Source organism: Triticum aestivum, chromosome 5D (genome assembly GCF_018294505.1).
Source record: "Triticum aestivum cultivar Chinese Spring chromosome 5D, IWGSC CS RefSeq v2.1, whole genome shotgun sequence".
Classification (NCBI taxonomy): domain Eukaryota; kingdom Viridiplantae; phylum Streptophyta; class Magnoliopsida; order Poales; family Poaceae; genus Triticum; species Triticum aestivum.
This window is the reverse complement of record NC_057808.1, coordinates 134,851,068-134,923,156: the sequence shown is the minus strand read 5'-3', so window position 1 is coordinate 134,923,156 and position 72,089 is coordinate 134,851,068. Positions and strand designations below refer to the sequence as shown.

The 72,089-nt window shown below is 47.4% G+C and overlaps 1 protein-coding gene across 3 annotated transcripts in view; it reads right to left on the bottom strand.

Moving 5' to 3' along the window:
- The window catches only part of LOC123119896 (uncharacterized), a 3,655-nt gene extending 1,740 nt beyond the window's left edge, over nt 1-1,915 (bottom strand). For all 3 annotated transcript variants that reach the window (XM_044539861.1, XM_044539859.1, XM_044539860.1), the window contains exon 1: nt 1,623-1,915. In XM_044539861.1, the coding sequence (XP_044395796.1) occupies nt 1,623-1,732 (110 nt within the window). In that variant the 5' untranslated portion in view covers nt 1,733-1,915. The remainder of the gene's footprint in view (nt 1-1,622) is intronic.
- Between the last annotated feature and the right edge of the window lie 70,174 nt (nt 1,916-72,089).

Below are 72,089 nucleotides of genomic sequence, written 5' to 3'. Positions count from 1 at the left end.
GTAAACTAAAAGACCAAATGAACTGGTAGATGTTGTTAAGAGATGTAAGTGCATGGTCTAAACAGAACAAGATATTGCATGACATAAACTTCCTGAAAAACGAACTTATTCATTTCAACAACAACAGTAATGACTCGAAAGCAACCGTGACCAACACAAACAAGCATATTATACCATAATAAAACCAAACAAAGTTTTTTCTGATAGAAAAACCCAGAAATCTTGAACATGTATACTTGACGACTGCATCCTGAACTTTATTTACAAGCATAAAGTACACAAGGAGAATGGAATCTTTGTATTACCACACAATTCTGATAATCCAATTATACCTAATCAATCCAACTTAAATCTAGAACCAGATCTGGAAATACATCTTCTGAAATTAGTTGCAGTACCCAGCACAATCATTTTAGCAAAACACTAGGTGATTTCTGAAACAGGATGTGACAAACCAGAATCACAACTCCAGGAGGAGATGAAGAGCCAAAGATGGAATTAGTCAATTGGAATCGGAATGGTCAGACACATAATTGCTACTCTTAAGACTTCAATGAGATGGTTGAACCGCCTTATGATAAGTACAACGAGTGGAAAAACACTTGTTGCCGCACAATCTGCTAAGTGTACATGCTGATGTGGTTGATAGAGCAGTCTGAAAATTTGAAGCCAGATAAATTGCAGATACCACAAAGATGTCATCATAGGAACCGTTGCTTGAGAAGTCAAGGTAGTACAGAAAACAAAGATCAGTAATTGCTGATGGTAAGTTTCCTCCAGTGAGGCCATTGCTGTACTACCTCCGATCCATAATAAGTGTCGCAGTTTTGAACTAACTCCAGTTCAAAATTGCGACACTTATTTTGGATCGGAGGGAGTAGATAACTAGAGAACAAAGAGAGGTTAGGATTCTCTTCATACTGGACAAGAAAATGGAATTTGTCCAGATAGGCTGTTGTTACTTACATAATACAGCATCGCAAAGACAGAGGTAGAGTTCCAGTGAGTACATTTTATAGACAGGCCTAGCATCAATATTTGGGAAGAATATATGGCCATGCAGTTGTATCAATGATGCAGACCAACTAATTCAGTACATGACAGAGCAGGAATTCAGCCCGGCAAGCTCTGCAGGAACGTTGCCATTCAGCAAATTGTCTTACAGCCTGCATCCGCTTATTCCTAACCCGTCTATCCTTCCTCCTGCAGCTGTCTGCTTCACCCGCAAGACATCGTCTGGCTCTAAAAATAACGCAGTAGAAGAGAGCACGCCATTTTGGGACAAGAAATGTCTGAGTAGTGCGGCGCGATTCAAGAAGGGGCCAACTCCATCCGGTTCCATGAACTGCTTCAGGGACGAACATTTCGATCCAACCTGGTGAACTCTGGCAGTCTCGAAACCGATCCAATCCGATAAACCCTGAACCCAATCCGGCAAGAATCAGGGCATCCCACCAAGAAACCAGGGCGACACGGAGCATGGTCGGGATTATACCGCGTTGAACGGCCGAATTCTTCGCTCCTACTATCCAACAACCAAACCTACCTGATCGGCGCGATGAGTTCGAACCAACAAACTAGGATCAGGATTTGAGATCCTTGGAGCAGAAGGCGGCGGTTACCTCTTCTGGGCGGCCTCGGCGGCCCTTGCGCGGGCCTCCTGCGCCTCGAGGCGGTCGGCCTCCGCCCGCTGCTCCTTCTGCGCCGCCCCGAAGCATCCGCACTGCCCCATCGTCAACTCCCTCCCGCTTCGTTGGTCCTTGGCTGCTTCGCACCAGCCGCGTGCTTGGATTGCTGGTTTCTTTTGCGTTTCTGCTTTGGGATATGCGATGATGTGCACAAGAAGATCCGGCGAAAAGGAAGAGGGGCTTTTGGAGATTCTACTAGAAAGCCGCGGAGGGCCTGCAAGTCAGCCTTTCTTTTTAACACAAACAGCTTTATTCAGATGCAACTGCAGTTTAACATGACAGACTTTCGAAAAATAAGAGCAACTCCAACGCGCCGATCCAATTCATGCTTAAACCAACTCTAGCGCACGATTCCAAACGGACGTTCGTTTTGACCTCTTTCATCGATTTAGACGGTAATGGAGTCATCCATGTCCGCTTGGGCCCGTTGCCGTGTCGGTGCGTCCAATGCGCGGCCGCACCCCATATCATGTTCGGGATGGACGTGATATAAAAAAAATCACAAAAACTAAAAGAAATGCCAAAAATAAAAATAAACGCAAACATAAAAACATAATTAAACAGTCTTCACGGGCCTAGAACGGCCCGTTCCACTGTTCTTAACATAAACATAATTAACATAAAAAAACAAAAGAAAAGCGTCGCCCCGCGCGCTGCTGCCGTGCCCGTCGCCGTCTCCTCACGCGTCGCCGCTGTCGTCTTCGTCGCCAGTAAGGTCGATGTAGGGCGGCGGCGTCCAGAGGTGGGCCGGTCCCTGGAAGGCGCGAGGCTCCTGGAAGGTGGGAGGCGCCTGCACCATCTCACCCCGTGGCGACGTCTCACGCTCCGGTGACCGCGGCGGCGTAGGGCACCAGTTCACGGCCACCACGCCGTCGGCCATGTCCGCGACCGTGCACGACCAGCTCCACCGCGGGCCCACCAGGCCCGGGTGGAACGCGGCGACGGGCTGCTCCTCCAGCACTTCCTCCCTCACCTCCTCCCTCATCTCCAGCTCCGACACGGCCACGTCGCCGGCCGCAGAGAAGGCAATCATGGTGTCCAGGCCCTCCCATAGGCGCTCATCGTGGGTGTTCATGGAGTCTTCCATGACATGTTGAAGGAGTCGGGCCTCCTCCTCCTCTGTCATGCGAGGAGGTGGTAGTGGCGACGGAGAGGGCGAAGGCGACGACGTCGGCGTGATGGCGCGCACCCGCGTACGCCCGCGCACCTGGGGAGGGCTTGGAGCATGCGCGGCGCTCTGGACGTCGCCGTCGCGGCCCCGATGAGGTGCCGGCAAAGAAGGACGCGCGCCGCGTGTCATGCTCGTCCCTAAACCATGTGTCCCACAGGCCGAAGTCGACGGCGTACCTGGGGTCGTAGAACAGGTCGTATGGCAGGAGGCGGCGGCGGTGTTTGATCTCCTCGCGGTGGGCACGGCCGCTCGTCAGGACCGGCGGGATCGGCACCCAATCCGCGGACAGATGCCAGTTATTGGGCAGGTGAACGTTGCTCCAGGGGAGCGGCGTCCTCGTCTCCCAATAACGATGGCAAACATCCGCGTGGATGTAGTGCCGGGCGCGCTCGCCAGTGGCCGTAGGGGCGATGGTGAATGCGGGATGCGCGGGGGCCCTTCGCGGGGGTGATGCGGGCTCAGCTTTGACGTCGCGGCGGCGGCGGCCCGAGGACGAGCCAGCCTCGTGGTTGTGCGCCCCCTTGCGGCCGGTGCTCCACCACACAATGGTTGTCGGTGGCCGACGAGCTCGAGGAAGGGGAAGGGAGAGCTAGGGTTTGGGTGTCAGGTTTCGAGGAGGCAGCAGCGACCAGAGTGGGAGCATGGACTGTGACCGGTCCACGGCTTCCCATTTAAGAAGGACGCCTACCCGCGCTTTTGGGCGGATGACAGGTGGGGCCGACCGCGCGTGCGCATTTATGTTGGACGGTGGGAGTAGGTGGCCGCCTGCCACGCGGCCTCAATGCGGACGAGCGGCGCGTCCATTTGCTGTCCGCCTGGACCCAAACCAGCCGCATGTTTGCGCTCAGAATGGGTCGGGCCGGACACAAAACGGACAAGATGGGTCCAGACCGTCGCACGCTGGGCCGTGGGGTCTGTCCATTTTGCCCCAAATGGGCGGGGCCGGACGGGATGGTGTCGCGCACTGGAGTTGGCCTTAGTTTGGATCGAAACGGACAGAAAAGTCGGTCAAACACGGCGACCCAAACAGAGGCGCGTCTGCTTTTTGTTCGCCGTGCGACCCATTCCCGACCCAAATTTGGGCCTCGTTTGCGTCGGCGTGGACACAAAACGGATGTGCGCGATGCCCGCCTACTCCCCCCTAGCCCGCCAGTCAGTGGCACATAGCCATTCCATCTTCCTCCCATCGGCAACCAGCACACCCGGCGGCCGCCCAGCCGTGTCGTCTGCGTCCACCCCCTCCCAAGCACGCCTCCCGTCGCCACCGATTCACCCTACCCCCGCCGCAGCACCCCCGTCGTCGTGGCCACCAACACCCCCACCCCAAGCATGGGGACCTCGCTCGTCGAAAGCCCGTACGCTCGCCGGACGCCGACATGCCTGCTACCTAGTCCAGGGAAGGTGCGAGGCTCTTCACCGGCCAACATCTCCATGATGCCCGCAAGCTCACTACTGCAGGATGCTGCTAACGCGACAGTACGATCAGAGACCCTTTGACGAAACTGTGTGCGATGCATTAATCGCAAACGGTGGTGTAAAAAACGTCAAAAAATGTGCAAAACGTTTGCGATGGCGGAGCCATCAGACACGGTTCAGATTTTAGTTGCGTGTGCGATGCAGGGCACACGGTTAATCCATCTGAACTGTTTGCGATGAGGAGAACAACAGAAACGGACAGCCATATCAATGTGTGTGAGATATACGGCATATAGTTTGCTCCGATGAACTGTTTGCTATTAGGGAGTGCAATAGAAACGGTTAGCCAGATCAAGGTGTGTGTGATATACGGCATACGGTTCAGTCGGACGAACTGTTTTCGATTAGGAAACACAACGAAAACGGTTCAACTTAACAAGATGTGTGTGATACGTGGAAAACAGCCGACTCGGATAAACTGTTTGCGATGAGAAATTACAATACAGACGGTTAATACAGTTAGTTCGTGTGCAATTTTGTGTGTGCAATTTTTTGAAAAATGCAAACTAGTTGCTTGCGGTGGCTAGGAGTATCGCACACGATGCGTCTGCGAGTACTCGTATGCGATGATTAGTAAGTTACACATATGTTTTCTTATGTTAACATGTGTGTGAATTTGCAATATGGACAGTTAATATGCAAATGCCTTCTGGACATCGGGCACACGCTTAAACTCAATGAACTATGTACGATACTAATACTTTCATAAAAAATTTAAGAACTTGAGTAAAAACATTGGATTAACATATATATAGTGGTTACACTATTTGACAAAATGAGGATCTTCGTAACACGGTTTTGACAACCATATGGTTCATATCTACATACTTAACATAGTAACAACTATCACATTTTAAGAGGCTAAGGACCAATAACCATATGGTCCATATCTACATACTTAACATAGTAACAGCTAGCATATTTTAAGAGGCTGAGGGCCAACAACCACAACTATCCGCTGGAAGCAGCTTGATCACGGCGACTCGGCATCTCTGACAATGAAAAGAAAGAGCCCTCCTGTGCCTTGGTAGAGCATGAGTGGAACAGTGTCTCCAATTTTCCAATATGGATGCATTGCCACGACAAGTGAGAACTTGTTAATTTGAATGGTTCCATTTCTGCGAGAAATGCAGCACTTGCAATCACTTTGGCGTTATTAGCAGGCACAAGTGTAATTCGACCACGCCGGGAAATCGATCCAGGAACTGCTACAGTGGGTAATTTCTGTTGAAATGTAGAATAAAAATCAATTGTGACATATCATTGAAGATATATATAGTTTATGAGCATCAACATTAAAGTAAGACTTTTTACCAGCGTTTTGTGCACACAATTGGTCTTGTTCAATGTGTGCACCATAGGTATAATTAATCTCATCCAAAATCCAGTGTTCATACGTTGTGCTATCTCTGTCAGATTATCAACAAAGTTTATGACATGCTTCAAGTCCTTCTAGTGAAATTTGGTACGCTTAGTAATATACAGATCGTTCACTATGCATCCAACATATCCTGCTTAAAAGGTGGAAAGGTATTATTTATTCAGAACATGGCAGAAGAATATATAGTGCACATAAATTGGTAAATAGAATTTGTTACTGCCTAGGAACGGAGTCAGAAAATGAAATCACAATTGGTTGCTTAAATAGTGATCAATTAGTCAGTACAAATACCCCGATTTTGCTAAGTAATATGACAACATGGAGAAAGTTGAAAGGACACTAACCTCGAACAGACTTTGATCGGCCGATGACGTTGGGGAAGTAAACATCCATGTTAATTAGACCAGGCTGTGGTGCACGCACTAGACTTTTATTGCCAACTTTCAGTTCATAACACTTAGACATTTTTCTCCAAAGGTCCACATTAAAATAGGAGTGACCATCTTTATCAAGTTTTATGCTAACCGTCATTGTAAATTGTGGCACCTGGCTCAGGGAGACCGGAACGCTCCGTATTCCGGCCCAGAGATCGAGGAGAAGTCTCTGGAATACGACACTGCTTGACATAGAACAAATCAGCTCTTATTACAAAGGATAATGAATACAAGGGTCTGATGTTACAAAGGATCACACCAGCACGGCGACACTATGCCTGCGATATTACACTTGCTCTATGCTAGCAGCAGAACAACTCGTAGCAGCGGAATACTTCTAGCAGCGGAACAACGACAAAGGTGGTGAACTCTACTCTGCAGGGACTCTGGCTGGGACATGATCTAGCTTGCACACGCGGTAACCTCGACAAGCAAACAATCAAGCACGACACCACCTGCAATCTGGCATGACACGCCAGGTCAGTAGATTGAATGTACTCACAAGCTCACAATAACCAAAAGCATCAAGGCAAGACAACAACATATCATTAAATAGGTTAATTAATTTAACAACTACTATGATATGAAAGCAACTACTAAGCATGATATGAAACTACTATAGTGTTGATAAAACAACATCTCAATCTCAATGCCCATCTCACTCTTGGCTATCCTGCCAAGCAATATACCATCTCGATCACCTCGTGATCCACCTGATCACCTCGTGATGAAAACATCGTTGGGGAACGTAGTATTTCAAAAAAAAACCTACGATCACGCAAGATCTATCTAGGAGAGCATAGCAACAAGTGGGGAGAGTGTGTCCACGTACCCTCGTAGACCGAAAGCGGAAGCGTTAAGTAACGCGGTTGATGTAGTCGAACGTCTTCGCGATCCAACCGATCAAGTACCGAACGCACGGTACCTCTGCGATCTGCACACGTTCAGCTCGACGACGTCCCTCGAACTTCTAGATCCAGCTGAGGTTGAGGGAGAGTTTCGTCAGCACGACGGCGTGTTGACGGTGATGATGAAGTTACCAACGCAGGGCTTCGCCTAAGCACTACGACAATATGACCGAGGTGGAAATCTGTGGAGGGGGGCACCGCACACGGCTAAGATCAACTTGTGTGTCTATGGGGTGCCCCCTACACCCCGTATATAAAGGAGTGGAGGAGGGGTGGGTCGGCCCTCTCTATGGCGCGCCCCAAGGGGGATTCCTACTCCTAGTAGGAGTAGGTTCCCCCCTTCCCTAGTTGGAGTAGGAGAAGAAGGAAGAGGGAGAAGGAGAGAAGGAAAGCCCCCCCCAATTCGGATTGGGCTTGGGGGCGCGCGCCTCCCACTTTGCCGCCTCCTCCTCTCTCCCACCATGGCCCATTAAGGCCTATTAACTCCCCGGGGGGTTCCGGTAACCCCCCGGTACGCCAGAAAATGCCTAAACTCATCCGAAACCTTTTCGGTGTCGAAACATAGCCTTCCAATATATCAATCTTTACTTCTCGACCATTTCGAGACTCCTCGTCATGTCCGTGATCACATCCGGGACTCCGAACTACCTTCGGTACATCAAAACACATAAACTCATAATACCGATCGTCATCGAACGTTAAGCGTGTGGACCCTACGGGTTCGAGAACTATGTAGACATGACCGAGACTCACTTCCGGTCAATAACCAATAGCGGAACCTGGATTCTCATATTGGTTCCTACATTTTCTATGAAGATCTTTATCGGTCAAACCGCATAACAACATACGTTGTTCCCTTTGTCATCGGTATGTTACTTGCCCGAGATTCGATCGTCGGTATCATCATACCTAGTTCAATCTCGTTACCAGCAAGTCTCGTTACTCGTTCCGTAATGCATCATCTCGCAACTAACTCATTAGTCACATTGCTTGCAAGGCTTATAGTGATGTGCATTACCGAGAGGGCCCAGAGATACCTCTCTGACAATCGGAGTGACAAATCCTAATCTCGATCTATGCCAACTCAACAAACACCATCGGCGACACCTGTAGAGCATCTTTATAATCACCCAGTTACGTTGTGACGTTTGATAGTACACTAAGTGTTCCTCCGGTATTCGGGAGTTGCATAATCTCATAGTCATAGGAACATGTATAAGTTATGAAGAAAGTAGTAGCAATAAACTAAACGATCATAGTGCTAAGCTAACGGATGGGTCAAGTCAATCACATCATTCTCTAATGATGTGATCCCGTTCATCAAATGACAACTCTTGTCCATGGCTAGGAAACTTAACCATCTTTGATTAACAAGCTAGTCAAGTGGAGGCATACTAGTGACACTCTGTTTGTCTATGTATTCACACATTTACTAAGTTTCCGGTTAATACAATCCTAGCATGAATAATAAACATTTATCATGTTATAAGGAAATATAAATAACAACTTTATTACTACCTCTAGGGCATATTTCCTTCAGTCTCCCACTTGCACTAGAGTCAATAATCTAGATTACATTGTAATGATTCTAACACCCATGGAGTCTTGGTGATGGTCACGTTTTGCTCGTGAGAGAGGCTTAGTCAATGGGTCTGCAACATTCAGATCCGTATGTATCTTGCAAATCTCTATGTCTCCCTCCTTGACTTTATCGCGGATGGAATTGAAGCATCTCTTAATGTACTTGGTTCTCTTATGAAATTTGGATTCCTTTGCCAAGGCAATTGCACCAGTATTGTCACAAAAGATTTTCATTAGACCCGATGCACTAGGTATGACACCTAGATCGGATATGAACTCCTTCATCCAGACTCCTTCATTTCCTGCTTCCGAAGCAGCTATGTACTCTGCTTCACACGTAGATCCCACCACGATGCTCTGCTTGGAACTGCACCAACTGACACCTCCACCATTCAATAAAAATACGTATCCGGTTTGTGACTTAGAGTCATCCGGATCAGTGTCAAAGCTTTCATCGACGTAACTGTTTACGACGAGCTCTTTGTCACCTCCATAAATGAGAAACATATCCTTAGTCCTTTTCAGGTATTTCAGGATGTTCTTGACCACTGTCCAGTCATCCACTCCTGGATTACTTTGGTACCTCCCTGCTAAACTAATAGCAAGGCACACATCAGGTCTAGTACACAGCATTGCATACATGATAGAACCTATGGCTGAAGCATAGGGAATGGCTTTCATTTTCTCTCTATCTTCTGCAGTGGTCAGGCATTGAGTCTGACTCAACTTCACACCATGTAACACAGGCAAGAACCCTTTCTTTGCTTGATCCATTTTGAACTTCTTCAAAACTTTATAAAGGTATGTGCGTTGTGAAAGTCCAATTAAGCGTCTTGATCTATCTCTATAGATTTTGATGCCCACTATATAAGCAGCTTCACCGAGGTCTTTCATTGAAAAATTCTTATTCAAGTATCTTTTTATGCTATTCAGAAAATCGGTATCATTTCTGATCAACAATATGTCATCCACATATAATATCAGAAATGCTACAGAGCTCCCACTCACTTTCTTGTAAATACAGGCTTCTCCAAAAGTCTGTATAAAACCATATGCTTTGATCACACTATCAAAGCATATATTCCAACTCCGAGATGCTTGCACCAGTCCATAAATGGATCGCTGGGGCTTCCACACTTTGTTAGCACCTTTTGGATCGACAAAACCTTCTAGTTGCATCATATACAACTCTTCTTTAAGATATCCATTAAGGAATGCAGTTTTTACATCCATTTGCCAAATTTCATAACTATAAAATGCGGCAATTGCTAACATGATTCGGACGGACTTAAGCATCGCTACAAGTGAGAAGGTCTCATCATAGTCAACTCCTTGAACTTGTCAAAAACCTTTCGCAACAAGTCGAGCTTTGTAGACAGTAATATTACCATTAGCGTCAGTCTTCTTCTTGAAGATCCATTTATTCTCTATGGCTTGCCGATCATCGGGCAAGTTAACCAAAGTCCATACTTTGTTCTCATACATGGATCCCATCTCAGATTTCATGGCCTCAAGCCATTTTGTGGAATCTGGGCTCATCATGCTTCCTCATAGTTCGTAGGTTCGTCATGATCAAGTAACATGACCTCCAGAACAGGATTACCGTACCACTCTGGTGCGGACCTTACTCTGGTTGACCTACGAAGTTCGTTAGTAACTTGATCAGAAGTTTCATGATCATCATCATTAGCTTCCTCACTTACTGGTGTAGGAATCACTGGAACTGATTTATGTGATGAACTACTTTCCAATAAGGGAGCAGGTACCGTTACCTCATCAAGTTCTACTTTCCTCCCACTCACTTTTTTCGAGAGAAACTCCTTCTCTAGAAAGGATCCATTCTTAGCAACGAATATCTTGCCTTTGAATCTGTGATAGAAGGTGTACCCAACAGTCTCCTTTGGGTATCCTATGAAGACACATTTCTCCGATTTGGGTTCGAGCTTATCAGGTTGAAGCTTTTTCACATAAGCATCTGATATGTCTCCAACGTATCTATAATTTTTTATTGTTCCATGCTATATTATATTCTGTTTTGGATGTTTAATGGGCTTTATTATACACTTTTATATTATTTTTGGGACTAATCTATTAACCGGAGGCCCAACCCAAATTGCTATTTTTTTTCCTATTTCAGAGTTTCACAGAAAAAGAATATCAAACGGAGTCCAAATGGAATGAAACCTTCGAGAACGTGATTTTTGGAACAAACGTGACCCAGAGGACTTGGAGTCCACGTCAAGAAAGAAACAAGGAGAGCACGAGGCAGGGGGCCGCGCCTACCCCCTAGGCGCGCTCTCCACCCTCGTGGGGCCCATGTTGCTCCACCGATGTACTTCTTCCTCCTATATATACCTACTTACCCCCAAACCATCAGAGGCATCCACGAAAACCTAATTCCACGCCGCAACCTTCTGTACCGGTGAGATCCCATCTTGGGGCCTTTTCCGGCGTCCTGCCAGAGGGGGCATTGATCACGGAGGGCTTGTACATCAACACCATAGCCTCTTCGATGATGTGTGAGTAGTTTACCTCAGACCTTCGGGTCCATAGTTATTAGCTAGATGGCTTCTTCTCTCTCTTTGGATCTCAATACAAAGTTCTCCACGATTCTCGTGGAGATCTATTCGATGTAATCTTCTTTTGCGGTGTGTTTGTTGAGACCGATGAATTGTGGGTTTATGATCAAGTTTATCTATGAACAATATTTGAATCTTCTCTGAATTCTTTTATGTATGATTGGTTATCTTTGCAAGTCTCTTCGAATTATCAGTTTGGTTTGGCCTACTAGATTGATCTTTCTTGCAATGGGAGAAGTGCTTAGCTTTGGGTTCAATCTTGTGGTGTCCTTTCCCAGTGACAGCAGGGGCAGCAAGGCACGTATTGTATTGTTGCCATCGAGGATAACAAGATGGGGTTTATATCATATTGCATGAGTGTATCCCTCTACATCATGTCATCTTACTTAAAGCATTACTCTGTTCTTATGAACTTAATACTCTAGATGCATGCTAGATAGCGGTCGATGTGTGGAGTAATAGTAGTAGATGCAGGCAGGAGTCGGTCTACTTGTCACGGACGTGATGCCTATATACATGATCATACCTAGATATTCTCATAACTATGCTCAATTCTATCAATTGCTCAACAGTAATTTGTTCACCCACCGTAATACTTACGCTCTTGAGAGAAGCCACTAGTGAAACCTATGGCCCCCGGGTCTATTTTCCATCATATTAATCTTCCAACACTTAGCTATTTCTATTGTCGTTTATTTTAGTTTGCATCTTTATTTACTCTTTATCATAAAAATACCAAAAATATTATCTTATCATATCTATCAGATCTCCCTCTCGTAAGTGACCGTGAAGGGATTGACAACCCCTTTATCGCGTTGGTTGCGAGGTTCTTATTTGTTTGTGTAGGTGCGTGGGACTCGAGCGTGGTCTCCTACTGGATTGATACCTTGGTTCTCAAAAACTGAGGGAAATACTTATGCTACTTTACTGCATCACCCTTTCCTCTTCAAGGGAAAACCAACGCAGTGCTCAAGAGGTAGCAGCATCGCAGCCCCAAACTTTAAGAAACGACAACTTGGGTTTCTTGCCAAACCATAGTTCATATGGTGTCGTCTCAGCGGATTTAGATGGTGCCCTACTTAACGTGAATGCAGCCGTCTCTAAAGCATAACCCCAAAATGATAGCGGTAAATCAGTAAGAGACACCATAGATCGCACCATATCTAATAAAGTACGGTTACGACGTTCGGACACACCATTACGCTGTGGTGTTCCAGGTGGCGTGAGTTGCGAAACTATTCCGCATTGTTTCAAATGAAGACCAAACTCGTAACTCAAATATTCTCCTCCACGATCAGATTGTAGAAACTTTATTTTCTTGTTACGATGATTTTCCACTTCACTCTGAAATTCTTTGAACTTTTCAAATGTTTCAGACTTATGTTTCATCAAGTAGATATATCCATATCTGCTCAAATTATCTGTGAAGGTCAGAAAATAACGATACCCGCCGCAAGCATCAACACTCATTGGACCGCATACATCATTATTTATTATTTCCAACAAGTTTTTTGCTCGCTCCATTGTTCCGGAGAACGGAGTCTTAGTCATCTTGCCCATGAGGCATGGTTCGCAAGCATCAAGTGATTCCAAAAGCCCATCAGCATGGAGTTTCTTCATGCGCTTTACACCAATATGACCTAAACAACAGTGCCACAAATAAGTTGCACTATCATTATTAAACTTATATCTTTTGGCTTCAATACTATGAATATGTGTATCACTACTATCAAGATTTAGTAAAAATAGACCACTCATCAAGGGTGCATGACCATAAAAGATATTACTCATATAAATAGAACAACCATTATTCTCTGATTTAAATGAATAACCGTCTCGCATCAAACAAGATCCAGATATAATGTTCATGCTTAACGCTGGCACCAAATAACAATTATTCAGGTCTAAAACTAATCCCGAAGGTAGATGTAGAGGTAGCGTGCCGACGGCGATCACATCGACTTTGGAACCATTTCCGACGCGCATCGTCACCTCGTCCTTAGCCAATCTTCGCTTAATCCGTAGCCCTTGTTTCGAGTTGCAAATATTATCAACAGAACCAGTATCAAATACCCAGGCGCTACTGCAAGCATTAGTAAGGTACACATCAATAACATGTATATCAAATATACCTTTCACTTTGCCATCCTTCTTCTCCGCCAAATACTTGGGGCAGTTCCGTTTCCAGTGACCAGTCCCTTTGCAGTAGAAGCACTCAATCTCAGGCTTAGGTCCAGACTTGGGCTTCTTCACTTGAGCAGCAACTTGTTTGTCGTTCTTCTTGAAGTTCCCCTTCTTCCCTTTGCCCTTCTTCTTGAAACTAGTGGTCTTATTGACCATTAACACTTGATGCTCCTTCTTGATTTCTACCTCCGCAGCCTTTAGCATTGCGAAGAGCTCGGGAATCGTATTATCCATCCCTTGCATATTATAGTTCATCACGAAGCTCTTGTAGCTTGGTGGCAGTGATTGAAGAACTCTGAATGACACTATGAACTAGAAGATTAACTCCCAGCTGAGTCAAGTGATTGTGGTACCCAGACATTCTGAGTATATGCTTCATATCTCTCAATCTGGGCATTTGCTTGAAATATTAACTTCAACTCCTGGAACATCTCATATGCTCCGTGACGTTCAAAACGTCATTGAAGTCCCGGTTCTAAGCCGTAAAGCATGGCACAGTGAACTATCGAGTAGTCATCAGCTTTGCTCTGCCAGACGTTCATAACATCTGGCGTTGCTCCTGCAGCGGGTTTGGCACCTAGCGGTGCTTCTAGGATGTAATTCTTCTGTGTAGCAATGAGAATAATCCTCAAGTTACGAACCCAGTCCGTGTAATTGCTACCATCATCTTTCAACTTAGCTTTCTCTAGGAACGCATTAAAATTCAACGGAACAACAGCACGGGCCATTTATCTACAACAACATAGACATGCAAAATACTATCAGGTACAAAGTTCATGATAAATTAAAGTTCAATTAATCATATTACTTAAGAAATCCCACTTAGATAGACATCCCTCTAATCATCTAAGTGATCACGTGATCCATATCAACTAAATCATGTCCGATCATCACGTGAGATGGAGTAGTTTTCAATGGTGAACATCACTATGTTGATCATATCTACTATATGATTCACGCACGACCTTTCGCTCTCAGTGTTCCGAGGCCATATCTGCATATGCTAGGCTCGTCAAGTTTAACCCGAGTATTCTGCTTGTGCAAAACTAGCTTGCACCCGTTGTATGTGAACGCAGAGCTTATCACACCCGATCATCACGTGGTGTCTCGGCACGACGAACTGTAGCAACGGTGCATACTCAGGGAGAACACTTGGACCTTGAAATTTAGTGAGAGATCATCTTATAATGCTACCGCTGTACTAAGCAAAATAAGATGCATAAAGGATAAGGGATTTTTATGTGCCCCTGGTTCCTTAGCTCTACTCATTCATCCCCACTCTGTTAACTTTTGCTCACTTTTCCCCGCTCCCTTGCCCGAAACCCTCATAACTGGTTATAACGGACGTTGTCGTCGGGTCAATGCCTTTGACCGTTAGCTGACGAGTGGGGCCGCGTATACGTGGGCGCATGCAAGACCGCGGTCGTGGGGTAGCACGTGTCCATGGACATGCCCGAAACGTCCCCTCATATAAAGAGGGCAACCACCTCCATCGCCCTACCATTTCCCCCCAAATCCACTCGCTGCCGCATCGTCTTCCTCTGCACGCCGTCGTCGTCTCGCTCTCCTCCACTGCCTCCACCGCACCGTCTCGCTCTCCCGCACCGCATCCTCTTCCTCACCTTCATCGCCTCCATCTGTAAGATTGCAGACGCTTGTGGCGACACCGGCGCAGCGGCTGGAGATGTGGTGGAGCTGCAGGGTCAGGGCACGATGACCGCGGATGTCGGCGGCGTCCACGGTGGTGCGGGGAAACTCGCAACCGCTACGGATGTGGCGGGCTCCGCCTCATCGCTGCACAAGGTGACGGCGTCGAGCGGCGCAGTCCATCCCGATGCCCCCGTTGCGCCACCTGCCGTGGAGGAGCAAGTATTCATTTGCACTTGCTTAGCTTGTAGAGTTAGTTCGATTGTGATTCATACAGTAGTTCAGATGGTTAGAGTAGTTGGTTTGACGGATGGGCCGGGGTTTTTTGTATGGGTTGGGGGGATGGGGTTTTTTGGACTAGGGTTTGTTGGATAAATTGGTTGCAAAAATGCTAGCTAGATGTTGTGAACTATGATTTTAGGTGCTGCAATGATTGGGGTTTTCATATTTGTTTTTAGATTTGGATAAATTCGTTGCAAAAATGCTAGATGTTGTGAACAGATTGGGGTTTTTAATGCTATGATGCTTATTAGATTTGTTTTTAGTGCTCACAGATTGGGGTTTTTAATGCTACTCAAGTTATTTGCTTCAAGTTATATTAGCTCTGTTGTTCACAATATGTCCACAATATGTAGTTATATTAGCTCTGTTGTTCAATGTGTGTGCATGACAATGGAAAATGCAAATAGGATCATAGTATATTAGCCCTATGATCAAGTGTGCATATCTAAATTTCAATATGTAGTTATATTAGCTCTTTTGTTCAATGTGTGTGCATGACAATGGAAAATGCAAATAGGATCATAGTATATTAGCCCTATGATCAATGTGTCATCTGTGCATATCTAAATTTTCAATTGGCTTATGTACTTACTAGTGATGGATGTAATTGTATATTCAGGAGGATGATGGTAGGGGGAAGAGGAAGAAGATAGACTATACTTTCGACGACCCGTACGATCCAGCGTATGGTGACGACGAAGAGTATGAGGTAAGCCTACTTGAAATTTAGATTGTTCATTTAGTTCGTTTGACATGGAGTATTCCCATGAATCTCAAATGTACTAATGTAATTCATTCGTGTGTGCAGTATGTCTCTGGGGAAGATGTGGATGTGGACCGCGGCAACTTCGCCTCCTTCAAAGAGAAGGAAGAGGAGAAGATCGGGATCAAGGGCGTGGATTACTACTAATAGAGCAAGACCAAAACTTGGCGCTGCCCCTACTGCACCACCAAGCCAAAGCCAAAGTTCGGCCGCTTCGTTCACCTTCTAGCTCATGCAGAAGATGTGGCCATCCACGGCGAGGACTACAAGATCATGGGGCAGCATGCTGCCCTAGCCAAAGTCCTGTCTCCCCCTTCCTTGATGTTATGATGTGTTTTAAGTACTTTAGGTTGTTTGCTGAACTATGTGGGTGAACTATGTTTGTGAACAGGATGTGGGTTACCTTTTGGTGGTTGGATGGATTTTATATGCATGTGGCTATCTATGTTGGGTATTTTTGTGTTTTTAAATTTATCTGCTATGATATGTTTCAGTGTTTTGAAAGTCCAGGTGCTGCAATGATCACACATATGCTGCAAATCTTCATATGTGTGAAGGTTTTCTCATGAAAATTTATCTGCTATGATTTGTTTCAGTGTTTTGAAAGTTCAGGTGCTGCAAAGATCACACATATGCTGCAAATCTTCATAGTTCAAAACACTGAAACAAGATTTCATAGAGTGTTTTGTCATGGGTTCCCTTTTATCAAATATTCCAATAATAGAGATAAAAACAACATTTTAATGAAGATGTATTATCAACTATCTATGTTTGTGTAGGAGATCATGTGTGCAAAATTTGAGGTGATTTAGAGGAGGTCAAAGAAATTTGAACTCTATGAAATCTTGTAGGTGATAGCTCATATGTGTGAAGGTTTTCTCATGAAAATGACCATAGGACAAGTTTATGATTTTTGGTTGGTAACATGTCACATAAGACAACATTAATATAAAACTATAGGCCAAGTTTATTATTTTTGAATTAATCTTCATATTTTTACATTTTCTTTTGAAAACATATGCTTTAATATAAAAACTATTAAAAATACGTTTTGAAATATGAAAATGGAAAACTAACTTCATATCCTTCTTATTCACTTTAAAATAAAGCTTTAGTGATTTTTTGATTTTTTTAAATTTTCAAAAACAGAAGGTAACACCACCTCCTCTCCTTGAACTCTATGAAATCATGTACATGATAGCTCATATGTGTGAAGGTTTTCTCATGAAAATGACCATAGAGCAAGTTTATGATTTTTGGTTGGTAACATGTCACATAAGACAACATTGTGAGCAGGTTTTATATTTTTTTGATTTTTTTAAATTAATGGTGCTCATTTGACCTCGATCGTGCCAGCTAGGGTTTTTTCATGAAAATGACCATAGACCAAGTTTAGTATTTTTCCTCGTTAGTTTGTCTTATAAAACGACGAACGGCGAAGGTTTCATATTTTTTGATTTTTTTAAATTAGTTATGCTCAGTCAAAGCCTTCGAAACCCCGTTGACCAGCTCAAAACCCCTCTAAACCCCGCGGGGTTTCGCCTAACCCTAGCTCCCAACGTCAGCCGTCCGATCATACCCTCGCGCCAAGCAACAACCCTCAGATCTGGCCTTCTAGAAGGAACTAGGTGGGCTGGCTGTGTGCAGGCTCCGCGCCGTTGGATCACAAGGACGGCTCCGCATCGTTGGATCGTGGGGCGATCCGCGAGAGGCCCAAAACTATTGGTTGTGCTCGGCTGCTGGCCCACCACTGACTCCGTGAAAAAAAACGTTGTTATTGGGCCCAAAAGGAAACCAAGCTCTGGTTGGGCCGTCGAATTGCGTCGTTTTTTCGCATCGTTTGCTCTGTTTTTTGTGAACGTGCTGGCTCTGTATTTTTGCATCATTTGCTCTATTTTTGCATCGTTCTTTTTGTTCTATACAAATGTAAAATGACCAAATTTATAAGGGCTAAATTTATTTTTATCATGCAAAATGGCCACAAACTATCAAAAAAGGGTCATTTTGCATTTGTATAATGGCCAGAAGCCCTCTATCTCTTTTTATCATGAAAAATGACCAAATTTTTAAGGGCCAAATTATTTTTATCATTCAAAATGGCCACAAGCTCTTCAAAAATTGTCTCTTTTTGTTCTTATAATATAGGGTTTGACCACGGATTCCCACGCATGCAATTAGCTTGTTTTTCTTCTTCTTTTCAAACCACCTTTTCCCATGCGTGTACACTCCCGATGCTGCGGTGGGTTTGAAAACGGGCTACTAACTTCACATTTGACCCTGTTATTGCCACGGCCAAATAACACGTAGCACTACGGCTATTTAAGCCACCCTCTGCCTCTGCCATCCCTCATCCATCTGCCCTTCTTGCTCTTCGACCCCTTCTCCGTCTTCTGCACATCCCTCAGCCATGCAGTACACCGGACCAACCTACCACTTCCCACCCACCGTGCCGGAGAGGCTCTACCCTACCGGCGTGTACGTTGATCGCACACTACGTGTGTGGGCGATATCAAGGCTGAGGACCGCAAGGAACTTCACCGAGTTCTTCCTCGCGTCCGGCTACCACCACCTCCCGAGGGGATCTCCAACGATCTTCCGCGTTGAGGAGGTCATCCAAAACCGGGTGGTAGTTGCTCTCCTTGCCCACTTCACCAACACATTCGACGCCTTATACCTCCTTGGCCGGGTGTTTTGGTGTGGCTCTGAGTGCATCGCTTTCACCACCCACAACAGGTTCACGGAGTACAACAACATCTTCCCCACCGCGACGCGCATGCACACTCTTCCGTTCCCCATCGACAACGCCCTGGAGGAGCAGTGAAAAGGGCGCCCGGAGGAGGAGCGAGGTGGAGAAGGCGGCGGCTAGGGTTCTAAACCCTCTATCTTTTTTAGTCTATGTTATGTTAAGTTGTAATTGAACTATGTTGGAGTTGCTTTGGGCTTGTTGGCCCTTTTCTTAAATTCTATTATTAAGTTTTCTATCTATTCTATTATTAAGTTCTTCCTAGTTTGAGCTATGTGGTCGTGCTATGGGCTTGTTGGCCCTATCTACATATTGGGACTACATATTTGTTGATTATCTTCTTAGAGAGCTCGGCTTGTTAGTAGGGTTCCCTTGTTAGTAACCACCTAGTAGGGATGAATGAGTACAACGAAGCAAGGGAGTGGCTCTTTTTTTACACAAGCCACAAATATGTAGCCACCTATCTAGAAGAGAGGAACTAGCAGTGGTGACCGTTGCTGCATCCGTGGCGGCTGGCATGCAAAAAGCTGCTCGGTCAGTGCATCATGGCGAACGCATCGGCGCATGCAGGCTCGGTCGGCGCATGCAGGCTCAGTCAGCGCATCGTGGGATTGTGGCATCGACGCATGCAGGCTCGATCGACGCATGCAGACAGGGTTTGCTGGGGTGCATGCATAGCAGGCTTCTGTCCTGGCGGCGCGCGCAGACGTTTAATGCAAGGGACGACCCAACGAAACCACGGCCCAATGGTCGAACAACGACACCACCCAACGCGGCCACACTTGTCAGGTCGAACGGACGACACGGTCCAGCATGGCCCCACTTGTCAGAGTTAACGGTCAAGCCTTTAACCCGACGGCAACGTCCGTTGTGCCCAGTTATGAGGGTTTCTGGCAAGGGAGTGGGGAAAATTGAGCAAAAGTTAAGAGCGCGGGGATGAATGAGTAGAGCTAAGGAACCAGGGGCACATATGTAAAAATACCAAAGGATAACCATCACATGCAATCAATATAAGTGATATGATATGGCCATCATCATCTTGTGCCTTTGATCTCCATCTCCAAAGCACCGTCATGATCACCATCGTCACCGGCTTGACACCTTGATCTCCATCTAATCGTCGTTGTCATCTCGCCAACTATTTCTCCTACGACTATCGCTACCGCTCAGTGATAAAGTAAAGCAATTACATGGCGATTGCATTTCATACAATAAAGCGACAACCATATGGCTCCTGCCAGTTGTCGATAACTGTGTTACAGAACATGATCATCTCATACAAAAATTTATATAATCACGTCTTGACCATATCACATCACAACTTGCCCTGCAAAAACAAGTTAGACGTCCTCTACTTTGTTGTTGCAAATTTTACGTGGCTGCTACGGGCTTAGCAAGAACTGTTCTTACCTACGCATCAAAAACCACAATGATTTTTCGTCAAGTTTGCTGTTTTAACCTTCAACAAGGACCGGGCGTAGTCACACTCGATTCAACTAAAGTTGGAGAAACAGACACCCACTAGCCACCTGTGTGTGAAGCACGTTGGTAGAACCAGTCTCGCGTAAGCATACGCGTAATGTCGGTCTGAGCCGCTTCATCCAACAATATCGCGAATCAAAGTATGACATGCTGATAAGCAGTATGAATATTATCGCCCACAACTCTTTGTGTTCTACTCGTGCATATAACATCCACGCATAGACCTGGCTCGGATGCCACTGTTGGGGAACGTAGTATTTCAAAAAAATTCCTACGATCATGCAAGATCTATCTAGGAGAGCATAGCAACGAGCGAGGAGAGTGTGTCCACGTACCCTCGTAGACCGAAAGCGGAAGCGTTAAGTAACGCGATTGATGTAGTCGAACGTCTTCGCGATCCAACCGATCAAGTACCAAACACACCGCACCTCCGCGATCTGCACACGTTCAACTCGGTGATGTCCCTCAAACTTCTAGATCTAGCCGAGGTTGAGGGAGAGTTTTGTCAGCAGGACGACGTGTTGATGGTGATGATGAAGTTACCGACGCAGGGCTTCGCCTAAGCACTACGACAATATGACCGAGGTGGAAATCTGTGGAGGGCGGCACCGCACACGGCTAAGATCAACTTGTGTGTCTATGGGGTGCCCCCTCCCCCGTATATAAAGGAGTGGAGGAGGGGATGTCCGGCCCTCTCTATGGCGCGCCCCAAGGGGGATTCCTACTCCTAGTAGGAGTAGGTTTCCCCCCTTCCCTAGTTGGAGTAGGTGAAGAAGGAAGAGGGAGAAGGAGAGAAGGAAAGGGGGGCCGCCCCCCCCCCCCAATTAGGATTGGGCTTGGGGGCATGCGCCTCCCCCTTTGGCGCCTCCTCCTCTCTCCCACCATGGCCCATTAAGGCCCATTAACTCGTCGGGGGATTCCGGTAACCCCCTTGTACTCCGGAAAATGCCCGAACTCATCTGAACTCATCTGAAACTACCTTAGGTACATCAAAACACATAAACTCATAATACCGATTGTCATCGAATGTTAAGCGTGCGGACCCTATGGGTTCGAGAACTATGTAGACATGACCGAGACTCACTTCCGGTAAATAACCAATAGCGGAACCTGCATGCTCATATTCGTTCCTACATTTTCTACGAAGATCTTTATCGGTCAAACCGCATAACAACATACATTGTTCCCTTTGTCATCGGTATGTTACTTGCCCGAGATTTGATCAACGGTATCATCATACCTAGTTCAATCTCGTTACCAGCAAGTCTCTTTACTCGTTCTGTAATGCATCATCCCGCAACTAACTCATTAATCACATTGCTTGCAAGGCTTACAGTGATGTGCATTATCGAGAGGGCCCAGAGATACCTCTCCGACAATCGGAGTGACAAATCCTAATCTCGATCTATGCCAACTCAACAAACACCATCGGAGACACCTGTAGAGCATCTTTATATTCACGGTTGTGACGTTTGATAGCACACAAAGTGTTCCTCCGATATTCGGGAGTTGCATAATCTCATAGTCATAGGAACATGTATAAGTTATGAAGAAAATAGTAGCAATAGACTAAACGATCATAGTGCTAAGCTAACGAATGGGTCAAGTCAATCACATCATTCTCTAATGATGTGATCCTGTTCATCAAATGACAACTCTTGTCCATGGCTAGGAAACTTAACCATCTCTGATTAACGAGCTAGTCAAGTGGAGGCATACTAGTGACACTCTGTTTGTCTATGTATTCAGACATGTACTAAGTTTCCGGTTAATACAATTCTAGCATGAATAATAAACATTTATCATGATATAAGGAAATATATATAACAACTTTATTATTGCCTCTAGGGCATATTTCCTTGAAACATCCGCATGATCACCTCGTCATCAAAACATCCACATGATCACCTCGTGATCAAAACATCCACATGATCACCTCGTGACCACATCACGAACTGAATAATCATCCTTGAGATCATCACAACATCATCATCGGCATCCTGCCAAACTGTTACTGCTCACAATATCAACATATAAATCACGTATAACTCATTCTGTCATGTGAGTGTTGATCGAACGGTGTGACCTAGTATGAACTTGTGCCCATGACCGAGGACGCGACTATCGATAGAATAAACACACACTCTGCAGAGGTTAGTACACTGTACCCACACTACGGAACCCATGGCCTCGCACTCCCATTCGGGTGGACCAACAGCGTTCCGACAAAACCGATCTACTACCATGACACTCTCCCGGCCACTCCAACAAACTCCCCTTTGGGCTAAGTCATGGGTGGCCCCGCTTGTCAACTCGTGACATCCGCCACCTACGTGGCTGGCCACCGTCGTGGCAAAACATAAACGGTCCCAAACAGGGACAAAAGCGCACAAACAACTTGGGCACACAAGGCTTATGTCCGCCTACCTAATCAGGGTAGTGTGCGCCCATAACCTTCCCTCATTGGAGGCACCGGTGAGAGGCATGAGAATAGACCGCGTTAGGGCCTTCCCATAAAGGCAAGAGTGGTTGCACTAGAAAAGCCCGGTTCGGTGGCACCTGACCAACTTAATGACGTAATTTATCCCCAAAGATAGATCTGTGATAACTGATACTCCGATATCATCTATCAACCTGTCAACCCAGGCATAGCAATATCCAACAAATAATCCAAAGCATAGCCTAGTCATATCATAAACTCCGAGGATGACAAAATACTGAGAGCATTCAGAATCCAAGAACAATAATACTACTAATCCCATAGCAAAAGCAAGATAGCTAACCATAACCAACATGATGACATCATATCCAAAGTAATACTCCAAAGCATAATATCAGATATCAACATGAAAATAATCATAATATAAGCCACTAATAATCCAATGGCCACATGCCATCCACCACTTGCAAAATATTAGTCCCAGAACTCCAAACAGCATCAAGGCAATAGCAAGTGCAAAATATCACTCCGAGAAATGCCATGAACAAATCATACATAGCTAATGCAATATTTTAAATAAGTTAAAGTAATTTAAACCATGGCATTGCATTGCAATCATGCAAATAGAGGGTCTGGCTTGCCTCGGAGGGATGGAATTACCGAGAAGAAGTGCGAGAAGCTCGCAGAAAGAATCGCCGGAAAATGTTCTCTCTCGGAGGGGGCTGAATAAGGGCAGGGGAAGATGGCCATTTTCAGAATGTTGTCACATGATGAAAATGATACCAACAGAACGGGATCGGCGAGACGAAGAAGTGGGCTTTGGAATCACCTCATTTGGAGTTGTGAGCAAAAAGTTATAAAGGTTTGACTGCTAGGGACCTATCTGTAAAAATATATCCACAAACAGGCCCCTGAGTGGTCAAACTGAAAACACACTTTCTGAAAATATGCTTTCCCACGGAGAAAACGTATTTCTGGCCGAAGAAGAAATGGAGTGCGCTTCCGGGAAGGGAAAGCGTATTCGGGCAAAACCCGCGTCCACTTATCCACGTCAGCGCCCGGGGTCAACTCCCAGTGCGACTAACGGGTGGGACCGCGGGGCCCGCCGGCCATTTTGAGGGGAGGGGCAGTCGTCTTCGTCTCTTCCTCGCGCTCGCCCGCGGAGCAGAGGAAGGGGTGCGGCGCCGCCGGCCGTCCCGGCGCCACCGGCCACCTCCGGCGACGCTCCGGCCACCGGAGTGACCAGGAAAATGAGCTGCACCCGCCTGAGGGATCTGCCCACGCCGGAGAGCAGCGAAGCAAGGGGAACAATGGGTCGCGGCAGAGGAGGACTTCTGGCGCCGACGGGCTTGCGGCCACAGATGCTTCGGCGAAGAGTGAACGGGCTGGGGAGGCTCGTCGGGATCTAAGTGGAGGATTGGTGGTCGAGGAACGGAGGGAAAGGGCCGACATTGCCCGAATTTAGGAGGGGGCCGGCAACGGGCATGGCGGCCATGGGAGGGACAGAAAGCTCTTTGTGCTCGGGAGAGTAGCGGGGCAGGATCCTGGGAGGTGGAGGAGTGGTTGGTGAGGTTGGGGATGCTCGGGCATGGCTTATATAGCCGAGGGGAGAGGAGGTCGAGCTGGCATCGCTGTGGACGCGTGGCCGAAGCCACGGACGCGTGGGCACGCGCGCGAGATCGGGGGTAGGCGACGAGGGAGGCACAGGGGAGAGCTCACGGGGGTAGAGGGAGCTGAGGGATACCATCTCACCCGAGTCCTTATGGACTGCTACCCCCGATCTTTGCCGATTCAGATATAATTGTGCCGGACTATATACGAATCTAAGCTTTCTTTGTAATATAAAATGTTCAGGGCCAGCAGTGATTGATTAATAAACCCACTTGATATCTTCCAGGCCTCCTCCTCGTATATAGTCCCAGAGAAAATGAGAACTGGGTAACCCAACCGCGCCATCAATCACGACACTTGGGGAATAAGCGAGTTTACCAGGCAAGTGGGGAGGCGCACAGTTTCTACCGCCCTTATAAAGGGACAAGGACTCCTCCTTTTCACCCACGCCTTCTTCTTCCCTACCCATCCATTCTTGCGCACTCGAGCTCCAGCGCCCAAGTTCTCATTTTCTCCGCAAAAACCATTCCAAACATGTCCGAAGCGGGGGGGGCAAGTGGATGGTCTCCTCCGTTACGGAGGAGAACATTACGAAGCTCCGGGAAGCCGGATACCTGGCCGCAGACATCGCGCACCGGCTCCCAGACGCGGGGCAGATCGTCCCTACTCCAGAACCCCACGAGAGGGTTGTATTCCTTACCCACTTCGTCCGTGGGCTGGGATTTCCCCTCCATCCATTTGTTCGCGGGCTCATGTTCTACTACAGGCTGGACTTCCATGATCTGGCCCCCAATTTCATCCTCAACATCTCGGCGTTTATCGTCGTGTGCGAGGCCTTCCTCCGCATCAAGCCCCACTTCAGCCTGTGGCTGAAGACCTTCAACGTGAAACCAAAGGTGGTGGTTGGCCAGCAAGCGGAGTGCGGAGGCGCTATGGTGGGCAAAATGCCCAACGTCACCTGGCTCGAAGGCTCCTATGTGGAGACCGTGAAGGGGTGGCAATCGGGGTGGTTCTACATCACCGAGCCGCGCGACACCAACTGGGTGGCGGCCCCCGAATTTTGATCCGGCATCCCCATGCGGCTCACCTCCTGGAAAGAGAAGGGCCTATCCTGGGGTTCATCGGTGGAGCTGACCGGACTCTAGAACTGTGTTAAAAACATGATAAGCAAGAAAATCCAGCTCGTCAACGTAGTCCAGGTCATGCTCTTCCGCCGGATCCTCCCGTGTCAAAGACGGGCATTCAATATGTGGGAGTTCGACCCGGCCAAGCATCAGACGCTGCGAGAGCTTTTCGACACGATGCACCAAGACGTCTGGAAGGTGCTGTTCAAGGCCGCCGAGGTACCACCTCCCCTTACCGAGGATCGCGGACTCAGCGCAAAGCGCCCTGCCAATCCGGTAAGCTCTTTATATCTCATAAGATGTTCCCTTCCCCAGTATAATCATGTGAAGGATCTGAGCCTCCATGCCATTTTAACAGGACTGGGTAGCGACAGCGGAGCGGATCGATTGTCTGGCCCCACTGCCCAAAGATCCAGCAAGGGCTCTCTTAACGGAGATGCTGGTTCCAGCGCCTTATGAGGCGCCAGAGAAGAAGTCCAAGAAGAAGGCCGCAGGCACCAGGAAAGGTCTCCGGCGCAAGGTTGTATCAGACTCATCATCCGATAACACCGAGGCGCCCTCCTCCCACGAAAACGAGGAGGAGGAAGAGGAAAGTTCTCCCCCCCCCCAGCCGGGGGAGACAAGAAAAGGAAGACCGCCCCATCTGGGGAGGCCGAAGGGTCCAAGAAGGGAAGGACCCTCCTTCCGGACTGCTCCACAGCAGCCGCTTTCAGCGACGAGGAGTGGCTACCCAGGGACAAGCCCCTGGCGAAGTCGTAAGTATCCGGACATCATAATAGTTCTAGTATGTTTTGTTTTATTGCTTCTTATCATGCCAAACATGATCATGCAGTCCATCCAAAGCCCATATCGACGTATCCTCTTCGGATGAGTCTTTGGGCCAGTCGGAGATGAACAACGATTCACTCCCGACCGCCTCCTCCCCCCGCCCTACGGACGACGTCGAGGTGTTGTCTCAAAGGGCACTGAACCAAGGGGAGATAGTTCCGGAGGCGCCCCAAGGCGACATTCCAGGCGCTGGGCGCATGGGGGGCAAGACTCCCATGGGCTCTAATGCCGGGGGCAGCAAGTTTAGCCCCCAGCCGAATACTATGCCGGAACCTCCAGTGGTTCCGGATTCTGTCAGGCGACCCCTCGCTAAGGGGGGCAAGCCGTCTGTGCCGATGGCCTTTGTCCATCCATAGGCATCGGGCAATTTGCTGGAAGCGCTTCGCGGCGCTTCCATTGACGAAGAGCACCGCACTATCATGAGTGCGGTGGTCAAGAAGGTTCGGTCCGCCAAAAGCGAACTGACTGAAGCCTGTGCCAGCCTCCTAACAGGCTTTGAGGTAAGTAATAAATTATGAGAAAATGTTACAACATAGACAGTAGCCCCTGATGCTCTGTTTGGTGTTCGCAAAGAAAGGCCGAACAGAGGATCAAATAATAATCACATGAGTCTAATCAGAATATGTCTATGTGAATAAGCAGGCTTCGCTGCTGGCCACTGCAGCTCGCGCGGCGGAGGTCTCCACACTGAAGCGGGACCTTGAGCGGTCCGAGGAAGAGCTCGGCCTTACCAAGAGGCAGCTCAAAGAGAAACAAAGGTAAGTGATACCCCGTCTGTTTATTTATAAAGAAAAAAGAAGGTGGTTGTTAGATCACAGGATCGTCATGAATTTTGCTAGGGGCCACGACCGAAGTGGCGGCCCTGAAGAAGGCGCTGTCCGAGGCCGAAGGCAAAGCAGCCAAGGAGTGCGCCGAGCGCGAGAAGCAAGAGGCCCGAGTCGGCGAGGTTCAGCAAGAGCTCCAGGAGTTTGTCAAGAAATACGAGTCCTTGGAGCGTGACTCTAGGACGCAAGGGTCCGAGCTTGCGAAGGCCCTCGAGAACGCACAAAATTCCAAGGCCGAAGCCCAAAAGGCCCTCCAGGAAATTCAGGCAGTCAAGAAGAGAGCGGCGGGTAAGGCATTCATTATGCAAAGCAAGCATGTGAAGGAAACTTTCCTTTTACTTACCTGAATTCGGAGCTCTCCAGGAGCGTTCGCAGATCTACGCAGCAGTGTGTCGGATGCCACGGATTTCTACCGGGCCGAGGAAGGGAGCTCGACGGAGAAGTTGTTCTGGTCTCAGTATACTGGGACCGAACATCCGATGCCCTTGAGCGACTAGTTGAAGCAATTGGTCGAGCTTCACAAGGCGGCCGAACTGCCATCAAGGGTCTCATAGTCCGGATGTGGCCTGGTGAGCCCCTGCCTGGCAGCTATTTCGGCCTGGTAAGGCGGCTTGTGAATGCCTGCCCACTGTTTGAAGTTATAATGCGGTTTGTCTGCATTGAGGGTGCACGCAGGGTTTTGCCCTTGGGGAGGAAATTTCTTCTGTCCTCCTGTGTTCGGCGGCCGGGGCTCCTCGTCGTCGTCACTATGCATCCCCTTTTCCTTGTTTTCGGCATTCAACTTGCCGGCCTGTTTGAACACCCAACATTCTCTGTTGGTGTGATTGGCTGGTTTATCGGGGGTGCCATGAATTTGACACGAGCGATCGAGTATGCGGTCCAAGCTGGACGGGCCCGGATTGCTTCTTTTGAACAGCTTTTTCCGCTGACCGGATTTAGAGCCACTGAATTCGGCATTAACTGTCGTGTCCTCGGTGTTGTCGCCGTTGTTGCGGCGCTTGTGTCTGTTGTGCCGTGGCCTGCCGTTGCTATCTTTGACATCTAAATTGCCAGGATTTCTTGATGTGTTGTTGCTGCGAGCCAGCCAGTTGTCCTCGCCCGCACAAAAGCGGGTCATGAGTGTCGTGAGGGCTGCCATGGACTTCGGCTTTTCTTGGCTGAGGTGTCGGGCGAGCCACACGTCACGGATGTTATGCTTAAATGCCGCTAAGACCTCGGCATCCGGACACAAGAATTTACCATGGCGCTTGGGGAATAAGTTCAGGAAGGATATTGGCAAGGCACGGTAATTGTCGTCGAGCCATCAAGCCTTATCGTGACGAGCCACCGATCAAAGCAGGAATCGCCCAATATTGCTGATATACCGTCGACGAGCCATCAAGCCCCTTGAAGTAGGGTATTTCCTGCTTGATCCACTCTTCAATATTGGTGCTTTCATTGAAAGTTCCACTGTGCCGTCACGATAAGGCTTGATGGCTCATCTTGTTGTCAAGGACAACATTACCTCGGGGGGAGCCCTGGCCGTAGGCCAAACTCTCCGACTAGGCGGCTCGTCATGACCGCCCGTTCGGCCGTTGCGCCGATGATGACTTCTCGGGTCATAAAAAACAGCCTCCACATCGGCTCGGGATTCGCCGAGCAGATAGATCCAATAGAGCTCTCTTCCTTGAACGAGCTCTTGGATCGCATCGCCGCCCTGGGAGTCGCTACGGACTATGATCGGACCGGGCTTAAACCCGACCAAAGGGAGATTAACTCTCCGCTGGTCACCCATCAGATAGCGGTGGTGGAGGAGCAATGTAGCGATTCTTCCTCTATTTTGAGGACAAACTATGTCCGGATTCCCGAGCTCTCCGAGCCGGATACCCGTCCACGGGAGGAGATGGCCCAAGCTTCGAACCTAGAATCAGACAGCGGGCCAGAACTATTGGGCAACATCCCGGAGCCCGAACTGCCAAGCTCGGAAACTCCTTCGCCCCTGGGTCTCAGATCGGGTCAGGGTTTGGACCTAAATCTACCCACCCACCCACCCAGACATAAGTGATCTTTCCCACATTAGACAAGAGCCCCAAGAGACAGGAGCAATGTTGTTATATATAGCGGCAACACACCAAGTTGTAAGCGCAGTGCTCGTCGTCGAACGGAGAGACGGACGGAGATAAGTTCCCGTTTCAAAAGCCAGTATACTACGTATCCACTGTCCTCACTCCATGCAAATCACGGTACCCACATTATCAAAAGATGGCATACGCGGTCTTCATGGCATCCCGGAAACTACGACACTACTTTCAAGAGTGTTCAATTACAGTGGCCTCTGAAGTACCGCTCAACGACATAATAAATAACCGCGATGCCACGGCCCGGATTGCTAAATGGGCTATTGAGCTCCTCCCGTTCGACATAACATACAAACCACGACGAGCCATTAAGTCACAAGTACTGGCTGATTTCGTCGCCGAATGGACAGAAGCCGAACTCCCTAAAGAGTACGGCGCGTACTCCAATTGGATCATGCACTTTGACGGCTCTAAAATGCTGGCTGGTCTGGGGGCAGGCGTCGTCCTGACATCCCCCACCGGAGATACAGTCCAATGCGTACTCCAAATATTATACACAGACTCCAACAACGCAGCAGAATATGAGGCCCTGTTACATGGTCTCCGGATGGCAGTCTGCATGGGCATTCAACGCCTAGACGTGCGTGGGGATTCGAACCTCGCAATATCTTAAATAAATGGAGACTTCGACGCTAAGGATCCGAAAATGGTGACTTACCGCAACGCCGTCCTCAAAATGTCAGCTCGGTTCGAGGGGCTCGAATTCCACCATGTGGTCCGAGAAAACAATCAAGCGGCGGATATCCTCGCCCGCATCAGCGCTAAGCGCGACCCTGTCCCACCTAATATCTTCTTGGAAAGGCTGTTTAAGCCATCCGTGGTATGGGAAGGAGAGACCGGCAACAACAGTCCGGACCCGGCCACAACACCAGATACCGAACACTCTGACGTAATCGGAGGCTCTGCCACCGAAATAACGCCTTCGGCCCACGTGATTATGGCTGTCATCACCCCGTGGACAGAACCCTTCTTGGCCTACCTAACTAGGCAAGAACTCCCTGAGGACCCAAATGAGGCACGTTGCATTGTGTGGCGGTCTAAAGACTACAAGGTCCACGAGGGACAGCTTTATAAGAAAAGCGTTACCTGAGTACTTCAAAGGTGCATCTCCAAAGAGGAAGGACGACAACTTTTGGCAGAAATTCATGCTAGACTCGGCGGCCATCACGCCGCAGCTCGGGCCCTTGTAAGGAAGGCCTTCCGTACGGGTTTTTACTGGCCGACGGCCTGAGCAGACGCACAGGACCTCGTCCAACGTTGCGTCGGTTGCCAGGTTTTTGCAAACCAAAGCCATCTGCCACCTACTGCTCTCCGAACAATCCCCATTACCTGGCCCTTCGCGGTCTGGGGGCTTGATATGGTCGGACCCCTTAAAGGAGGAAGCCATAAGAAAAAGTACCTATTGGTCATGGTGGATAAATTCACCAAATGGATAGAAGCCAAACCAGTTAAAACGGCCGAGTCCGGACCAGTGATAGACTTCATATCTGGGGTTGTACACCGTTACGGCGTCCCTCACAGCATCATCACCGGTAACGGCTCGAACTTTACAGCCGACGAGGTAAAAACTTGGTGCGGCAACATGGGCATTAAGCTCGATTATGCCTCTGTCTATCACCCCCAAACAAACGGTCAGGTCGAGCGAGCAAATGGTCTCATTATGAGCGGCATTAAACCCAGATTAGTGCAATCGTTGAAGGAATCAGATACGCACTGGGTTGAGGAGCTCGACTCCGTACTATGGGGGCTGCGGACCACGCCGAATCGCACTACCGGATACACATCGTTTTTTATGGTGTACGGCGCAGAGGCGGTACTGCCCTGCGACATCATTCATGACTCACCTCGAGTGCGCATGTACGAAGAGAAAGAAGCCGAGCTTGATCAGCAGGACAGTTTGGACGCCCTGGAGGAGGAGCGTGACGTGGCAAAAGCCCGCTCCGCATTCTATCAGCAACAGGCTCGACGGTATCAAAGCAGAGAAGTACGGGCCAAAACTTATAACGTTGGAGAACTCGTTCTACGCCTACCAGAGAAGAAAAAGGACAAGCTCAAGCCCAAATGGGAAGGTCCCTTCATTATTGACAAAGTTCTGACCGGTGGAGCGTACCGTCTGCGGGATGCATCGGACAATCGACTCGAGCCAAACCCATGGAACGCGGCCAGACTCCGAAGGTTTTACGCCTAGTGCCGGACTCTGTGTTCGTCTCCTTACCTCCGTCAATTATATATATATATATATGTATATAACCTGTCTTTCCTTTCTTTCTTTCTTCCCTTTTTTCTTCACGGCCTTAAAAGGTTAAAATGTGTCTTGACTACACAATCTTGACGCGCTAGGCGTGCTCATTATACCTGGGGGCTTCTTATACAGAAGCTTAATATAACTATGTTCTGGGCTCTATGCCCCCCGCACATGTGTTACTTTTCCACATGTACCTTTTCTTCGCCATTATATGCATCGATATGACTTAAGTTTTGGCCAAGCTGGGTTGCCTGGCTCTTGTGTTTATGCCCTACGTTCCCGTTAATTCGGCTAGGGCATAAGGGGAGCACCTCTGCGATTGTTACTGCCGGGTCAGCCGGATGTGTACCTCAGACTGGGTGAAGCCGAAAGCTAGCATTCTTAAGGGAATATTCGGTCGGTGAACAAAAGATGACTTTTACTTATTTCAATACAAGCCCCCAGATGTTTATATCCTGCGTCTCTTTTCGCAGTTCGGGCATGCACATTAATGCATGCGTACCCAGGGAAAGGAACCCTTAACGGAACTATTCTCCCTGGAAGATGTTTCTTACTACCCATGTAATATAACATAGCTAGTTGGGTACTTGTCTGTTCAAGCACTTATGACCCCTACGCCTGGTTTCCACGCGTACCCCGGTTTTTACATAACTGCGCGGGTATTCGGATACACTCCGGACTGTCAGGTCCGGAGGTCGAAGTGAAAAGGTCCGCCATGACAAATGATTTACAATCCGGCTAGGGACAATATATGTCACTTGAAGTACACAGTCATTTAGACTGACTAAATTCTTCCCCTATTCCATCCAACAGGCTGTCTAGCCTACAATCCTGTTGGGAATACTTTGCGGCTAATTTCACCTGGTCATACACCAAACTGACAGGGATGTCTTTCCCATCAGACCCCACAGGTCCGACTTCGGCCATATGGTTCGGGTCAGCCTTGGTATATCGAGTCTTCACCATGGCCCAGGCTTCCCTTGCACCTTGTCGGCAGGCAGATATCTTCCATAATCGGAAGTGCCGCCGCGCTCCCTTGAGCATCTCTACGAGCTCCCCCATGCCTCCTCGCAGGGAGGCGGATGGCCACAAGGCCTGGGCAATGCCCTACATCACCTGCCGAACTTGTTCGTGCAGTTGTGAGAGCTCTGGCAGAAGATCACCCGCAGACCCGGGCATCTCCTCTGCGGGACGACCCGTCAGCATACCTACAGATATAACTCTGTTAGCCAGTTTCTTCGCCGAACTCTATAAAAGTTTGTTCAAACACTTACTAAAAATGCCGCGTCGAAGCCTCTTATTCTCCTTTACGGAGTCAGCAAGCTGGGCCCGAACATCTTTCAGTTCAACGCCCAGCCGGGTATTGGCATCTTGGAGATCATTTTTCTCCCGCCTAACCTGTGTAAGCACGCGCTCGCCAGCATTTAGCTGTCATTGAGCATGTTGCTATCCCCCCGTACGACCTTCGGATTCACTCCGGGATCATCTGCAGAATCTTTTGTTAAATTTGCATGCATGCCGCATACTAACCGGTACATGTCATTCTTTTTTGATAAAAACAAGTGTTACCAGATGGGGCCTTCTCGGACTCCTTCATTGGGGCAACTACGGCCCGTAGCTGGGCTTTGCACTCCTCCAGCTCTTGAGACAGCTGGGTATTCTTCTCCTTAAGAACCTACGCACATAATGATCCTTAAATCAGTTGTGTCAACTGTTTCAAGTCTCAGGGGCTACTGATATACATAATTATCAGATTTTCTTACCCGTATATCCTTTACATACTGGTCTGTGGCTCTGGCAAGACCATTTTGAGCAGCTCGGATGTACGCGTCTCCTGAGTTGAAGGCATCAAACACCTCTTCAGAGAAACAAGGGTTGCGGAGTACGGCCCGGCGACGCCTGTGATTCATGGCACTCTCCACTTCAGAATTCGTAGCGGACAGCCTATCCGCATCCTCTGTAGGAGGAACATCTGGCATTGTCCCCACATTAGCATCTGCCTCTAAGTCCGGCTCTGGAGCCCGGCTGGTGGAGGCGTGGCCGGCAGGCTCTCCGGATATGGTCCGGTGAGCGTTTTTCCTGCCAGGAACCATGGACGTCATTATATTTTCAAGACAACCACGGAGTAGGGTTCTTTTTCATACCTCTGCGACAGCGTCTCAGTCCTGACCGCCTTCCTTTTAAGCCTACCCGGTTTCGGTGCCCCTTGTTGGTGAGTCACTTCGGGTTCGGCATGGCGTCCCGAGGGCCTTCCCTGTAAGACACCATATGTGTGCGGTAGGTGAAGTGCAAAAAAGGGATCCTTCTCGGAAGTTGGGACTCCGGTTTTACTTACATGCGATGCAGGGAGCAGTCCAGGATAATCGGCTATGATGGCCACCAAGGCACCGTCACAGCTTAACTGATAGAACGTCCTGTCGATGAGCTCCACAAATGTGTCCGGATCTTCTTCGAGTCCGGGGTCGAGGGCCCGGTCAGGGTCCTATGGTTGTGGAGACGGGCTGTGGACCTCCCTGACAGCTTTTCGCAGTTCCTGCTATGAAATAGCAAGGTAAATACTTATGACGAAGAATGCGGGAAGGTCTGGAGTAAAAAGTAGCAGCTCACCCAGTTTGGGGGGATTGTACATGGAGAATCCATCCCGTGGCTTAATGCTGATGAAATCCTTTTCCTCTCCTTTATATAAATCGGATAGTATTTTCGCTAGAGTAGCGACGGAGTCCGGACCTTTACGACCGCAGCGGGTGGCATCGTCTTCTCCATTGAAGTGCCACATGGGTTGTCCCCGATATTGAAGTGGCTGCACCCCCCGCATTATACATATTGACATAACCTCGATTATGGTCAATCCTGATTTGGCCAGCGCTTTTATCCGGCCCATCAGGTAAAGGACCTCTCTGTTATCTTCCTCCTGGGGGCTCCGAGGGCGCCAGCTGCGGCGTTTCTTCAAAGGGGCGTTATTTAACTCAGGAAGGCCCATCCGAATAGGGTCCAGAAGGGGGACGTCCTCCATATAAAACCACTCCGAAGGCCAGTCTTCGGATGTCTTCTTCGGAGTACTGGACAGGTATCCGGTCCCGGCGATGCGCCATATCTTGGCTCCGCCCACTTAATATATTGACCCCTCCTGTGTATGGGGTACGAGGCAGAATAGCCTCTTCCATAGCTCGAAATGAGCTTCACAGCCCAAAAACAGCTCGCAAAGGGCGACGTAGCCAGCGATGTGTAATATGGAGGCGGGAGTAAAGTTATGCAGCTGGAGGCCGTAGAACTCCAGGAGCCCGCAGAGGAACGGATGGATTGGAAATCCAAGTCCCCTTAATAAGTAAGGGATAAGGCATACCCGCTCCCCCATGGATGGGTTGGGAAAGCTCTCCGCTTGCTCCCCGCCATTGTAAGTGGCTAGTCCGGCTCGGACGGGGACCATATACGCTGGAAGGAGAAACCCCTGGGTCTGTATCTCTACTAATTGGCTGTGGGGGACGTAACACTTCTTCCAATTGCCTGGCTTAGTGGTACGGGAGCGAGAGGAGGAGTTGCGATGGCCGGCCATGATGGGATGGGCTTTTCCGGGCGCGCTCCGATGGATACTCGCTGTGGGAGGATGGTGTGATCTGGATCTAGGGATCCCCGGCTCTTTAAATAGATGATTTGCTCACAGGATTAGGGTGGCAAGTGTAAAAATGCCCCAACTTCTCGCATTCGCTCGACACGTGGAAGATTGCCATTATTAGGCGCAGAAGCCAAGGAGTGCAACATTCATGGGAAGCCGAACACTACTCGACAGGTACTCGGAATTTGGAGAAGAACCCGCCTTGCAATGCCGAAGACAATCTGCGCGCCGGACTCATCGTCATTGAAGCCTGGTTCAGGGGCTACCGAGGGAGTCCTGGATTAGGGGGTCCTCGGACAACTGGACTATATACTTTGGCCGGACTGTTGGACTATGAAGATACAAGATTGAAGACTTCGTCCCGTATCCGGGTGGGACTCTCCTTTGCGTGGAAGGCAAGCTTGGCAATTCGGATTTGTAGATCTCCTCCCTTGTAACCGACTATGTGTAACCCTAGCCCCCTCCGGTGTCTATATAAACCGGAGGGTTTAGTCCGTAGGACAACAACAATCATAACCATAGGCTAGCTTCTAGGGTTTAGCCTCTACGATCTCGTGGTAGATCAACTCTTGTAATACTCATATCATTAAGATCAATCAAGCAGGAAGTAGGGTATTACCTCCATCGAGAGGGCCCGAACCTGGGTAAACATTGTGTCCCCCGCCTCCTGTTACCATCCGCCTTAGACGCACAGTTCGGGACCCCCTACCCGAGATCCGCTGGTTTTGACACCGACAGGAGCCAAGGGGCAAGGGGAGGAAGAAGACGGGCACATTCAATGCCATGTCGGCCATTCTTCTCCCGTGGGCAGGCGGCGGCGAGCGCCGACGAGGAGGTTTCCATAGGGGGAGAGGGGTCCAGAGAGAAGGCGACGACAAGGGAAGACGCCAGACATGCTCACGCGCACGAAGACGACGAGAGGGAGAGGGGCCGAAGCACAAACGATGCTCTGGACGCGGCCACAACAAGCAGGGCGCGTGCACAGGCGTGCGAGCTGCACGGTTACCACGAGACAATGCAAAGGGAGGTCATGAGAGGATTGCAAACTTTGTCTAAAGTGTTGTCTCTCCATAGTGGGGACTGTGGGAGGTGAAGGATAAGCAAAGGAGGCAATGGATAGATGGGATTCATCTGGAGAAGTTTGCTACATCAAACTTGGTCATATTAGTGTGATCACAGTGAGATGCTAATGGTCAAATTTGATGTCTGGGAGATTTAGGTTAAGAAGGACTATAATCCTGGGGTTTTTGGAGTACAATGGACCATAAACTAATATAGTTGTTGTGCAACTCACATTATGGTCCAGATACTTGATCTTGATGATACACTCACTTGGTGTAGCCACTTGAGCTCAAATTTGGCATGTCTTGATGATTTGGACATATAATGATGCTGTAAAAATTTCATACCAAATGGACAATCCAAAATGGTACTTGCTTCACAAACATCCTCTCTGTCCAGAAACTTGGAATAATTTTGGAGAGAAAATGGCTTGTTGAAATGGTCCCAAATTTGGTGGAGAGAAGTTATTTACGTAGGAGCATGATCTGGTAATTTTTCAGAATTAATGAAGCAATATAAAATATACTTGCTTCACAACCTAAAAATATTAATAGAATCAAGGATTTGAAGTTGTGCTTACATATATGATTGGATGAAGCTGAAAATTGGAGGAGTGTTATAATATGAGCACATGAAGTAGTGTGCAAAATTTCAACTCATTTGGATACTCCTAGCTAGTACTTCCTTCACAATGCCTTCTGTCTGGCAGAAACTTTGAAAAATTGCTGAGGAAGATTGGCTAGGCAAATAAAGTTGAATTTTGGCATGAGGCAATGATTTGGATGATATAACATGCCCAAAAAGTTTTGGATCAATCAAGAAAGGATAGATGGCACTTCCTTCACAGAAAGCCACACTGGACAAAAATGAAGAAATAATATTGGGGAATTATTTTTGGGCTAGGACAGGAAAGTTTGGGCATATTTGAGCAACATATCACCCAAATAAATTATGAGAATTATTTGAGAATTTTGGGAGTGACAGAATTTGAGGGTTGAGCTAGAATGGAAATGACATGATCTAGGGAAAGTTTTGAGTATAATGAGTCACTTGGGAGAAGAGATGATGATGATCTCCTAAGTTGCAAGGCCACAGATCCACTCCAAAAAGAAAAAACAGAGCAAAAACCAATAAATCAAAAAGCAAAAGAAAACGGCCAAAAGCCAGGGTGTTACATAAATCCATGTTGCATTGTCAATATGACATCCTGGGAGTCATCAACAAAGTAAAGCTCAAGATTTCCTTCTACTCATGTTCTTGCAAAGCAAGGGATGTACTGCTTGAAATGAAAATCAAGATCGTAAATTAGATATGTTGAAATAACAGAGCAAGATGCAAATATAGGAGTAACTGATAGAATAGATCAATATATAGATGAAAGCAAAGTACAAAATATATAATTAAAAATAGATAATGTAACAAAGATTTGATGCAAATATATAGATAATGTAGCAATAGACGGTATATGTTTAAAAATTTAGGCCATGCCGACCGTGGTAGGTTGAGATTGAACATATCGAGTGCTCCCTGAAGTCATCCGGAATGGTGAGATAGAACTTCATTTTCGACTGGCCGCGACCACACTTGTCCGGTTCGTGCTCGCACTGTGGACACATGAATGAACACCCACGAATTAGCTAGAACAAAAATGATTCCAAAGCGATTTCCGCCGGTTGATTAACAATGACGGACGGACCGCGATAAGAGATGAGTGAATATTTCACTAAGTTTATTACCTTCTCCATGAGAAAAATCCCTGGACCAATCCCGTAGAAAACCCCAGTCGACCAGAGTCTAGAATGTCGGTGCAGATAGGAGGCAGAAAGCGGTAGGGGCGAAATCCCGTGCCGTTTGGAGTGTGACCTCCGCCCGCCGACAACAGCTGTTGAGCTTAGGGTGGCCGCCACGATAGAAGTTGATGAGGTGCAGAGTTGCGGAGGAGTCCGCGATGAGTGGGTGGGGACGAAGTGGGCGAGGGTTTTCTTTTTTCCTTTTGCATGTGTGAGTGAACACACACGATTCACAGAGGGGACGGAGATGAATCGTGTGCGATAGTAAATCACCGAGATTGAATGGGAATCCAAATTTCCTTTGTCCTTCGTCCATGAGTTTTTTCCTTTGATGAACATAAACCCTGCTAATCACCGTGTTCAAATTTGGCACTTTTCCGGGTTCATTTACAATATTTAGGGGATTATGTGCATTTTGTAGGCATTAATGGACATAATTCAAATTCAAACAATCTGTGCTTGAAAAGGTGCAGAAGAACGGTCTGGAAAAACCGTACTCGTGGTATTTAGTAAATTCTCAAGCCTTTTACAAGGAATGGGCAAAGATTTCAAGGGAATGCGTGGCAATAGTCAACCACAAACGCATCATTTACTAGGTTATCAACTGTAGAAAAATGAAATACGTGCTTGAAAAACATGACGCCTGGCATGGTGCCATGGTATGGCCTCACCGTGCCCTGATTAAAAGCTGAGAAGGTTTGATTTATGTCGTCATGCACAGCCTTCATAAATTGAACCATCACCGAGAAAGTTCCATGCTTTCGAGAGGAAAATTACCAAGATTGAAGGGGAATCCAAATTTCCGTCCTAGTTTGTCATTCAGTTTTTTTCTAACGATCAACATACCGCCTCAAATGCAACGTGTTCAAATTTGACAGTTTTCCAGGCTCATTTACCATATTTAGGGGATTATTTGCATTTTCTAGGCATAAATGCACATAATTCAAATTCGAACAATCGGTGCATGAAAAGGTGCACAAGAACGGTATGGAAAACCATCGTGCTATTTAGTACATTCTCATGGCTTTTACAAGGAATGGGCAGATATTTCAAGGAAATGTGTGGCAATAGTCAACCATAAATGCGTCGTTTACTGCGTTAACAACTATACAAAAATGAAATACATGCTTGGAAAACATGACGCCTGGCGTGGTGCCATGGTATGGCCTCACCGTGCCCTGGTAAAAATTTGAGAATGTTTTCCTTATGTCGTCATGCACGCCTTTCATAAATGGAACCATCACCGAGGAAGTTTCATGGTTTCGAGGGGCAAATCACCAAGATTGAAGGGGGGATCCAAATTTCCTTTGTCCTTTGTCCATGAGTTTTTTTCTACGATGAACATACACCCTGCAAATCACCGTGTTCAAATTCGGCACTTTTCTTGGTTTATTTACCATATTTAGGGGATTATGTGCATTTTCTAGGCATTAATGCACATAATTTAAGTTCAGACAATCGGTGCATGAAAGGGTGCACAAGAACGGCCTAAAAACCATGCTCATGCCATTTAGTAAATTCTCATGCCTTTTACAAGGAATGGACAGATATTTCGATGAAATGTGTGGTAATAGTCAACCACAAACGTTTGTTTATTGGGTTTTCAACTATAGAAAAAAATGAAATAAATGTTTGAAAAACATGACGCCTGGCATGGTGCCATGGTATGACCTAACCATGCCCTGGTAAAAATTTGAGAAGGTTTAGCTTATGTCGTTATGCACGCCCTTCATAAATCGAACCATCACCGAGGAAGTTCCATGCTTTCGATAGGGAAATCACCAAGATTGAAGGGGAATCCAAATTTCCATCCTAGTTTGTCATTCAGTTTTTTTTCCAACGATCAACATACCGCCTCAAATGCAACGTGTTCAAATTTGACATTTTTCCGGGCTCATTTACCATATTTTAGGGGATTATTTGCATTTTCCAGGCATTAATGCACATAATTCAAATTCAAACAATCGGTGCATGCAAAGGTGCACAAGAATGGTCTGGAAACCATGCTCGTGCTATTTAGTACTCCCTCCACCCGTGAAAGAGTGTACTTCCAACTTTGTTGGAAAGTCAAACCTTATTATGTTTGGCCATATTTATACAATAATTGACCAACATTTATGCCATAAAATTAGTAGCATTAGATTCATGATAAAATATATTTTCGTCATATACCTAATTGGTTTCAACTGTATTAACATAGTTTTGCACAAACTCGGTCAAACTTTGAGATAGTTTGACCCTCCAACAAAGTTGGAAGTACACTCTTTCAAGGACAGAGGGAGTATATTCTCATGCCTTTTACAAGGAATGGGCAGATATTTCAAGGAAATGTGTGGAAATAGTCAACCATAAATGCGTCATTACTGGGTTAACAACTATACAAAAATGAAATACATGCTTGGAAAACATGATGCCTGGCGTTTGTTCGTGGCAATGACATCGGCCCTTTGGACGATGCATAACAAGATGGTTATTAACTGGGTCTACTTGCCATGAACCGCAGACTCTATATTCAAATTTATGGCCTTTTGCAGCATTGACACACACTTTGTAGACAACGGGATAGATATAGGTTAGGCGGCATGACCGCATGATTGACACGCTGATTGCGGCGGGACGTCGCCTTGTCTTGCCTCCTAGCCATTGATCGGACGACCACTTGGTGGCATCTTTTTTAGGCATGTTTGTGTTGTTGCCCCAGTTAGTTTATGTTTATTTTCATGTATTTGAACTTCCTGTATGGACCTGGTGGGTTGCTTAATCTATAAAAATAGAGTGGAAGTCTATTTCATGTGTTCCATGCGTGCGCGCGCACGCGCACGTGTGTGTGTGTGTGTGTGTGTGTGTGTGTGTGTTGATGTCGGTGTACAAAAGTAGGGGCTCTCCTTTTTACCCCTTTACTTGTGCACGGGCAGTCAGAGCCGCACCTGCGGTGACACTTAGCAGGGCAAAGGGAGGAAGCAGAGGCACAAGAATACCAGAGCAGCGCTCCAGCCAAAAGCACAAGACGGGCAAAGCAACGCCAAGACCAAGAGACACAAAGAGCAAGAGGGCAAGGTGGACTCCCCCGGCAAGACCCTTGCCGGGGCGGCCTCCGCAGCCCCGGCAAGAGCCTTCCCGGGGCAACTTGCCCAACACTAGCGGAGCGCGCCACCCTTGAGCCCAAGGGTTCCAACACCATCAACCACATTGGAACCAAGGCTCGGGAGGCACCTCCATGGTGGCATGCAGATCTTTGTGAAGATCATAAAGACACAAGATCAGATGAGGACCAGAAAACGACGATCCTCGTGAGATCCTCGCCGAGGAAATCCACGAGACCTCCGGCAAGATCCTTGCCAGGGACGACCGTGATGCCATGGCAAGACCCTTGCCGAGGCCTCGGCAAGGCCCTTGCCGAGGACACCTGCGAGGCCACAGCCAGACCCACGTCTACCAAGACTCCACCGCCGTTCCCATACATCTGCCAGCCCAACCAGCTGGGCAGGCACCTGCGTGGCAACGTGCGGCTTCCAGGCCAACTCAGCAAGCACCTGCGTGGTGGCATGCAGACCTTCGTGAAGACCCTACCACCATGCCATCTCAGCAGCCTATCAGCCTACATGGCGCTGCATGCATCGTTGGCCTAGACGCGTGTCAGAGCGAGGCGGAGCGGCGACGGACGGGACGGGCCTCGTTGTCGTCCCCAATAAAGCAACGGGACACCTAAGGGGCGCATTTAATGCGCCTTGTCCCGTAATGACAGGCGGTAAGCTTGTACATTGTATACCTTTCCACCTCTTGTGTGCCACTATGGCAACCCCTTTTGTCCATAAAAGGAGGCCCGAGGCGTACTGGAGAAGGATTCAGATCTTTTGGACTACGCACGCCCCGTAGCTAGTTCGAGAGCTCAAGAACACTCAAATATACACCAAAGCAGGACAAGGGTATGACACATCTTCGCGGCCCGAACCTGGGTAAACGATCCTTGTGCTGACAGCGAGAACCGCTCTTTGCACAACCCCGCGCCCGCCAACCGTAGAAGGGATCCCAGTGATCCCATAGGTGTCGTTTCCACCGACATCTTTGGTGCGCCAGATAGGGGGTGCAGTTGTGGAAATCTGGTCTGGTTGGAGCAGCAACTTCATGGTGGTCGTCACTCCAAGGAAGGAGACGACCAAACGAGCGGCGTCATCGGCGGATGCAGCGAACGCCCACGTAGCGGCAGAAAAGCTAAGTCATGCAAAACTTCGAGCAATTCCCTTTTATATATAAGGTTATCGTCCTTGAAGATCTTGCCCTGTGTATGGAAAACCTGCACGCAATGGGGCCCTGCCACTATTGGCAACGCCCTTGCTCTGTTTCGAGTCCGCTCAACAGTTCGAGCGGCTACGTCAAGAACGGCAGGGTGACCTTCTGCAACTGGCAACGCTCTCATTCTGTCTCGAGTCCGCTCGACAGTTCGAGCGGCCGCGTTAAGAGCAGCGAGGTGGTTTGCCTGGCAGCGAGGTGGTTTGCCTGGCAGCAAGCACACCCGGCAGGCTCTTGGGGATCCGTCCTCAAGGCACCGCGGCCTGGGTTTACGCGCCGGCAAGCCTACCCGATTAACGTAGGGTGAACATTCAAAGGGAGATCAAACGGGAAAATAACATGCATCGTTTCAAGGTACTGCAGAGTTATATTACATCAATTGTTGCTACGGTTCTAACTAAAGATAAAAATTGTCTTGGTCATGAACCTGCAGCGGCGATGAGAAACGGGGTGCCTAATCCCGGCGCTGGCCCTCTACCCTCCAAACTCCGTCGATGCGGCTGATGATGGGCTCGATACGCTCCTCGAGCGCCGCAAGGTCCGCATCCTCCGGCAAGCTCTCCAATGCGGCGTCGAAGTCGAGGTTGGGGTTCCAGTACGCCACCTTGGTGAGGACCTTGATCATGGCACCCCGGCAAAGCTTCCGGGCCTCATTGGCCAGAGAGGCCGCCCGGTTGGAGCGGAACTGCTCCAGAGCTCCAAGAACACCCTTGAAGAACAGGGTCATTTTGGCATTGGGACTCACGTTTGGCTCCGGGGCGTACCTCACGTTCGGCATCCCCACGGTAGCCAGCTGCATGGTGATCCTGTCGGCGACGTCGGCAAGGCAGCTGACCCAGAGATTTTCGCCCTTCACAAAATCCTCGTGGTAGGTGGCATCATTCCTCCGCAGCTGCTTCTCGGCCTCCAGATTTTTGGTCAGGATCCCCTCCCGGGCCCTGACCTCCGAAAGCATCCCCTCAAGACCTTCCAGCTTCAGCTTCAGGTCTTTGATGGAATCGTTGGCCTTGGAGAGCTGCTCAGTCTTGCTGAGGACTGCGGCCTGCGCCTCAATCAGAGCACCATTGAGCGTGTCCTTCTCCTTCGCCAGCTTCAGGGCCTAGTCCTTCAGCCCGTTCTGCTCCACCTCCAGCTCTTTCACCTTGCCGGACTAGACCTGGGCCTGAGCATTGAGTGCCTCCTCGTGCCTCTGCTCCAGCTCCTGGGTCCGCTGCATGATGAGCTTCTCCACCTCCTCATCCTTGCCGCGGAGTGTTGCGGCGAGCTTCTCCTCACGAGCGGCAAGGTCCTCCTCCTGGGAGTTTAGCTCGGCTTGGAGCTGGTGCTGAGCGGCCTCGTCCTTGGCGGCCTGCTCCTTCGCCAGCTCCTGGGCCTTCTCGATGTCGGCCTGCTTCATGACAAGCTCCAGCTTGCGCTCAGCCAGCACATCCTGGGTGGCCTTCAGTTCCTTGTGGGCCTGGCGGAACCAAGCCTGCGTCTCGGCGATACGCTCCTCGAGGTCCGCCTCCGCCTTGTCCACCGCCGCCATCCTGGACTTGGCCTTGTCCAGGCGGGCACGGTGAAGTGCCTGGAGCTTCTGGAAGTTGGCGCTCATGGCCTGGAGGAGCCACTCTTCCTGGGAACCGCCGCCACCAGCGCTTGGTTCGTCAACAACCTCAAGCTCGGCGGCGGCGAGCACCTCGTCATCAAACACCTCCCCCTCGGTGGGCACCCCGGCGCTCGCCGTCCCTGGGAGGTGGACGAACAGGTCATCACCCACCTTCAGGTACTTGCCCGAGCTAGAGGCAGCGGAGGTGGAAGGTTGGTCGTCAACCGCCCCCTCCTCGGCAGCAGCCTTGCTGGCCTCCCCGGCAGGCCCCTTGCCAGCCTCCTCGGCAGTGGCCTTGCCGGTCTTCCCGGCCGGCTCCTTGGCGGCATCCTCAGCAGCAACCTTGGCGGCCTCCTCGGCAGCGATCTTGTTGGCCTCGGCCTCAGCATCCCTGGCGACCTCCTCGATGACAGTATCTATGTTCTCCTGGTCCATCGAGGAAGCGCCTAGATGCCAAGAAGGAGGAGGAGGCAAAGCCAAGACCAAGGTTCAAAAAGAAGAGACAAGAACAGGGACAGAAGGCAAACAACTCACCCGTGCCAGGCTGGGAAGAAATGGCCCCCTCCCCACCAACATTCGGTGCCGGGACGGAGCCGCCGGCGCCCGGGTTCTCCTCCTCCTCCGTGCGCATGGGCTCGGTGCTTGGCGCCCTTGCCGGGGACGCCCCTCGGGCGGCGTGGTTGATGGGGGCGGCGTGATGGGGGTGGCCCTCAGTGGCTCCTCCTGCTGCCGTCCTCCTCCTGCAACCACGGCAAGGTCAGCGCCAAGAGATCGTACCCCAACACACGTTGATAACGAGTGAGTGACGAACGCACGTTGGGGGCCGCACCGGGGGCTTCTATCTGGGCTGCTCTCCACCACCAGCGGCGTACTCGAGGTGCCCGCCGGGGGCTGGCCGCCCGTCGAGGCCCTAGCTCTCTTTGCCACCCTCTGGGCCAGCGCTCCACATCCTTGCAAAGATGAAAACAAGTCAAGAAAAGCGGCACGGTCTAAGGGGACGGAGATGACAAAATACAAGATACTTACTCATCCTCCACCTCCTCTTCCGCTGCCTTCCTCTTCCTCCTCGGGCTGAGAGACCCAAGGTCGAATACGACCTCCGTGTCGACATCTGCGGGAGGAGGGGAAGCGGGTGGAGTTCGAGGATGCTTGGACGAAGAAGAGGCGGTCGCTTTCCTCTTCGCCACCACGGCCTTCACCACCTTCTTTGCTGCCGCGGCCCTCGTCAGGTGCACGGACTCCCCCTGGATCTCTTGCCGCTGCTCGGTCATGCCGGGCCGGGCCGGCTCGCCGGAGGTGGCCCGCCGCAGGACACGCCTTCTTTCCAAGGCCGGAGGATCGTCGGCCTTTGCCTCTTCCTCGGTCGACTCGTCGACCACATCTTCGATGAGAGGGGCCACGGTGTCAGCGCTGCTGGCCTCCCCGGCAGACTCCGCCCATCCAACAAGCTCCTTCTCCTCCGCGGCAGCCTCGGCCTCGTCCTCCACGTGGTCGGCGCTGCCAGCCTCCTTGGCGAGCTCCGCCTCCGCCGCCCTGGCGGCAATGTAGTCTAGCTCCGCTTGGGTGGTGTCCTGGATGAGAAATGGCTCGGCATGGACGTACTTCTCCGATAGCTTGTCGAAGAACTCCTGCACCTGGTCCGCCCCCGGCTCAGTCCAATTTGGGTCAAGTCCGTGCGCGTTGAAGTCTGGCATCATGGAGATGATGTCGGTTTGGCGAGAGTTGTTGCTCAGTGGGACCACCCCCACCGGCAACCCAAACAGGGGCCCCTTGACGACCTTGCCGGCCTTCGCGGCCTTGCCGGACCTCTCGGCCCTGCCGTCACGGTACACGTCAAGCTGAAAAAGCCTCTGGCAAAAGTGGGCGTGCCCCATCACCATGAAGTTGTGGTTCAAGCCAGGGCGAAGCCTCATGATGTCGGCCGTGTTCCTGAAAAGCCAGGCCGGCCTCCCCTTCTTATGCAGTGGGGCGATTCAGTGACGGAGGAAATCAGCCCCAATCATCTCAAGGGTGAGCCCGGCCACGGTGAGGCGATGGATCCTGGTGGTGGCGATCATGAGCTTTTCATCCTTGGCGTCGACTTCGCCCCAATCATCTCTGCGAACCGGCGGCACCTGGCGAACCCGGCAAAATTCCTGCGGGTCCTCCTCCACAATCCAGCACCGTCGGCTCCGCCACTCCTCCCACCTCTCCTTTTGAGCGCCCTCCGGATATGTCCCCTTTCCCTGGCTCCTTGGGATCCAGGCGACACAACCTGAAATCGCGCCTCCCTTTTGGATGTGAGGATAGAATTAGTGGCGGAAAAGCGTCGTGCTAGGATGCACTCCGGCGAAGCCCTCGCAGAGATGGGCGAAAAGGGCCATGCACGCCACGGCATTCGGAGTGAAATCCAGAAGGTGGAAGTCGTAGGTGTGCATGACATCATTGAAGAAATCGGAGAAAGGGGGCAGAGCCCGCAGGATAAGTAATCAACGAAGAAGGGGTACCAATTCGGGCCGGCCTCGGCGAAACCGGCGGGGATGATGCGCGTGGCAGGGTGCCCCTTCGTCTTGCACCCCCACAGGGGCTTGAAGTAGTCCCGGAGGTGGACCACATCCACCGTCGAAGGAAAGTAGGCGAGCTGCATCCGCCGCGCCGCTAACTCGCTCTTCGGCGCCTCCTTTCCCCCCGACGTCCTTGGCCACTCCCTTGCCTTTGCTGGTTTTCGGTGCCATGGCGGCTGAGGGAGACGAGGGATGAGGGACAGCAAAGGCACGGCGGCGGCGGCGAGCGAAAGCAAGAACTTGAGAAGAGATAAGGGAGGGGCAACGGTTCCGAGATTGGAGAAGGCACAGATGGTAAATGGGCGTCGTGCCTGCGGTTTCTCCTTTTTTATGGGGAAGGCGCAGGCCGCTTCGTTACCATTTACCGCGATGTGACGCATGAGGGCAGCAGCCGCCCCACGCACGAACCCCATGTCACGCACGACCCTCCACGTCGCGCATTCAACATGGGTCGTGGGGAAGCGCGGGGAGCGAAGGAGTTACTGCGGTAAAAATCCACCCCGCCTGCCCGCGCACCGTTCTGGGCCTAGCCCAACAACACGTTGCGCTTATGTGTGGCCCAGGCCCGTGGGCTCCTGTCGACAAAAGTAGGGGCGCTCCTTTTTACCCCTTTACTTGTGCACGGGCAGTCAGAGTCGCACTTGCGGCCACACTTAGCAGGGAAAAGGGAGGAAGCAGAGGCACAAGAATACCAGAGCAGCGCTCCAGCCAAAAGCACAAGACGGGCAAAGCAATGCCAAGACCAAGAGACACAAAGAGCAAGAGGGCAAGGTGGACTCCCCCGGCAAGACCCTTGCCGGGGCGGCCTCCGCAGCCCCGGCAAGAGCCTTGCCGGGGAAACTTACCCAACGCCAGCAGATCGCGCCACCCTTGAGCCCAAGTGTTCCAACACCATCAACCACATTGGAACCAAGGCTCGGGAGGCACCTCCATGGTGGCATGCAGATCTTTGTGAAGATCATAAAGACACAAGATCAGATGAGGACCAGAAGACGACGATCCTCGCGAGATCCTCGTTGAGGAAATCCACGAGACCTCCGGCAAGATCCTTGCCGGGGACGACCGCGATGCCACGGCAAGACCCATGCCGAGGCCTCGGCAAGGCCCTTGCCGAGGACACATGTGGGGCCATAGCCAGACCCACGCCTGCCAAGACTCCACCGTCATTCCCATCCAGCTGCCAGCCCAACCAGCTGGGCAGGCACCTGCGTGGCGACGTGCGGCTTCCAGGCCAATTTAGCAAGCACTTGCGTGGTGGCATGCAGACCTTCATGAAGACCTTACCACCACGCCATCTCAGCAGCCTGCCAGCCTACGTGGCGCTGCATGCATCGTTGGCCTGGACGCGTGTCGGAGCGAGGCGGAGCGGCGACGGATGGGACGGGCCTCGTTGCCGGCCCCAATAAAGCAACGGGACACCTAAGGGGCGCATTTAATGCGCCTTGTCCCGTAATGACAGGCGATAAGCTTGTACACTGTATACCTTCCACCTCCTGTGTGCCACTGTGGCAACCCCTTTTGTCTATAAAAGGAGGCCCGAGGCGTACTGGAGAAGGATTCGGATCTTTTGGACTACGCACGCCCCGTAGCTAGTTCGAGAGCTCAAGAACACTCAAATATACACCAAAGCAGGACTAGGGTATTACGCATCTTCGCGGCCCGAACCTGGGTAAACGATCCTTGTGCTGACAGCCAGACCCGCTCTTTGCACAACCCCGCGCCCGCCAACCGTAGAAGGGATCCCAGTGATCCCATAGGTGTCGTTTCCACCGACAGTTTAAGACCACTCTTTCTTATGAAGGAATAAAGAATATCATATGGAAGTAAATATTTCAAAAACTTTGTGAAAGCCACCTATGAGAGTTTCATAAAGAAGTTTAAAAAATTATTGTACGTTAAGAGTGTGATGTTCTAGTTGGAAGGGGTTGATTGGTAGGGGTCAATGAAGACAAAGGTAACTTTCTTCCAACGGGTGAAGTTTCTAGTTGGCAATGGTACCAGTACTAGATTCTGGGACTATACATGGCTAGGGGATACACCTTTGACTGTGCAATACCCTTCCTTATATAATATTGTGCAACGTAAGGAGGATTATGTTGCCATAGTATTAAAGTTGGTACCGCTTAATATCCATTTTAGGAGATCCCTAGTAGGAGAACGTTGGGATGCTTGGTTGAAACGGGTTCGTAGGTTGATGGGCGTTCAACTATCAGATTAGGTTGATACAATTCCCTGGAAGTTAACTTCGACGGGAGTCTTCTCAGTGAAATCTATGTATCTGGACTTAATTGATACCGGGCCATTGTCGAGGTCATTGCACTTTTGGAAGATAAAAGTTCCACTTTGAATTAAAATCTTTATGTGGTTAGTTCACAAAGGAGTTATTCTCACCAAAGATAATCTGGCAAAAAGGAACTGGGTTGGTAACTCTAGATGCTGCTTTTGTGATCAAAATGAATCAATTAAACACCTCTTTCTTGAGTGTCCACTTGCGAAATTATTATGGCGATCAATACATATTTCTTTTAATGTACACCCTCCAACGAGCATAAACACGTTATTTGTGGCGTGGCTTAATGAAGTGGACAGTCACATAGCAAACATATTCGGAGAGGGATATCTGCTTTATTTTGGGCTATATGGAATACTAGGAATGATTTGATATTTAATGGAACAAACTTCAATATTTTTTCAGGTTATTTACAAAGCTACAGCTTGGATCCGTATGTGATCATTACTTACTCATGCGGACATTAGAGAGCTTTTGGCTATTGGGTGCAAGATGGTAGCACAGGCTGTCTTCGGCCGATTTGGATGACGTGCTAATAATAGGCTAGGTGCATAGGCATCGTAGTCTATTTTTTATCGCCGAATGTGGCACTTTTCCCTTTGTGTTTCGTTTTAAGCTCGGACTATGAGCTTTGTTGTACCTTGAAGTTATGTTTTTATTTAATAATATGGATGCATGCATTGATGCTGAGGTATTACAGGATGCGAACTATGAATATAACAAATTCAGCAAGAAAAGTAAAGTCACCATTCAGCAAGAAAAGTAATGTGTTTGATCTTGAATTTTTTCCTTCCCCTCTGGACATGTCGTTAAGTCTCTCTTGAATAAATCGTGTTTTGACATACAAGTCAGGCTGTAGGTGGGGAGGAAACTAGGGAGCGAGAGAGCGCAGCGAGCGCGTGAGCGAGATCCCGCCGTGCGCTACTCCGACGCCGGTGTCCACCACCCCGCCGTTCGCTACTCCGGCAGCGGCGGCCACCCAGGCCCCGGTCCTTTCCCTGGCGCGCCCCTCCTCCCCCTTCCTCCCTCCGTCTCTCGTCTCCGGTGGGCGCCATGGTGGAGAGCCCGCGTTCGTGACCTCGTCCTTCCACGGGGAGCGCCCTGTCGTCTCCGGGTTGGGCATCTCGTCGGCTTCAGAGGGCTCTGCGGCGGCGGAGGTGCAGGCTGTGCCGCCGGTGGCGGGTGCAGTCGCGAGCTCGACCAGGCGGATCTCGCAGTGGCAGGAGGCCCCTGCTTCCAAGAAGACTCTGTGGCGGCGCCGGTGTGATGAGCGGACCGCGTCGGTGCTGCGCCGCCCGTCGCCACCCCACAAGGAAGTTTCTCTGGAGATGCGCGACAAGTGCTTCCGCTGCCTCGCGAAAGGTCACTTCTTGAAGGATTGCACCAACAAGGTCATTTGTCTCCGGTGTGGGATGTCTGGGCACGTCGCGGCGCAGTGCAAGAGGCCACACAGTCCTTCTCCGGTCAAGGAGATCAGGCGGGAGGCCGCGGCCAAGGTCGCTCGCTGGGCTGGGCTGCCGGGCGCATCGTCGGGCCCCAGCGTGGCGGGTGGGGTGGTTCAGCGCTTGCCCCTCCACCTCCACCACCGCCCTCGTCGCAGGGGCCAGCGGCGCCGGTGTGGCCTCGTCTTGCCCCGCCGCGGTTGGAGGTCGAGGCAGACTCGGAGATGGAGCCAGGGGAGCTGTGTGTCGTCCGGAGGACCCGAGCGATGGATGAGCTAGAGGGCAGACTGCAGCAGGTGATGGTGGTGTTCGTCAGTGGTGACCGGGCGTAGGTCTCACCGGTGTTCGTTCTGGAGGCGCTCCAGGAGAGGATGGGCATCTCACCGGATCGGGTGTCGGTCCACAGGTTCAGACCAGAGGATTTCCTGGTGGTTTTCGCGAGGAGGGAGGACCGCAACAGGATGGGGATTCACCCGATGCTGGAGTTTAGGGGGGCACAGGCTGTCCTTCCGGCAGTGGATCAGGCAGACGTAGGTTGTGTTCGCGGCCATGAACTTCAAGGTTGGTCTGTAGCTGTAAGTCATTCCCCCTCACGCATGGGATTTTGAAGTGGTGGAGAGCTTGTTGGATGATAACCCATAAGTATAGGGGATCGCAACAGTTTTTTAGGGTAGAGTATTCAACCCAAATTTATTGATTCGACTCAAGGGGAGCCAAAGAATATTCTCAAGTATTAGGAGTTGAGTTGTCAATTCAACCACACCTGGATAACTTAATATCTGCAGCAAAGTATTTAGTAGCAAAGTAGTATGGAAGTAATGGTAACGGTGGCAAAAGTAACAGTAGCAGTTTTGTAGTAATTGTAACAGTGGCAACAGAAAAGTAACTAAGTAAAGATCAATATGTGAAAAGCTCGTAGGCATTGGATCGGTGATGGAGAATTATGCCGTGCGATTCCTCATGCAATAGTTATAACATAGGGTGACACAGAACTAGCTCCAGTTCATCAATGTAATGTAGGCATGTATTCCGAATATAGTCATACGTGCTTATGCAAAAGAACTTGCATGACATCTTTTGTCCTACCCTCCCGTGGCAGCGGGGTCCTATCGGAAAAGGGATATTAAGGCCTCCTTTTAATAGAGTACCGGACGAAAGCATTAACACTTAGTGAATACATGAACTCCTCAAACTACGGTCATCACCGGTAAGTATCACAATTATTGTCACTTCGGGGTTAACGGATCATAACAAATAATAGGTGACTATACTTGCAAGATAGGATCAAGAACTCACATATATTCATGAAAATATAATAGATTCAGATCTGAAATCATGGCACTCGGGCCCTAGTGACAAGCATTAAGCATAGCAAAGTCATAGCAACATCAATCTCAGAACATAGTGGATACTAGGGATCAAACCCTAACAAAACTAACTCGATTACATGATAAATCTCATCCAACCCATCACCGTCCAGCAAGCCTACGATGGAATTACTCACGCACGACGGTGAGCATCATGAAATTGGTGTTGGAGGAAGGTTGATGATGACGACAGCGACGGATTCCCCTCTCCGGTGCCCTGAACGGACTCCAGATCAGCCCTCCCGAGAGAGATTAGGGCTTGGCGGCGGCTCCGTATCGTAAAACGTGATGAATCCTTCTCTCTGATTTTTTTCTCCCCGAACATGAATATATAGAGTTGGAGTTGAGGTCGGTGGAGCTCCAGGGGTCCCACGAGGTAGGGGGCGCGCCCCCACCCTCGTGGACAGGGTGTGGGCCCCCTGGTCTTGATTCTTTCGCCAGTATTTTTTATATATTCCAAAAATATTCTGCGTGAAGTTTCAGGTCATTCCGAGAACTTTTATTTCTGCACAAAAATAACACCATGGCAATTCTGCTGAAAACAACGTCAGTCCGGGTTAGTTCCATTCAAATCATGCAAGTTAGAGTCCAAAACAAGGGCAAAAGTGTTTGGAAAAGTAGATACGATGGAGACGTATCAACTCCCCCAAGCTTAAACCTTTGCTTGTCCTCAAGCAATTCAGTTGACAAACTGAAAGTGATAAAGAAAATTTTTTACAAACTCTGTTTGCTCTTGTTGCTGTAAATATGTAAAGCCAGCATTCAAGTTTTCAGCAAAGATTATGAACTAACCATATTCACAATAACACTTAGGTCTCATGTTTACTCATATCAATGGCATAATCAACTAGCGAGCAATAATAATAAATCTCGGATGACAACACTTTCTCAAAACAATCACAATATGATATAACAAGATGGTATCTCGCTAGCCCTTTCTAAGACCGCAAAACATAAATGCAGAGCACCTATGAAGATCAAGGACTGACTAAACATTGTAATTCATGATAAAAGAGATCCAGTCATACTCAATATAAATTAATAGTAATGGATGCAAATGACAGCAGTGCTCTCCAACTGGTGCTTTTTAATAAGAGGGTGATGACTCAACCTAAAAGTAAATAGATAGGTCCTTCGCGGAGGGAAGCAGAGATTTGTAGAGGTGCCAAAACTCGGTTTTTGAAATAGAGATAAATAATATTTTGAGTAGCATACTTTCATTGTCAACATAACAACCAAGAGACCTCGATATCTTCCATGCTACACACATTATAGGCAGTTCCCAAGCAGAATGGTAAAGTTTATACTCCCCCACCACCAACAAGCATCAATCCATGGCTTTCCCGAAACAACGGGTGCCTCCAACTAACAACAGTCATGGGGGAGTTTTGTTTGCAATTATTTTGATTTGGTTTGAGCATGGGACTGGGCATCCCGGTGACCAGCCATTTTCTCATGAGTGAGGAGCAGAGTCCACTCCTCTTGAGAATAACCCGCCTAGCATGGAAGATACAGACAGCGCTAGTTGATACATGAGCTTTTCGAGCATGCAAAACAGAATTTCATTTGAAGGTTTAGAGTTTGGCACATACAAATTTACTTGGAACGGCAGGTAGATACCGCATATAGGAAGGTATGGTGGACTCATATGGAATAGCTTTGGGGTTTATGGAAGTGGATGCACAAGCAGTATTCCCGCTTAGTACAAGTGAAGGCTAGAAAAAGACTGGGAAGCGACCAACTAGAGAGCGACAACAGTCATGAACATGCATTAAAATTAATAAACATTGGGTGCAAGCATGAGTAGGATATAATCCACCATGAACATAAATATCGTGGAGGCTATGTTGATTTTGTTTCAACTACATGCATGAATATGTGCCAAGTCAAGCCTCTTGAATCATTCAAAGGAGGATGCCACCCTATCATACCACATCACAACCATTTTAATAGCATGTTGGAACGCAAGGTAAACCATTATAAACTCCTAGCAAATTAAGCATGGCATGAGCAACTATAATCTCTAATTGTCATTGCAAACATGTTTCATTCATAATAGGCTGAATCAGGTACGATGAACTAATCATATTTACAAAAACAAGAGAGGTCGAGTTCATACCAGCTCTTCTCATCTCAACCAGTCCATCATATATCGTCATTATTGCCTTTCACTTGCACGGCCGAATGGTGTGTATAATAATAATAGTGCACGTGCATTGGACTAAGCTGGAATCTACAAGCATCTGATACAAGGGAGAAGACAAGGTAATATGGGCTCTTTATTAAATCAACAATAATGCATATAAGAGCCACTTCAACATTTTAATCATGGTCTTCTCCTCTCGATCCCCAAAGAAAAGAAATAAAATAATCCTATTTACACGGGAAAGCTCCCAACAAGCAAAAGAAGAACGAGAAATATTTTTGGGTTTTCTTTTAATTATTACTACTACAGGCATGGAAAGTAAACTAGCTAAAGGCTACAACTATTTTTTTTGGCTTTTTCTTAAGGTTTTTCAAACACACAAGAAGAAAGCTTAAAACAAAAATAAACTAGCATGGATAGTGTTGGGGAACGTAGTAATTTCAAAAAAATTCCTACCCACACGCAAGATCATGGTGATGCATAGCAATGAGAGGGGAGAGTGTCGTCCATGTACCCTCGTAGACCGTAAGCGGAAGCGTTATGAGAACGTGGTTGATGTAGTCGTACGTCTTCACGATCCGACCGATCAAGTACCGAACGCACGGCACCTCCGAGTTCAGGACACGTTCAACTCGGTGACGTCCCACGAACTCCGATCCAGCAAAGCTTCAAGGGAGAGTTCCGTCAGCACAACGGCGTGATGACAGTGATGATGATGCTACTGAAACAGGGCTTCGCCTAAGCACCGCTACGATATGACCGATGTGGATTATGGTGGAGGGGGGCACCGCACACGGCTAAAAGATCAACTGATCAACTTGTCTATCCATGGGGTGCCCCTTGCCTCAGTATATAAAGGAGGAGAGGAGGGGAGGCCGGCCGGCCCTAGAGGCGCGCCCAAGTGTGGAGTCCTACTAGGACTCCAAGTCCTAGTAGGAGTCCACCAAGAGGAAGGGAGGGAGAAGAAAGGAGAGGGAGGAAAGGAGGAAAGGGGGGCCGGCCCCCTAGTCCAATTCGGTTTGGGCTAGGGGGCCGCGCGCCCTGCCTTGTCCTGCCTCCTCTCTTCCACCACTTGGCCCATGAGGCCCAATACTTCTTCCCCCGTATTCCCGTAACTCCCCGGTACTCCGAAAAAATACCTGAATCACTCGGAACCTTTCTGATGTCCGAATATAGTCGTCCAATATATCGATCTTTACGTCTCGACCATTTCGAGACTCCTCGTCATGTCCCCGATCTCATCCGGGACTCTGAACTACCTTCGGTACATCAAAACACATAAACTCATAATACTTATCATCACCGAACGTTAAGCGTGCGGACCCTACGGGTTCGAGAACTATGTAGACATGACCGAGACACGTCTCCGGTCAATAACTAATAGCGGAACCAGGATGCTCATATTGGCTCCCACATATTCTACGAAGATCTTTATCGGTCAAACCGCATAACAACATACGTTGTTCCCTTTGTCATCGGTATGTTACTTGCCCGAGATTCGATCGTCGGTATCTCAATACCTAGTTCAATCTCGTTACCGGCAAGTATCTTTACTCGTTCTGTAATACATCATCCCGCAACTAACTCATTAGTTACAATGCTTGCAAGGCTTATAGTGATGTGCATTACCGAGAGGGCCCAGAGATACCTCCCCGACAATCGGAGTGACAAATCTTAATCTCGATCTATGCCAACTCAACAAGTACCATCGGAGACACCTGTAGAGCATCTTTATAATCACCCAGTTACGTTGTGACGTTTGATAGCACACAAGGTGTTCCTCCGATATTCGGGAGTTGCATAATCTCATAGTCTGAGGAACATGTATAAGTCATGAAGAAAGCAGTAGCAACAAACTATACGATCAAGTGCTAAGCTAACGGAATGGGTCAAGGCAATCACATCATTCTCTAATGATGTGATCCCGTTAATCAAATGACAACTCATGTCAATGGATAGGAAACTTAACCATCTTTGATCAACGAGCTAGTCAAGTAGTAGCATACTAGTGACACTCTGTTTGTCTATGTATTCACACATGTACTAAGTTTCCGGTTAATACAATTCTAGCATGAATAATAAACATTTATCATGAAATAAGGAAATAAATAATAACTTTATAATTGCCTCTAGGGCATATTTCCTTCAGTCTCCCACTTGCACTAGAGTCAATAATCTAGTTCACATCGCCATGTGATTTAACACCAATAGTTCACATCACCATGTGATTAACACCCATAGTTCACATCGTCATGTGACCAATACTCAAAGGGTTTACTAGAGTCAATAATCTAGTTCACATCACTATATGATTAACACCCATAGAGTACTAAGGTGTGATCATGTTTTGCTTGTGAGAGAAGTTTAATCAACGGGTCTGCCACATTCAGGGCCGTATGTATTTTGCAAATATTCTATGTCTACAATGCTCTGCATGGATCTACTCTAGCTAAATGCTCCCACTTTCAATATGTATCCAGATCGAGACTCAGAGTCATCCAGATCGGTGTCAAAGCTTCCATCAACGTAACTCTTTAAGATGAACTCTTTATCTGCTCCATAACCGAGAAATATTTCCTTAGTCCTCTAAGGATAATTTTGATCGTTGTCCAGTGATCTACTCCTAGATCACTATTGTACTCCCTTGCCAAACACAGGGCAGGGTATACAATAGGTCTGGTAGATAGCATGGCATACTTTATAGAACCTATGGCTGATGCATAGGGAATGACTTTCATTCTCTCTCTATCTTCTGCTGTGGTCGGGTTTTGAGTCTTACTCAACTTCACACCTAGCAACACAGGCAAGAACTCCTTTCTTTGACTGTTCCATTTTAAACTATTTCAAAATCTTGTCAAGGTATGTACTCATTGAAAAAACTTATCAAGCGTCTTGATTTATCTCTACAGATCTTGATGCTTAATATGTAAGCAGCTTCACCGAGGTCTTTCTTTTGAAAAACTCTTTTCAAATACTCCTTTATTCTTTCCAGAAAATTTTACATTATTTCCGATCAACAATATGTCATTCACATATACTTATCAGAAAGGATGTAGTGCTCTCACTCACTTTTTGTAAATACAGGCTTCACCGCAAGTCTGTATAAAACTATATGCTTTGATCAACTCATCAAAGCGTATATTCCAACTCCGAGATGCTTGCACTAGTCCATAGATGGATCGCTGGAGCTTGCACATTTTCTTAGCACCTTTAGGATTGGAAAAACCTTCTTGTTGTATCATATACAACTCTTCTTTAAGAAATCCATTAAGGAATGAAGTTTTGACATCCATTTGCTAGATTTCATCAAATGTGGCAATTGCTAACATGATTCGGACAGACTTAAGCATTGCTACGAATGAGAAAATCTCATCGTAGTCAATACCTTGAACTTTTCGAAAACCTTTTTGCGATAATTTGAGCTTTGTAGATAGTAACACTACTATCAGCGTCCGTCTTCCTCTTGAAGATCCATTTATTCTCAATGGCTTGCCAATCATCGGGCAAGTCAACCAAAGTCCATACTTTATTCTCATACATGGATCCCATCACAGATTTCATGGCCTTAAACCATTTTGCGGAATCTGGGCTCATCATCGCTTCCTCATAGTTCGTAGGTTCGTTATAGTCTATGACTTCGAGAACAGGATTACCGTACAACTCTGGTGCGGATCTCACTCTGGTTAACCTACGAGGTTCGGTAGTAACTTGATCTGAAGTTACATGATCATCATCATTATCTTCCTCACTAATTGGTGTAGGAGTCACAAGAACAGATTTCTGTGATGAACTACTTTCCAATAATGGAGCAGGTACAGTTACCTCATCAAGTTCTACTTTCCTCCCACTCACTTCTTTCGAGAGAAACTCCTTCTCTAGAAAGGATCCATTCTTAGCAACGAATGTCTTGCCTTCGGATCTATGATAGAAGGTGTACCCAACTGTCTCCTTTGGGTATCCTATGAGGACACATTTCTCCTATTTGGGTTTGAGCTTATCAGGATGAAACTTTTTCACATAAGCATCGCAATCCCAAACTTTAAGAAACGACAACCTTGGTTTCTTGCCAAACCACAGTTCAGATGGTGTCATCTCAACGGATTTAGATGGTGCCCTATTTAACGTGAATGCAGCTGTCTCTAAAGCATAACCCCAAAACAATAGTGGTAAATCGGTAAGAGACATCATAGATTGCACCATATCTAATAAAGTACGGTTACGATATTCGGACACACCATTACGCTGTGGTGTTCCAGGTGGCGTGAGTTGCGAAACTATTCCGCATTGTTTCAAATGAAGACCAAACTCGTAACTCAAATATTCTCCTCCACGATCAGATCGTAGAAACTTTATTTTCTTGTTACAATGATTTTCCACTTCACTCTGAAATTATATGAACTTTTCAAATGTTTCAGACTTATATTTCATCAAGTAGATATACCCATATCTGCTCAAATCATCTGTGAAGGCCAGAAAATAACGATACCCGCCGTGAGCCTCAACACTCACCGGATCGCATACATTAGTATGTATTATTTCCAATAAGTCAATTGCTCGCTCCATTGTTCCGGAGAACGGAGTCTTAGTCATCTTTCCCATAAGGCATGGTTTGCAGGCATCAAGTGATTCATAATCAAGTGATTCCAAAATCCCATCAGCATGGAGTTTCTTCATGTGCTTTACACCAATATGACCTAAATGGCAGTGCCACAAATAAGGTGCACTATCATTATTAACTTTGCATCTTTTGGCTTCAATATTATGAATATGTGTATCACTACGATCGAGATCCAACAAACCATTTTCATTGGGTGTATGACCTTAGAAGGTTTTATTCATGTAAACAGAACAACAATTATTCTCTAACTTTAAATGAATAACCGTATTGCAATAAAGATGATCAAATCATATTCATGCTCAACGCAAACACCAAATAACACTTATTTAGGTTCAACACTAATCCCGAAAGTATAGGGAGTGTGCGATGATGATCATATCAATCTTGGAACTACTTCCAACACACATCGTCACCTCGCCCTTAACTAGTTTCTGTTCATTCTGCAACTCCCGTTTCGAGTTACTACTCTTAGCAACTGAATCAGTATAAATGCCGAGGGGTTGTTATAAACACTAGTAAAGTACACAACAATAACATGTATATCCAATATTTCTTTGTTCACTTTGCCATCCTTCTGATCCGCCAAGTATATAGGGCAGTTCCACTTCTAGTGACCATTTCCTTTGCAGTAGAAGCACTCAATTTCAGGCTTGGGTCTAGCTTTGGGCTTCTTCACGGGAGTGACAACTTGTTTGTCATTCTTTCTTGAAGTTCCCTTTCTATTCCTTTGCCCTTTTCTTGAAACTAGTGGTCTTGTAAACCATCAAGATTTGATGCTCTTTCCTGATTTCTACCTTCGCCGATTTCAGCATCGCGAAGAGCTCGGGAATTACTTTAGTCATCCCTTGCATATTATAGTTCATCACGAAGTTCTAGTAACTTGGTGATAGTGACTAGAGAACTTTGTCAATTACTATCGTATGTGGAAGATTAACTCCCACTTGATTCAAGCAATTGTAGTACCCAGACAATCTGAGCACATGCTCACTGATTGAGCTATTCTCCTCCATCTTGTAGGCAAAGTACTTGTCAAAGGTCTCATACCTTTCGACATGGGAATGAGTCTGAAATACTAATTTCAACTCTTGGAACATCTCATATGTTCCATGGTGTTTCAAAAAACGTCTTTGAAGCCCCGATTCTAAGCCGTAAAGCATGGTGCACTAAACTATCAAGTAGTCATCATATCGAGCTTGTCAAACGTTCATAACGTCTGCATTTGCTCCTGCAATCGGTCTGTCACCTAGCGGTGCATCAAGGACATAATTCTTCTGTGCAGCAATGAGGATAATCCTCAGATCACGGATCCAATCCGCATTATTGCTACTAACATCTTTCAACTTAGTTTTCTCTAGGAACATATCAAAAATAAAACAGGGGAGCTAAACGCGAGCTATTGATCTACAACATAGATATGCTAATACTACCAGGACTAAGTTCATGATAAATTAAAGTTCAATTAATCATATTACTTAAGAACTCCCACTTAGATCAAAATCCCTCTAATCATCCAAGTGATCACGTGATCCATATCAACTAAACCATGTCCGATCATCACGTGAGATGGAGTAGTTTTCAATGGTGAACATCACTATGTTGATCATATCTTCTATATGATTCACGCTCGACCTTTCGGTCTCCAGTGTTCCAAGGACATATCTGCATATGCTAGGCTCGTCAAGTTTAACCTGAGTATTCCGCGTGTGCAAAACTGGCTTGCACCCGTTGTATGTGAGCGTAGAGCTTATCACACCCGATCATCACGTGGTGTCTCAGCACAAAGAACCTTCGCAATGGTGCATACTCAGGGAGAACACTTATACCTTGAAATTTAGTGAGCGATCATCTTATAATGCTACCATTGATCTAAGCAAAATAAGATGCATAAAAGATAAACATCACATGTAATCAATATAAGTGATATGATATGTCCATCATCATTTTGTGCCTTTGATCTCCATCTCCAAAGCACCGTCATGATCACCATCGTCACCGGCGCGACACCTTGATCTCCATCGTAGCATCGTTGTCGTCTCACCAACTATTGCTTCTACGACTATCGCTACCGCTTAGTGATAAATTAAAGCAATTACATGGCGATTGCATTTCACACAATAAAGCGACAACCATATGGCTCCTGCCAGTTGCCGATAACTCGGTTACAAAACATGATCATCTCATACAATAAAATTTAGCATCATGTCTTGACCATATCACATCACAACATGCCCTGCAGAAACAAGTTAGACGTCCTCTACTTTGTGTTTAAGTTTTACTTGGCTACTACAGGCTGAGCAAGAACCGTTCTTACCTACGCATCAAAACCACAACGATATTTCGTCAAGTATGTGCTGTTTTAACCTTCTCAAGGACCGGGCGTAGCCACACTCGATTCAACTAAAGTTGGAGAAACTAACACCCGTCAGCCACCTGTGTGCGAAGCACGTCGGTAGAACCAGTCTCGCGTAAGCGTACACGTAATGTCGGTCCGGGCCGCTTCATCCAAAAATACCGCCGAATCAAAGTATGACATGCTGGTAAGCAGTATGACTTGTATCACCCACAACTCACTTGTGTTCTACTCGTGCATATAACATCTACGCATAAACCTGGCTCTGTTGGGGAATGTAGTAATTTCAAAAACATTTCTACGCACACGCAAGATCATGGTGATGCATAGCAACGAGAGGGGAGAGCGTCGTCCACGTACCCTCGTAGACCGTAAGCGGAAGCGTTATGACAACGCGGTTGATGTAGTCGTACGTCTTCACGATCGATCGATCCTAGTACCGAACGTACGGCACCTCCGCGATCTGCACACGTTCAGCTCGGTGACGTCCCACGAACTCACGATCCAATAGAGCTTCGAGGGAGAGTTCCGTCAGCACGACGGCGTGATGACGGTGATGATGAAGTTACCGATGCAGGGCTTCGCCTAAGCACCGCTACGATATGACCGAGGTGGAATATGGTGGAGGGGGGCACCGCACACGGCTTGGAACAATCAACTTGTGTGTCTATGGGGAACGTAGTAATTTCAAAAAAAATCCTACGCACACGCAAGATCATGGTGATGCATAACAACGAGAGGGGAGAGTGTCGTCCACGTACCCACGTAGACCGTAAGCGGAAGTGTTATGAGAACGCGGTTGATGTAGTCGTACGTCTTCACGATCCGACCGATGAAGTACCAAACACACGGCACCTCCGAGTTCAGCACACGTTCAGCTCGGTGACGTCCCACGAACTCCGATCCAGCAGAGCTTCGAGGGAGAGTTCTGTCAGTACGACGGCGTGATGATGGTGATGATGATGCTACCGAAACAGGGCTTCGCCTAAGCACCGCTACGATATGACCGAGGTGGATTATGGTGGAGGGGGGCACCGCACACGGCTAAAAGATCAACTGATCAACTTGTCTGTCCATGGGGTGCCCCTTGCCTTGGTATATAAAGGAGAAGAGGAGGGGAGGCCGGCCGGCCCTAGAGGCGCGCCCAAGTTTGGAGTCCTACTAGGACTCCAAGTCCTAGTAGGAGTCCACCAAGAGGAAGGGAGGGAGAAGGAAGGAGAGGGAGGAAAGGAGGAAAGGGGGGCCGCCCCCTAGTCCAATTCGGTTTGGGCTAGGGGGGGCCGCGCACCCTGCCATGTCCTGCCTCCTCTCTTCCACCACTTGTCCCATGAGGCCCAATACTTCTTCCCCCGTATTCCCGTAACTCCCGGTACTCCGAAAAAATACCCGAATCACTCGGAACCTTTCCGATGTCCGAATATAGTCGTCCAATATATCGATCTTTACGTCTCGACCATTTCGAGACTCCTCGTCATGTCCCAGATCTCATCCGGGACTCTGAACTACCTTCGGTACATCAAAACACATAAACTCATAATATCGATCGTCACCGAATGTTAAGCGTGCGGACCCTACGGGTTCGAGAACTATGTAGACATGACCGAGACACGTCTCCGGTCAATAACCAATAGCGGAACCTGAATGCTTATATTGGCTCCCACATATTCTACGAAGATCTTTATCGGTCAAACCGCATAACAACATACGTTGTTCCTTTGTCATCGGTATGTTACTTGCCCGAGATTCGATCGTCGGTATCTCAATACCTAGTTCAATCTCGTTACCGGCAAGTATCTTTACTCGTTCTGTAATACATCATCCCGCAACTAACTCATTAGTTACAATGCTTGCAAGGCTTATAGTGATGTGCATTACCGAGAGGGCCCAGAGATACCTCTCCGACAATCGGAGTGACAAATCTTAATCTCGATCTATGCCAACTCAACAAGTACCATCGAAGACACCTGTAGAGCATCTTTATAATCACCCAGTTACGTTCTGACGTTTGATAGCACACAAGGTGTTCCTCCGGTATTCAGGGAGTTGCATAATCTCATAGTCTGAGGAACATGTATAAGTCATGAAGAAAGCAGTAGCAACAAACTATACGATCAAGTGCTAAGCTAACGGAATGGGTCAAGTCAATCACATCATTCTCTAATGATGTGATCCCGTTAACCAAATGACAACTCATGTCAATGGCTAGGAAACTTAACCATCTTTGATCAACGAGCTAGTCAAGTAGAGGCATACTAGTGACACTCTGTTTGTCTATGTATTCACACATGTACTAAGTTTCTGGTTAATACAATTCTAGCATGAATAATAAACATTTATCATGAAATAAGGAAATAAATAATAATTTTATTATTGCCTCTAGGGCATATTTCTTTCAAATAGTACAATGAAAAAGTATGAGCACCGACAACTGGCATGAGTGTGTGAACATGAATGTAATGTCGATGAGAGATACGTACTCCCCCAAGCTTAGGCTTTTGGCCTAAGTTGGTATATGCCCATGGATGAAAGTTGTAGTTGGGGTTGTACTGAGATGCAGCAGCTATTGCCTCATGAGCTGCAGCTTGGAGGCAAGCTGCCTCCGTCCTCCTCTCATGCTCGTTCGCCTCCTCCCTGGTTATAATATATCTCCCTTTTGCCTGAAAGTCAAAGAAACTAGGAGCAGGGAGAGCAACATGGACAGTGCGACGTCTGTCAAAGATTAGTCGGTATTGGAGGAACTGTTCATTCCTCTCAACAAACTGATGACGAACCATGGCATTATAATCTAAATGAGCAGGAGGCAATTCCATATCATTTTCATGTATGGGTATCTCAAGATAATTAGCTAAACAGGTTGCGTAAATTCCACCAAACCAATCTCCACTAATACTGTTATTATGCAACCTACGTGCAACAATGGCCCCCAAGTTATATTGTTTATCTCCTAACACAGCACTCTTGCGAACACTAAGATCAGGAACACACATGTGACATGCCTCTTCCTCGCCGTTAATGCATCAACCTATAAAGAGAGCAAAATAATGTATAGCAGGAAAGTGAATGCTCCCTATGGTAGCTTGTGTTATTTCTCTAGATTCCCCCACAGTGATACTAGCAAGAAAATCCTTAAACTCAGATTTACGAGGATCACTAGCACTACCCCACTGCGGGAGTTTACAAGCAGCATCAAAATCTTCTAAGTCCATGGTATAAGATTTACCATAGAGATCAAATAGGACAGTGTGAGAATTGCGTGAAGATGTAAATTTAAACCTTCTCACAAAGGAATCAGTTAGGTGGTAATATTGAGGGCACTTATCTAACATGAAGCCCTCGAGTTCAGCATTACGCACATATGCGTCAAATTCCTCCTTAATTCCTGCTTGGACCATGAAATTTTCTGAAGGCCATTCACAAGGCCGCACTTGAGCTTCTCTTGGTAGTTCATGGTCCGGCTCATGTATTGCGGGCCTGGGTCCTTGCTTCCTTGAAGAACCACCTTGGTACATTCTCCTAAGCATATCTCTTCCTCTGAAAAATTTCTGAAATTTTTAGTGACTCAAAATAAAAGTGAACCAAACTCAACAAAATTGATAGCAACTACTCCCACAAGTGCCTAGAGACTATATCATGCATTAGAACTACTTGGGACCATGTAAATTCGACATGCAAGCTCAAGAACAGGGTCACCTAAGCAGCAAAAATTTGCAATGAATAAAGCACTAGAACAAAAACTAATTGGACCATTGGAGGAGTCACATACCAAAGAACAATCCCCAAAGTAGTTTTGTGAGTGGAGCTTTGAGCAAGGAGATCGAAAATGGCAGCAAGATGAGCTAGAACTCGTGCTTGAGCTGGTTGGTGATTTTTTCTGGAGGAAGACGAAGTGTGTGGGTGCTGGAATAAGTGGAGGGGGGCCACGTGGAGCCCACGAGGCAGGGGGCGCGCGCGCGCCCTGGACCCTCGTGGCCAGGTGCTGGCTCCCCCTGATGTCTTCTCAGTGCCAGATATTCTTAAATATTCTAGAAAAAATCATATTTCAATTTCAGGGCATTTGGAGAACTTTTATTTTCGGGGTATTTTTTATTGTACGGATAATTCAGAAAACAGACAAAAAATACTATTTTTGCTTTATTTAATCTAAATAAAAGAAAGTAAAAGGAGGGTATAGAGAGTTGTGCTTTCTAACTTCATCCATCTCATGCTCATCAAAAGGAATCCACTAACAAGGTTGATCAACTCTTGTTAACAAACTCATTCCGAATCGCATGAAACCGGAGAATTTTCGAATAACACTAAGCTACCTCAACGGGGATATGCACATCCCCAACAATAAGAATATCATATTTCTTCTTGACAGTAGGAAGAGGAAATTCAAAACCTCCAATAGTAATTGTTGGAATTTTTCCAATAGAATTGATATGTTGGACTTGAGGTTGTTTCCTCGGAAAGTGTACCGTATGCTCATTACCATTAACATGAAAAGTGACATTGCCTTTGTTGTAATCAATAACAGCCCCTGCAGTATTGAAAAAGGGTCTACCAAGGATAATCGACACACTATCGTCCTCGGGAATATCAAGAATAACAAAGTCCGTTAAGATAGTAACGTTTGCAACCACAACAGGCACATCCTCACAAATACCGACAGGTATAGCGGTTGATTTATCAGCCATTTGCAAAGATATTCCAGTAGGTGTCAACTTATTCAAATCAAGTCTATGATATAAAGAGAGAGGCATAACACTAACACCGGCTCCAAGATCACATAAAGCAGTTTTAACATAGTTTCTTTTAATGGAGCATGGTATAGTTGGTATTCCTGGATCTCCAAGTTTCTTTGGTATTCCACCCTTAAAAGTATAATTAACAAGCATGGTGGAAATTTCAGCTTCCGGTATCTTTCTTTTATTTAACAATTTCTTTCATATACCTAGCATAAGGATTCATTTTAAGCATATCAGTCAAATGCATACGCAAAAAGATAGGTCTAATCATTTCAGCAAAGTGCTCAGAATCCTCATCATCCTTTTTCTTGGATGGTTTAGGAGGAAAAGGCATGGGTTTCTGAACCCATGGTTCTCTTTCTTTACCATGCTTCCTAGCAACGAAGTCTCTCTTATCATAACGTTGATTCTTTGATTGTGGGTTATCAAGATCAACAGCAGGTTCAATCTCTACCTCATTGTCATTGCTCGGTTGAGCATCAACATGAACATCATTATTAACATTATCACTAGGTTCATGTTCATTACCAGATTGTGTTTCAGCATCAGAAATAGAAATATCATTGGGATTCTCAGGTGTGTCAATAACAGGTTCACTAGAAGCATGCAAAGTCCTATCATTTTTCTTTTTCTTCCTCTTAGAAGGACTAGGTGCATCACCATTAGTTCTCTAAGAATCTTGCTCAATTCTCTTAGGGTGGCCCTCAGGATACAAAGGTTCCTGAGTCATTTTACCCTCTCTAGTCATAACTCTAACAACATTATCATTTTTCTTATTATTTAATTCATTGAGCAAATCATTTTGAGCTTTAAGCACTTGTTCTACTTGAGTGGTAACCATAGAAGCATGTTTACTAATGAGTTTAAGTTCACCTTTAACTCTAGACATATAATCACTCAAGTGTTCAATCATACAAGCATTTCGTTTCAATTTTCTATCAACATAAGCATTGAAGTTTTCTTGTTTAACAATAAAATTATCAAACTCATCTAAGCATTGGCTAGCAGACTTATAACGAGGAATATCACCTTCATCAAATCTATAGAGAGAATTTACCTTTACTACCTGTGTCGGGTTATCAAGACCATGTATTTCTTCAATAGGCGGTAAATTCTTAACATCTTCAGCTTTAATACCTTTTTCTTTCATAGATTTCTTTGCCTCTCGCATATCTTCAGATCTGAGAAATAGAATACCCCTTTTTCGGAGTTGGCTTAGGAGTTGGTTCAGGAAGTGTCCAATTATTTTCATTAGTCAACATATTATTCCATAGCAATTCAGCTTGATCAACTGTTCTTTCCCTGAAAACACAACCAACACAACTATCCAGGTGGTCTCTAGAAGCATCGGTTAGTCCATTATAAAAGATACCAAATATTTCATTTTTCTTGAGAGGATGATCAGGCAAAGCATTAAGTAATCGGAGAAGCCTCCCCCAAGCTTGTGGGAGACTCTCTTCTTCAATTTGCACAAAATTATATATTTCCCTTAAAGCAGCTTGTTTCTTATGAGCGGGGAAATATTTAGCAGAGAAGTAATAAATCATATCCTGGGGACTACGCACACAACCAGGATCAAGAGAATTAAACCATGTTTTAGCATCACCCTTTAATTAGAATGGAAATAATTTAAGGATATAGCAGTAATGAGTTTTCTCATCATTAGTGAATAGGGTAGCTATATCATTTAATTTAGTAAGATGTGCCACAACAGTTTCAGATTCATAGCCAAAGAAAGGATCAGATTCAACCAAAGTAATTTATCTCAGGATCGACAGAGAAATCATAATCCTTATCGGAAATATAGATAGGTGAAGTAGCAAAAGCAGGGTCATATTTCATTCTAGCATTCAAAGATTTTTCTTTCAGCTTAGCTAATAATTTCTTAAGATCATATCTATCATTGCAAGCAAGAAAGTCTCTAGCAGTTTATTCATCCATAACATAGCCCTCAGGCACAACGGGCAATTCATATCTAGAGGGAGAATCTTCATCATGACTTTCATCAATATTATTAGTTTCAATAATTTCATTCTCTCTAACCCTAGCAAGTTGTTCATCAAGAAATTCAACTAGTGGCACAGTAGTATCAAGCATAGAAGTAGTTTCATCATAAGTATCATGCAAAGTAGAAGTGGCATCATCAATAACATGCAACATATCAGAATTAATAGCAGAAGCAGGTTTAGGTGTCGCAAGTTTACTCAAAACCGAACATAGGGTGACACAGAACTAGCTCCAGTTCATCAATGTAATGTAGGCATGTATTCCGAATATAGTCATACGTGCTTATGCAAAAGAACTTGCATGACATCTTTTGTCCTACCCTCCCGTGGCAGCGGGGTCCTATCGGAAAAGGGATATTAAGGCCTCCTTTTAATAGAGTACCGGACGAAAGCATTAACACTTAGTGAATACATGAACTCCTCAAACTACGGTCATCACCGGTAAGTATCACAATTATTGTCACTTCGGGGTTAACGGATCATAACAAATAATAGGTGACTATACTTGCAAGATAGGATCAAGAACTCACATATATTCATGAAAATATAATAGATTCAGATCTGAAATCATGGCACTCGGGCCCTAGTGACAAGCATTAAGCATAGCAAAGTCATAGCAACATCAATCTCAGAACATAGTGGATACTAGGGATCAAACCCTAACAAAACTAACTCGATTACATGATAAATCTCATCCAACCCATCACCGTCCAGCAAGCCTATGATGGAATTACTCACGCACGGCGGTGAGCATCATGAAATTGGTGATGGAGGAAGGTTGATGATGATGACGGCGACGGATTCCCCTCTCCGGAGCCCCGAACGGACTCCAGATCAGCCCTCCCGAGAGAGATTAGGGCTTGGCGGCGGCTCCGTATCGTAAAACGCGATGAATCCTTCTCTCTGATTTTTTTTCTCCCCGAACGTGAATATATAGAGTTGGAGTTGAGGTTGGTGGAGCTCCAGGGGGCCCACGAGGCAGGGGGCACGCTCAGTGGGGTAGGCGTGCCCCCACCCTCGTGGAGAGGGTGTGGGCCCCCTAGTCTTGATTCTTTCGCCGGTATTTTTTATATATTCCAAAAATATTCTCCGTGAAGTTTCAGGTCATTCTGAGAACTTTTATTTCTGCACAAAAATAACACCATGGCAGTTCTGCTGAAAACAGCGTCAGTCCGGGTTAGTTCCATTCAAATCATGCAAGTTAGAGTCCAAAACAAGGGCAAAAGTGTTTGGAAAAGTAGATACGATGGAGACGTATCATTGAGAGGTTCCTGCATCATCGAGGCGGTGGTGCCGGAGACCTCGTCGAGGGCAGACTTGTCTTCGTTCAAGCTCACGACATGGACGGCGGAGCCGGACCTGATCCCTTCACGCAAGTGGTTGGTGGTGCCGGAGCCGTCGGATCAGAGGGATTTGTTCGAGCCGAAGGTGCTTCAGCACAAAGTGCTCATTCATCTGGACTTGGTGTCTACGTTTGAGGAGCCATGGTTTCTGGGAGCGTCATCAGACAGTGGGCAGAGCGGCTTGCCAGATCAGGAGCTAGACAGAGGTGGCGGTCCAAGCACCCTGAAGGAAATATGCCCTAGAGGCAATAATAAAGTTGTTATTTATATTTCCTTATATCATGATAAATGTTTATTATTCATGCTAGAATTGTATTAACCGGAAACTTAGTACATGTGTGAATAATAAAGTCTACATAGTTCTCGAACCCGTAGGGTCCGCACGCTTAACGTTCGGTGACGATCGATATTATGAGTTTATGTGTTTTGATGTACCGAAGGTAGTTCAGAGTCCCGGATGAGATCTGGGACATGACGAGGAGTCTCGAAATGGTCGAGACGTAAAGATTGATATATTGGATGACTATATTCGGACATCGGAAAGGTTCCGGGTGAAATCAGGATTTTACGGGAGTACCGGGAGGTTACCGAACCCCCCGGTAAGTGTATGGGCCTTATTGGGCCATAGTGGAGAGAGAGAGAGGAGACCAGGGCAGGCCGCGCGCCCCCTCTCCCTCTGGTCCGAATTGGACTAGGAAGGGGGCGGTGCCCCCCTTTCCTTCCTCCCTCTCTCCCCCTTCCTTCTCTCCTAGTCCAACTAGGGAAGGGGCGAATCCTACTCTCGGTGGGAGTAGGACTCCTCCAGGGCGCACCATAGAGGGCCGACCCTCCCCCTCCTCCACTCCTTTATATACGGGGGAGGGGGGCACCCAATAGACACAGAAGTTGATTGTTCCAAGCCGTGTGCGGTGCCCCCCTCCACCATATTCCACCTCGATCATATCGTAGCGGTGCTTAGGCGAAGCCCTGCATCGGTAACTTTAATATCACCGTCATCACGCCGTCGTGCTGACGGAACTCTCCCTCGAAGCTCTACTGGATCGTGAGTTCGTGGGACGTCACCGAGCTGAACGTGTGCAGATCACGGAGGTGCCGTACGTTCGGTACTAGGATCGATCGATCGTGAAGACGTACGACTACATCAACCGCGTTGTCATAACGCTTCCGCTTACGGTCTACGAGGGTAGGTGGACGACGCTCTCCCCTCTCGTTGCTATGCATCACCATGATCTTGCGTGTGCGTAGGAATGTTTTTGAAATTACTACGTTCCCCAACAGTGGCATCTGAGCCAGGTTTATGCGTAGATGTTATATGCACGAGTAGAACACAAGTGAGTTGTGGGTGATACAAGTCATACTGCTTACCAGCATGTCATACTTTGATTCGGCGGTATTGTTGGATGAAGCGGCCCGGACCGACATTACGCGTACGCTTACGCGAGATTGGTTCTACTGACGTGCTTCGCACACAGGTGGCTGGCGAGTGTCAGTTTCTCCAACTTTAGTCGAATCGAGTGTGGCTACGCCGGGTCCTTGTTGAAGGTTAAAACAGCACATACTTGATGAAATATCGTTGTGGTTTTGATGCGTAGGTAAGAACGGTTCTTGCTTAGCCCGTAGCAGCCACGTAAAACTTACAACAACAAAGTAGAGGACGTCTAACTTGTTTTTGCAGGGCATGCTGTGATGTTATATGGTCAAGACATGATGCTAAATTTTATTGTATGAGATGATCATGTTTCGTAACAGAGTTATCGGCAACTGGCAGGAGCCATATGGTTGTCGCTTTATTGTATGAAATGCAATCGCCATGTAATTGCTTTACTTTATCACTAAGCGGTAATGATAGTCGTAGAAGAAATAGTTGGCGAGACGACAACGATGCTACGATGGAGATCAAGGTGTCGCGTTGGTGACGATGGTGATCAGGGTGCTTTGGAGATGGAGATCAAAGGCACAAGATGATGATGGCCATATCATATCACTTATATTAATTGCATGTGATGTTTATCTTTTATGCATCTTATTTTGCTTAGATCGACGGTAGCATTATAAGATGATCTCTCACTAAATTTCAAGGTATAAGTGTTCTCCCTGAGTATGCACCATTGCGAAAGTTCGTCGTGCCGAGACACCACGTGATGATCGGGTGTGATAAGCTCTACGTTCACATACAACGGGTGCAAGCCAGTTTTGCACACGCAGAATACTCGGGTTAAACTTGACGAGCCTAGCATATGCAGATATGGCCTCGGAACACTGAGACCGAAAGGTCGAGCGTGAATCATATAGTAGATATGATCAACATAGTGATGTTCACCATTAAAAACTACTCCATCTGACGTGATGATCGGACATGGTTTAGTTGATTTGGATCACGTGATCACTTAGATGATTAGAGGGATGTCTATCTAAATGGGAGTTCTTATGTAATTTGATTAATTGAACTTTAATTTATCATGAACTTAGTACGTGATAGTATTTTGCATGTCTATGCTGTTGTAGATAGATGGCCCGTGTTGTTGTTCTATTGAATTTTAATGCGTTCCTTGAGAAAGCAAAGTTGAAAGATGATGGTAGCAATTAGACAGACTGGGTCCGTAACTTGAGGATTATCGTCATTGCTGCACAGAAGAATTACGTCCTGGAAGCACCGCTAGGTGCCAAACCCGCTGCAGGAGCAACGCCAGATGTTATGAACGTCTGGCAGAGCAAAGCTGATGACTACTCGATAGTTCAGTGTGCCATGCTTTACGGCTTAGAACCGGGACTTCAACGACGTTTTGAACGTCATGGAGCATATGAAATGTTCCAGGAGTTGAAGTTAATATTTCAAGCAAATGCCCGGATTGAGAGATATGAAGTCTCCAATAAGTTCTACAGCTGCAAGATGGAGGAAAATAGTTCTGTCAGTGAACATGTACTCAAAATGTCTGGGTATGACAATCACTTGATTCAATTGGGAGTTAATCTTCCGGATGATAGTGTCATTGATAGAATTCTTTAATCACTGCCACCAAGCTACAAGAGCTTCGTGATGAACTATAATATGCAAGGGATGGATAAGACAATTCCCGAGCTCTTCGCGATGCTAAAGGCTGCGGAGGTAGAAATCAAGAAGGAGCATCAAGTGTTGATGGTCAACAAGACCACCGGTTTCAAGAAAAAGGGTAAAGGGAAGAAGGGGAACTTCAAGAAGAACGGCAAGCAAGTTGCTGCTCAAGTGAAGAAACCCAAGTCTGGACCTAAGCCTGAGACTGAGTGCTTCTACTGCAAAGGGACTGGTCACTGGAAGCGGAACTGCCCCAAGTATTTGGCGGATAAGAAGGATGGCAAGGTGAACAAAGGTATATGTGATATACATGTTATTGATGTGTACCTTACTAATGCTCGCAGTAGCTCCTGG